The sequence below is a fragment of the Benincasa hispida genome, chromosome 9 (genome assembly GCF_009727055.1).
Source record: "Benincasa hispida cultivar B227 chromosome 9, ASM972705v1, whole genome shotgun sequence".
Classification (NCBI taxonomy): Eukaryota; Viridiplantae; Streptophyta; class Magnoliopsida; order Cucurbitales; family Cucurbitaceae; genus Benincasa; species Benincasa hispida.
Genome location: NC_052357.1, coordinates 52,314,299 through 52,386,387, shown reverse-complemented (window position 1 = coordinate 52,386,387; position 72,089 = coordinate 52,314,299). Strand labels below are relative to the sequence as shown.

Here is a 72,089-nt window from a genome sequence, read left to right as displayed (position 1 = left end):
TAAGTAAAGTGTTCAATTGTCGAGACGCACTACAAGCCGGAAAGCCACATCTTATAGCGCAATTTATTTGGGAAGATTGGCCAAAAAAAGTCTAGACCCTAAACATGCGATCCTAATACGTGCAACTTAATCACTCAATTATGCACATGCTAGAATGATTTTTCTTGCAAGAAATTCAATAAATTAGTTTGTCAAAAAAATTCATCAAATTTCTATTATTAATAAATCAAATCTACCCAAAAGGTTCACAACAATTGAATAAATTAAATAGTAACTTCAAGAATTAAGGCATACAAACTATCCCAAGAAAATTACCTAGCCTCTAAAAGGCATATTACAATGATCAGATGAATGAGTCGAGGTTGACTTTGATGAAGATCGATCGGGGATTTGGCTTCAATGGCTCTTAGAGCTGAACTAAACTCTTAAAGTTCGCTCTATTTAGAAGATGAAAACGTTTGGTGGCTGTAACTCTCTTGTTCTCTGTGTCTCCCTATTTTCTGAACATCAACGCTTTATTTATAGGTTGCTCGCAGCGTCGCAACGCTGTGAAATAGCATTCAACGCTTGCTTGCACCGTGCGGTCATCAATTTTCCGTCAACTGTTGTAGCGTTGCAATACTTGAAGGGGGCGTTGCAATGCTGAGCGCACTGCCTTATAGCGTCAAGGGTCAAGCATCGAGAAGCGTTGGACCAAGGCTTAATAAGAGCGTTGCGACACTGAGTGCTCTACCAGATTCTCGATACTCGCTGCTCGCTTCCTTGGTGCTCAATACTTGTTTTCTTGGTGGAATTTAACTCAATAGAAATCTATAGTTGTCTATACTCGATGGTAATTTGGTTGTCTCAATTCCTTTGAAGTCGGATGGTTAAATCATCTCTTAATTGCTTCAAGTTAACCTCATTTGGCTCCAAATCACCAACTACACCTCATGATCGCTCAATACCTACAAAATAGGGAAATAAACAAATAAAATCCAATAATGAGCCAGAATTAAGCTAAGAATAATAGCTCTTTTTGAGAGCTAACAAACACCCCCAACTTAAGACTTAATCATCCCGAGCAAGATTATAACACTCAGTCATAAAATTGATAAAGCATTCATTCACTCTATTCATTGAATCCTTTCTCTACTTTCAACAGTCTAAAGGGTCACATCACATATCGAAATTAAACAATCACTCAATTGAGATTTGTTTTAAACGACTATATTTTTTTTCAATCGAAGCCATGTATGAATGAAACACTAAGACACGAAACTTTTTCATAAATTGAAAAGTACCTGAAAAAGTTTTATCCTACTCTTAATTCATCTTTCCTCTACTTTGGTTTGGTCATCAGCTCGAGACATACTGTTATTGCATACCAAAGAGCAATACTATCTAGGAGTGCCCAAAACTCACACACAAAAAACGAAAAAGGCATCGGTTTTACCTAGAGGGCTAGCTTTCACACTCAACCGCTGGGAACCTATCACTCTTTTCTCGCTGGCCCTAACTGGACACAGCGGAGGTAGCTCTTTTCACCTCTATCCATGCATACACACACACTATTTTTTTTTGTTTTTTGTTTTTTTGCAGGCACACCGGTTATGCCTCATTTTATATGCATTTTTTTTCTTTTATTTTTTCAAGAGAAAAGCAACTAGTATAATTCTCTTCCTTTTTTTTCACACACAAGACTACTATTTTCTCACTATCTAGTCTTACTCTCAGGCACTAAAAGTTGCTCCCAAGCCAATAAGGGGCCTTTCGAGGTGACAACGAAAATCTGAGATGGACAATCCATTTCTAAGACTTTAAGGGACTTAAAACAGAAAAATTTTCAACCTAGGTTCATTTTACATGGTTCTCATAAAAAAATATTATTAAAGGCTCAAAATTATGAAAATCACTCCTTTTTAAGATCAAGCAACCCATTGAGTGCGTCATCAAATTGTCATTGAAAGGAAACGAAAAAGAGAGCAAACATTCAAGCATTTATCATGACATAATTTTTTAGATTTTCACAAAAAAAAAAAAAAAGATCACCCGAAGCATGCATCGCCCATCCCCTACTTAAAAGCCATGCATTGTCCTCAATGTGTAGTGAAGCTTTAATTAAGGCTAAGGAAAAAAAAGAAAAGGGGCAATAGGGAATAGAAAAACTCCCCTGGATTTTTTGGGCACAAGCATGAACATTTGAAATCCTTCCTTCAAGAGCCAAAATTTTGATTCCTAAGAAAAATAAATGAAGTCAGACTCTCTTTTATTAGAAACAAACAAAACAAAATGAAATGAAGAAAGCAAAGGGAAGAAAACAAAAGGAATTCTAGCTCCTAGTTGCCTTCAGGTAGTGCAACATTTAACGTCTTTTGCTCGACACCTGGTGATACACGCTCAAGAGATAGATGGTGGAGTCAACATGAGTTTTGAGCAAACCACATTGACTTCTCCTTCATTGAATATTTTAAGGCGGCGCCTATTCACCTTGATCTCCTTCCCAGACTCTAGGCTCCTAATCTCCACTGCACCATAAGGAAACAAGTTAACAATCTCAAAGGGACCAAGCCATTTAGATTTTAGTTTACAGGGCATAAGTGATAGCCTTGGGTTGAAGAGTAACACTTTTTGTCCAACTCGAAATTCCTTCATCAAGAGACCCTTATCATGTATTAATTTTTACTCTTCCTTGCACATTCTTGAGTTCTCGTAAGCTTCCAAGCGTAGTTCCTCCAATTCCTATAGTTCCAATAATCTCTCCTCACCGGCTTGGGCTAAATTCATATTACATTTCTTAATAGCCCAATATGCTCTATGCTCAATTTCGACTGGTAGATGACACGCCTTGGCGTAGACAAGCTTAAAGGGCATTTTGAGATTTCAGCTTGTCCGTTTGTTTGAGGGTGTTACGCAGTGGCGATCCGATGGTGAACTCCGTACTTCCTCATGAGTGCCTCGATGGTCTGATTGCAAACGTGAGTGCCCTGATCACTAATTATAGCCCAAGGTATGCCAAACCTAGAAAAGATGTTCGCTCTTAAGAATCCTGAAACCACAACAGCATTGTTAGCCTTATTGGGGATTACCTCAACCCACTTTGAAACACAATCAACTACTAAAAGAATAGATAGAATCCATAAGAAGAAGGAAATGAGCCCATGAAATCTATCCCCCACACATTAAAAACCTCACACACCAAGATAGATTTTAATGGCATCTCATTCCTCTTAGACAAGGATCCTGATCTCTGACACCTCTCATAAGACTTACAGAATGCAAAATAGTCAAAGAACAGAGAATTCCAAATTAACCCATTATCCAATTCCTTCCTAGCAGTTCTCTTAAGACTAAAGTGCCCACCACGGGCCATCTCATGACAAAATACAAGCAAAGACTCAAACTCCTCATCTGGGACACACCTCCTAATGATTTGGTCAAAATAAATCTTCCAAAGGTATAGTGGATCCCAAACGAAATAATTTGAATCATTCCTTAATTTAGCCTTCCTAGAATTAGGCATGTCATAAGGGAACTTACAAGTAACCAGAAAATTCACCATGTCAGCATACCATGGAGTGGGTCTAGCAATCTAGATTAAGAACTCATCTAGAAAATCCTCTCGTATAGGTATGGGGTCCTTTTCTTATACAATCCTGCTCAAGTGGTAAGCTACCAAGTTTTCTGCTCCCTTCCTGTCCTTGATAGTCAAATTGAATTCCTGAAGAATGAGCATCCAACAACTAGTTGGGGCTTCGACTCTTTATTGGTCATTAGGTAACTGAGAGTAGATTGGTCAGTAAAGATAGTAACAGGAAAGCCAAGAATGTAAGAACAAAATTTATCTAAAGCAAAAACAATTGCCAAAAAATCTTTCTCGGTCGAGGTATAGTTGATCTGGGTAGGATTCGGGGTCCTTGATGCAAAGCCTATGACATAACTCTTCTTATTGACACTTTATCCTAGTACCACTCCCACTGCTAGGTTGCTAGCATCACACATGATCTCGAATGGTACATCCCATCTTGGATGTTGCAAAATCGGGGTGGTGATTGATGCTCGATTTTATGAAGTGAATTATGGATGATATGCGATCGTGAAATTGCATTGTGCACTCATGTTTCCTCAACAGAATCCAAGTGTAAATTCCACTGAGTTTCCTAGTAAGTCTAGGGTCGAACTTAGGGACTTGTGAAAATAGGTTGCGTTAGTAATTTTTATGAAAACTTTACGGTAACCAGATAAATAAATAAAGTATTGGGATTGTTGTTTGCGTTAATGAAAAAAAACAAATGCGGTGGAGTTTGAAAGAGTTGATAAACGGGAAATGCAATGAGTATGCGGTGAACGGGTTGAGAAAAGATTCGGCTAACACTTCCTAGGATGCATTCATGCTATGCGATCATGCAACATGCATACAACAGTAAACCACCTCTCGGTGCGAATTCCACGACTTCTAAGGCTAGAACACATGCGATATATGCGCTAAGTCTATAGAACCTACACATAAGCCTCTATTCTTATTTATGCGATGACGAAATGACACACACACAAATAAGACGATCACATAATATCATTCTCATCTCTAGGATGCATGCAATGCAGGTTAATAAACAGAGCTTATCTCTAAGTCCCTATCTCTTGTTTATGTAGTTCTAATCTTGCTCTCTCGAGTCCAGATTCTAACCTAGCTCTCTCGAGTCGTTAGGTACTTTCTTTAGACTCTCTCTCGATCAGCTCTAAAGGGTATTTGGCACAACATAAAACAAGACAATCGCAAGCAATGAACTTCCTAAGTCATGTTAGCTTAGTTCTTCTCAACCCATTCGACTAGTTTAGCTACTCATGCGTGCTAAGAGAGTGAACATATGTAGAAATAGAACTTCCATTGTATAAATATAAAGATGAAGTACAAAATAACAATGCAAGTATAGAATAAAGGGCCTAGTAGCAATCTCTTGCTGCCCAGGCTTTTACACTGTTCTTCTACTCGTGCTCAAAAGATAATCTCGCTCTCACGAGTGTCGACCTGCTCTCTGCTTTTTTGCCTCAAGGTTTTCTCTCAAGTTTCCCTGAGCGATCTCCAGCATCACCACTCTTCTCTTGCTTCGCCTTAAAACGAAAGGAAAACTATGAACAAAGACGTGCGAACTAAAGTATGAAATTTCGAACTGCTGAACCCCTTTTCTGAAGGATGCCCTCGGTAGTTATAGAGCGTCCAGGGTGAAAGGCAACTTCTCTCTCATGATTGTACAAATGGGACGACTTTAATTCTTGACTGATGCGCCGAATAATTGTCACCAAAAAGCTGAATGTACTTGTGATCATTATCGGCTGTCAACTTAATTCGGATTCTACTGCCATCAGCTTTCTATCCCATCGTGATTAATTATCATTTCACCCAGATGCGCCCATGTTGCGCTGACCAAGTTGCAGCGATCCTTCTCGGGTGAATATTTGCGAACACGATCACCGCAAAGCCTTGCTGTAATGCTGCACTCAACCAATGATTTCCTATGATCGCAATTTCCGCCTTGCGTCATCGCATATTATGCAAAAAAAATACAAAAATCAACTGTTCTAATACGATGAACACATGCGACCACAATATTATGAAATTGATGCTTAATGGATGCAATTTAACATGTTTTATCAATGCAAGCCAACATTGTTTAAGAACTTAGCACTGTGATAACGTGCATTTCAGCCCGTTATCACACCCCCAAATTTAAACAATGCTTGTCCTCAAGCATAAGCTAAAGATTTCTTTTAGCAAATCGACCGCAATATTCTTTTCCTAGATTTCTCAAGGATACTTCGCTCAATTCCTATATACCAAAGTTTCCTTAAGTCTCGTTCAAGCCTCCTCTCAAAATATTTCTAAGACCTAAGGAATGCAAGCTTAACCTTCAAAAAGACTTTACTAACTTTCGGAACATCGCATGATTTATTTCAAAAAGAAAATTTTCCACCGGGGTGTCAAATGATTTTATCCTTGCATATTTCTTGTCATTGTTATTTTTTTTCTGAACAAGTTTTCTTGCGCTTTCACAAAGTATAATGAGAACGCAAGTTTCTCGGGTGATCCGAGGTCGAACTTAAGGACTTGTAGCTAAATGTTATGCGGTAATATGTTTGCGGCGAAGAATAAAAGAATGATGAGGGTTATGAGCTATGAACTACTCCAACTCCTAACTAACAGATTAAGCGGTGGAAGTATGATTGAGAGGTAGAGACACGACAACTGTTGATGCGTAGTAAAATGCATGGAAAAATAGAGAAAATGGTGAAGATGTCTTCATCGCAACCCTAAGCTTGACCGCAAGGGTAACCCCAGCCAACGCAAACTTATGCAATCATGCTATACACACCTGACGAAGACGCATGCAATGTGTAATATCAAACGAAGCTTATTCCTAAGCCTCCATTCTTGCTTATGCGATCTTAATCTAACTCTGTCGAGCCTAGATTCTAACCTTGCTCTCTAAAGTCTTAGGCTCTTTCTTTAGACTCTCTCTCTCGTAGCTCTAAAGGGGTGATGGTCGCATACATAAGACAAGGAAATCACATAAACATGGGTGACGTAAGATTATTCCTATCTCTAGTGAACACTTGCTTACATTGCTTAATGCAATCAACCATTTACCCTATCGGGCAGTTAGTTGCTGTTGATTCTACTCATAGACAAACATTGCGTCCGCCTATAGACAAGCGTTGCTACAGCTTCACACTGAGCAAATAAGGTTTTCTCACAAGACTCACGCAACGCACACCTCCCGGTGGTTTGCTACATGCTTCATATCCCTATGCCACATAATTAAGTATGCGATACTCTAACAGTCTTACTTAATGATGCAATGAAAGTAAAGGATACTAAGTAGATGAAGATGGAGATGGAATCGAAGGAAAATACAGAAGTGCATTGATCACAAAATGTATTAATTCCTTAAGCCAAAATGTAATACAATACAAGGAAAGAAAAGGAATGGAGGGCCAACTGGAAGCAATGTCTTGCTTCTAGCAGATGTGTGTCAAGGCTGCCGGTGGTGCCATGGATGGGCGGTGGAGTAGACTCTCTCGAGCTCTAACTCCAGTGAAGGCTCCGGTCATCACTCGAAATGATTGAGGGAATGAAGAACGGATAAATTGTAGAAATACAAGTTATTTATACTGTTTTATTTAGATATTGCGGCCAAAAGAAAGGAAAGTTGCGTCAATTGTATGGAATTTGGCTAAGAAATGCGAGAATTATAAATTTTTGTCAATACACCCACCAACACCATTGCGATGGTAGAAAAGAATATTTCAAGTCTATTTTGCAGGAAATCAAGTCACTGCATGCGTTCATGGCTCAAGATAAACTGAACAATACATCTACGTCGCATTGCGCCCATCATTCAGGAATGAATAGCTGATCAACGCAATGACGGTGCATGCGACAATCGATCAAGAGCTAAGCAATTAATGCAATCTCAATCGTATGCAGTAATAAAAAACAACACCGCATGCGGGCAAATGATCGAAGATGTAAAAAGCAATGCAAATGCGGAGGATTCTGACGCGTGTACAACTGACCGTTGTGCATCTTAGACGGGATTGATTGCGTAACAGAAGGAATATTCACTCCACCATTTTCGGAACTGCCTTAACAATAAAGTGGGGACCACAAGTCAGAGAGTCAAAGTTTAGCCTATAGCTCTGGCCATTCCACTGAAAAAGGATGCTTAAATACAGAGAAAAGGGTATATACTGATCTAAGAGAGAGACTAGTTGAGCGACTAATCAAAGTAGATCCAAGAAGAATTAAGAGACAAGGCCGAAAGGTAAGTCCCCAGGAAAAGAATCCTTCCGATCCCCACCGTCGAAGCTCTATACGAAGGTCACCTCTACCAGACGAGCAAGCCTGAGAAGGAAGCTCTTCTGTTCATCCAATCCACATACCGGCAAGCAAAACCTCCATTCAGATTTGTGTCAAGACGTTAACACTCTTCTGTATTTGTTTCTATCTCTGTATCATCACTTGTACACATCTTCTTAAATCTCTATCATTCACACCATGTATCAGACGCTTAATCTTAGTACTGAATGTTATGATCATTTCCATTATCATTTCTCTATCTATTTCCGTTCACTCATAATCCATTTTCTTCATGACGTTTTCTTAATCCCATGGGTAATTAGCAAGAATTAAGTAAGTAAATTAATTGGGTTAAAGAAATAATTAAGTTTAGTCAAGGCATGCTAGATGGCGCCTTCACCTGTGAGAGAAAAAGTGAAGATGCCATTCCGCCTATCGAGAGAGGGTTGGAAGAATGCGTTAACTAAAGCAAGAAGTACTTCTAGAGATGGAAGAAACCTTGTGTTCACCACGTTCGTCCTTGTTTCACCATAGAGATATGGGAACGCGGCCTATCACCGAGAGGTGTATGCTAAGGGAAAGTGGAACCTTAGTTACATCTTTAATGCAATTAACAAACTTGCGACGTTTGTACTAATTATCTTTTCCCCTTCTGATTCATCCATAAAGACTTGCCCTCGCAGACCACGATCCTTTGTATAAACTTCACAGTCAGTCTTGAACTCAGTATCGTGTATATCATGTATCTTGTATCTTGCATCACATTAGCTTAGGTTTATTTTCATTGCAATTTATTTTATCAACGCAACTTTAGTTTATCTGCACAGTTTTACTTTACCACAATTTACTTTTCTGTACAAACACACAATCTTTATTAATTGGAAAAACCGGTCGCATATATCACAAATGTAACTCATTACCAACAACAATCCCTGTGTTCGACCTCGGATTCCTCTGAGAAATTTTCGTTGGAATTATACTTGGTTTCAGCGCAAGGAAACTTGTGACAACGCATTACTCCATAGCATACTACAAGCATATAATTAACACTGCATATATCTAGAAGTAGTATCGCATAAAGTGTGCAAGCATAACACAACATCCACATTCCATTTCCATCTTCAAGTCATCAAGTTTATGGCAACATGAGCTTGTATGATTCATATTCATCATTGTCCATATGCTTTACAGACACACGATCAATTTTAAGTCATCAAGAACTCTTAAGCTATCTTCTCATGCTTTGGTCTGGATCACAAGGATCCACCCGAAGGTAGAAACTTGGATGATTTGAAATAATGCTCAACGACCTCTATTTATAGAGCTTAATAGCTGATAGCATTAATTGACTTGCTCTGAATCTGACACTCACGGCGTGATGGTCCTTTTCTGAATCTCTGCTGCTAACGGCATCGTAGGTGAAATGTCAACATCTTCTTTTGATACTCCCGAGGTATGCGTTCATGCTTGCATTCCACCAGGCTTGCGTTCATCCCTCTATTATGGTTATTATTCCATAGCTACAATCTCTCTATGATTATCGTATTCGTTTGACGACCGCAACTTCTATGCGATGGACGCATGCAGTTGATGGCTGCAACATCCTTGCGTCGAACGTATGCGTTCGCCTCTGCGATGGAGAGATTCCTCGCATGCGGTCGTCTTTCCGATAGCCCAACTTTCGTGTATGCGACCTCTTCTTGTGTCAGCTACAAAGATAAACAATTAAATGCATAATAACACATAATAATGGGTTAGCCGAGATTCTTAATGTCGATCGATGCAATCTCATTTCTCATGAATTCCTAATATAATCGTCGCATATTCTACTTAACTGTGAACCCCGAATCCTAATTTCTCTACTTTAGTACATTCCCTACTGAGATCAGTGTGATGAGTAGGTTGATGTGGAATCTAGTGTGGAATGATAGAGAAAAGGATGGAAACTTAAAGAAAAAAGGAAATTTGGAAGCTTAACTTTTGGGGAAAAATTTGGAAATTTTGGCTAAGTATAAATTTTGTGTATTGATGTGTTGGAAGGGTGGTGTTATTGAGTTGGAAGAGTGGCTGGGGATGGCATGCGGCTGAAGGAAGAAAGATGGAGGTGATGCATTGGAAGGCAGCCCATGCATCGAGCAGCCACGGCCAAATGCCCTGCCCATATGTCGAGCAGCCTTGGCCAGACGCTTCTGCCGTGCGTCGAGCAGCCATGCCATGCATTGAGTGCACTACTGAGTGGCCACGCCCGTGCGTTGAGCGCACTGCCGAGCGGCCACGCCCATGCGTTGAGAGCCCTGTTGAGCAGCCATGCCGTGCATCAAGGTGCCCTGCCATGCCGTACGCCAGCCCACTGCAGCCATGCAGCCGAGCGAGCGAATGCCAGCATACACCACACGCCATGCGTCGAGCGCCAGCCCATGCAACACGCCTATGCATTGGTAGCCAGCACCATGTGCCCATGCCAAGCAAGCCATGCGTGCCTATCTAGTGAGCCATGCGTCAAGGATGAGCGGCCACTCTATGCGTTGGTGATGGCTAGCTCTTGGGATGGCTAAGTTGGATTGCAATGGTAGTAAGGCTTGCTATGCATTGAGTAGAGGCTACGCATTGTTTATGGACTAGGCGTTGAGCACCCAAGAGTTGACGCATTACAAGGGTGAGGTCACATAGAAAACGTCATCAAACCATGTGTCTTCTTGGGAGGAAGCCTTAAGCCTTAAGAATTTGAGGTGGTTCCATCTGAGGACATGCAATTTGAGGCTCATGCGTTGGCTTCATAGGAGGAAGACCCGAGATTTGCATTGATCAAAAGATGTGTTGGTAGTGTGAGGAGGAACCACTTGGACATGCAACCAAGTAGGAGGTGTCGAATTGGGAGGAGGTTTGGATGCCTATAAATAGGACCAAAGACTTCATTCTTTAGATCACAACTAAAATTACATAGAAAAGAGTGGGGAAGTTGAGCAAACCTTGCGTTGAGAGCAAAATCCATGCGTTGGTCATAGAATTTCAAAGAGGATGCATTGAACAATGAAGTCTGGGAAGCAGCATCAACTTAGGACGAGGAGTTCTCCCAATTTACTCGTGAGTTTGGAGTGATTCAAAAGCCACCTGAAATCTATGGAAGTCTAGTTTTCAGAGTACGGCTTCTAGAGGAAAATCTCGAAGGGATTGGGCTGGAAATTGAGAAGAAGACAGAAGGGTCAGGCTGTCGGATAAGCTTGGACAAGTCTTGGAGATTCTGTGACTCCGGCCAAACCACAAGGAGTTCTGAGCTCAAATCTTAGGATACTCTTCTTGAGACATTTTATAATATTTTTGTAGAAGTAAGTATCTCAAAATAAGGTATAGAACTATGAGTAATCTGAGCTGTAAGTTGAATCTGAATTCTAGGGGTGAAAAGGGAGCCCGAGATAGAAAAGGAACTACTAGAGTGAAAAGTTCCTAAGCGATCGAGGTGAGTGACTAAAACATTTTCTTAAAATGTTTGATTTACAATGTTTTATAGAAAGCATGTTTTAGAGAAGATTATTCTCATGCCAGCTAGTTTTACAATGTAATTTCCAAGCAAACTATGATTTATGTTTTAAATGCATGCATGTGAGGGAAGTTTGTTGAAAAGCTATTTATATGTGTTAAACATACCCATTATGCTTTAGTATCTTTAAAGCTATGTTTTTATATGTGTTATACTTTACACGCTTTAAAGAGAAAGTCATTTATGACTAGTTTTACTTAAAACGCGATACCGAAGGACGTTTGAGAAGGTATCCGCCCAACTAGATACTGAAGGACATTTGAGAAGGTATCTATTGGTACTGAAGAACGTTTGAGAAGGTACCAAACCAACCGGATACTGAAGGACATTTGAGAAGGTATCCTAGTAGCTCGATACTGAAGGGCATTTGAGAAGGTATCTGAGCGAAAATACCTAAGGTAGGACGGTACTTAGTATGGCCACGTGCACATAGGTAGTTAGTTAGAGATTGAGCAAAAGGGTTCTCTCTTTACTAGTAGTTGTTGTTGGGATTAGTTTTACCCATAGTGGGGTTACTTTCAACTGAGAAACAGTTTTACTATTTTATGATTAAAACAGCTTTATATGCTTTATGTTTGGAAAATGTTTACACTGCAGTACAAGTATTGTAGAAGCTGATATTTCAGTTTGAACTCTTTATTGAGATTTTGCATAAGAATCAATTACCTTTCTTAAGTCACTCACTGGGTGTAAGGTCACCCCATTTTCAAATGTTTTCCTTTCCCCCAGGTAGCGGTCAAATTCTCAAAAATAGCTGCATCTGCTCTGCCACTAAAGGATAAAGAGATTTGTAACCCGTCTATTTAGGTGGTTACTGTTAATATTGTACACATGTTACTGTTGTTCATGTAGGGACTAGGGTTTTTGGGCTTGGGACTTATGAATCTGGTGTTGTAATGACTCTAAACTTGTTATGTTTCTGAATTAATAAATTTTGGCCTAAAGATATTCCATTGTATATAAGTTATATTTTGGTATCAAAGTTATTTCGCCAGAGTTATTGGGCAGTAAGTGTTAGCCAAAGGGTTGATAACTGCTGCAGTCATGCCCTTTCCTAGGCTAAGAGGGTGGTCTGGGGCGGGGTGTGACAGCTTGGTATCAGAGCATAAGTTTCTGGGAAATTGATACTAGCTTAGTACTAAAGCATAAGGTTTTGGGTGAAAGAGAGAGTTCATGAATTAGGTGAAAGAGAGAGTTCATGAATTAGGTTAAGTCCCATAAGTAAGTCCCTAACATGTGTACTTAATAATTAGGCAAAGATGCTGAGGAGAAGTGGCAGGCTGAGCAGGCAGACTGAGGAAAGGAATGTTGACCCTACCAGCGGAGGTTCTGAAGCTAAACGGGACCTAGATCCAAAGGGGAAAGAGTTAGAGACTCCGTAGAGTAGGAAGCGACTTCTGCAAATGAGTCGAGCACACCACGGGTAGGTGTAAATCCCCAGATGGAGGATCGAGTGTTTGATAGAATCGCTTAGATTGGCTGTGAGTGTAGGATCAATTCAGACCGATCTAGAGAAGAAATTCAGCGTCAAGAGGCTGAAAGCTTTAGGTGCCACGACGTTCGATGGAGCCATAGATCTAGTAGATGCTAAGGTCTGGTTGGATTTGATTGAGAAATGTTTTAAGGTTATGAGGTGCCTTGAGGGCCATAAGGTCAAGTTAACGGCTTTCTTGCTGCAGAAGGGGGCTGAAAAATGGTGGAAAGTGGTAAAGGCTAGAAGGAGTAGTTGTGTTAGCTCTAAAGTTGTGGAGACATTACCTGTTTGGTGAGTGATGTCATATATTCATAGATCATAAGAGTCTGAAGCATATCTTTGATCAGAGGGAACTGAACTTGAGATAAAGAAGATGGCTCGAATTGATCAAAGACTATGACTGCACAATTGACTATCACTCAAGTAAAGCAAATGTGGTAGCTAGCGCGCTAAGTCGAAAAACCAGATCAGCTAGAGCTAGTATCAATTCAGTGAAGGGTACACTGATTCATGAGTTGCATAATGCTAGGGTAGCATTATCAATGGGTCAAATAAGAGGATTACTAGCTTCATTTCAACTGCATCCTACGCTCGTAGAAGATATTTCGATCTTCAGAAGTTAGCTGAAGAAGTAGATAAAGGATTGAGGACGGACTACCAATTAAGAGCTGATAAAGTGCTACTGAAAGAAGGTAGGATATGTGTACCTAAGGACTTAGCACTTAAACAAGCTATCTTAGAAGAAGCACATAGTTTGGCCTATGCTATGCATCCGGGCAGTACGAAGATGTATAGAATATTAAAGAGATCGTACTGGTGGCCTGGTATGAAAAGAGAAATAACGGAGTATGTTGACAGATGTCTAATATGTCAACGAGTTAAACCAAACAGACAGAGGCCAGAAGGATTACTTAATCCAATCCCGGTACCGGAGTGGAAGTGAGAGCATATTACTATGGATTTCCTGTTTGGATTACCTAGGACACAGCGGGCTATGATGATATATGGATAATTGTGGATAGATTGACAAAGACAGCTAAGTTTTTACCTGTTAAAGTTACTTATACCCCAGACCAACTAGCTAAGCTGTATGTGGATCGATTCATAAGTCAATTTGGAGCACTAGTTACAATTGTATCAGATCGAGACTCCAGATTTACATCGAAGTTTTGGCCTAGTTTGCAGAAAGCTATGGGAACCAAGTTATATTTCAGTACCGCTTTTCATCCACAAATAGATGTTCAGTCGGAACGGACAATCCAGACATGGGATATGCTGAGAGCGTGTATATTGCAATTTAAGGGTAGTTGGGATATGCATCTCTCATTAATCGAATTTGCGTATAACAATAGTTGCCATTCGAGTATCGGAATGGCACCATATGAAGCACTATACAGGCGACCATGTAGGACTCCGATATGTTGGGATGAAGTCGGTGAGAGAAAATTACTAGGTCCAGAACTTGTGCAACAGACATCAGATAGCGTTAAGATTATAAAAGATAATCTTAAGACAGCTCGAGATAGGCAAAAGAGTTAGCCAATAAGCGGAGAAGAGAATTAGAGTTTAAAGTTGGCAACAAAGTATTTCTGAAGTTATCTTCGTGGAAAGGAATACTCAGGTTCGGTAGGAAAGGGAAACTAAGCCCGAGATATATTGGACCCTACGAGATAATAGAAAGAGTTGGCCTGATGGCATATCGATTGGATTTACCTCCAGAATTATCTCGTATTCATGATGTGTTTCATGTGGAAATGCTTAGAAAGTATGTGCCCGATCCTACCCATGTGTTTCCTGAGTAACCGGTACAGTTGAGAGAGAATTTGTCCTATGAAGAGGAACCAGTGGAGATTCTTGACCGAAAGGAACATCTCTTAAGGAATAAGACAATCCCATTGGTAAAGGTACTATGGCGGAACCATAGCACAGAAGAAGCAACGTGGGAAGCCGAAAAGCAAATCAGAAACAAGTATCTGCAATTGTTTAATTGACGGACTTGTAGCAAAATTTCGAGGACGAAATTTTCATAAGGGGGAAGTAAATGTGAACCCCGAATCCTAATTTCTCTACTTGAGTACATTCCCTACTGAGATCAGTGTGATGAGTAGGTTGATGTGGAAGCTAATGTGGAATGATAGAGAAAAGGATGGAGACTTGAAGAAAAGAGGAAATTTGGAAGCTTAACTTTTGGGGAAAAATTTGGAAATTTTGGCTAAGTATAAATTTTGTGTGTTGATGCATTGGAAGGGTGGTGTTGATGCATTGGAAGAGTGGTTGGGGATGGCATGCGGCTGAAGGAAGAAAGATGGAGGTGATGCGTTGGAAGGAAACACATGCGTCGAGCATCCTCGGCCAGATGCCCTGCCCATGTGTCGAGCGGCCTTGGCCAGACACCCCTACCATACGTCGAGCGGCCACGCCCATGCATTGAGTGCACTATCAAGCGGCTACGCCCATGCATTGAGAGCCCTGCTGAGCAGCCATGCCGTGCGTCAAGGTGCCCTGCCATGCCGTCAAGCGTGCAACCTATGTGGCCAAGCACGCCCATGCGATCGAGCGAGCAAGCAATGGCCAGCATACACCGCACGCCCATGCGTCGAAGCAGAACACCCATGCATCGAGCGGCCAGCCCATGCAACACGCCTATGCATTGGTCGCCAGCACCATGCGCTCATGCCAAGCAAGTCGTGTGCACCTACCTAGTGAGCCATGCGTCGAGAATGAGCGGCCACCCTATGCATTGGTGATGGCTAGCTCTTGCGATGGCTAAGTTGGATTGCAATGGTAGTAAGTGGCTTGCTATGCGTTGAGTAGAGGCTATGCGTTGTTTATGGACTAGGCGTTGAACACCCAAGAGTTGGACGCATATAAGGGTGAGGTCACATAGAAAATGTCATCAAACCATGTGTCTTCTTGGGAGGAAGCCTTAAGCCTTAAGAATTTGAGGTGGTTGCATCTGAGGACATGCAATTTGAGGCTCATGCGTTGGCTTCATAGGAGGAAGACACTGAGATTTGCGTTGATCAAAAGATGTGTTGGTAGTGTGAGGAGGAACCACTTGGACATCATGCAACCAAGTAGGAGATGTCGAATTGGAGGAAGGTTTGGATGCCTATAAATAGGACCAAAGACTTTATTCTTCTAATCACAACTAAAATTACATTAGAAAAGAGTGGGGAAGTTGAGCAAACGCCTTGCGTTGAGAGCAAAAATCCATGCGTTGGTCATAGAATTCAAAGAGGACGGCATTGGATAGTGAAGTCTAAGAAGCAGCATCAACTTGGGACGAGGAGTTCTCCCAATTTACTCGTGCGTTGGAGTGATTCAAAAGCCACCTGAAAAGCTCTGGAAGTCTAGTTTTTAGGGTAGGTTGCTAGAGGAAAAGCTCGAAGGGATCGGGCTGGAAATTGAGAAGAAGATAGAAGGGTCAGTTGTCGGATATGCTTGGACAGTCTTGGAGATTCTGTGACTCCGACCAAACAACAAGGATTTCTAAGCTCAAATCTTAGGGTAAGCTTCTTGAGACATTTTAGAATATGTTTGTAGAAGGAAGTATCTCAAAATAAGGTCTAGAACTATGAGTAATCTGAGCTGTAATTTGAATCTGAATTCTAGGGGTGAAAAGGGAGCCCGAGGTAGAAAAAGAACTACTAGAGTGAAAAGTTCCTAAGCGATCGAGGTGAGTGACTAAAACGCTTGACTAAAACATTTGCTTAAAATGTTTGATTACAATGTTTTATAGAAAGCATGTTTTAGAGAAGATTATTCTCATGCCAGCTAGTTTTACAAAATAATTTCCAAGCAAACTATGATAGTTATTATTCCGAGGTATGTGTTCATGCTTGCGTTCCACCAACCTTGCATTCATCCCTCTATTATGGTTATTATTCCGTAGCCACAATCTCTCTGCGATGACCGCATTCACTTGACGGCCGCAACTTCTATGCGATGGATGCATACGGTTGATGGTTGCAATATCCTTGCGTCGAACGTATGCGTTCGCCTCTGTGATGGAGAGATTCCTTGCATGCGGTAGTCTTTGCGATAGCCCGACTTCCGCGTATGCGACCACTTCCTGCGTTAGCTACAAAGATAAACAATTGAATGCATAATAAGGCATAATAGTGGGTTAGCCGAGATTCTTAATGCCGATCGACGCAAGCTTGTTTTCTCATGAATTCCTAATACAATCGCCACATGTTCTACTTAACAATCCTCATAATTCTAAATAAAGGCCTATAATGATGTGCATTTCTGGCCGTCATCACTGCTATGAGTAATTCTCCATAATCCTTTGATTCAAGCTTGTTTTGAGTCCCACAACTCAATCTAGAGCACCAAGAGAATGGTGGGGAAGATTTTAAGGTGATCTGCAACAAGATTTAGAGAAGATTGATGCTTTGAAGAGGTTATACAAAGGTATGCCATAAAACTCACTTGTTTTCTACAAGAGCATGCTTTATATTTTGCCAAAATTAATGAATTAGAGTGCTTAAATGATCCTTGTTGTTTTCGTTGTTGCTGATACATTCCTACAATTAGTATCATAGCATCATATAAGCATTCAATTCGGTTTAATTTTGGTGTGGTGGGTGTTTTATATGAGTTATATGAAATTGATGTGCTGATATAGTTTTCTGAGTTTTGGCATTTTATTCTCTTTAATTTCTCATTTAAATTTGTAATGGGCTCTTGTTTGGTGAGGTTTAATGTGTTAGCAAGAGTCTGTAATTTATTTAGAGTCATTAGAGTTGAAATTAAGATGTAATTGAAGAAACAAGTGAAGGAGGTCGAGCTGCTGTTCCAATGTTTTCAGCTTCTGCTCAAAATCGTTGTTGAGGTTCAATTGCTAAGTGATCTTCTAGTTTCAGACGTTACACGATGTGAAGAAAAGCTAGATGATCGTATAGCAATAGGCACTGATCGTTGTGATGTTGGATGCTAAGCAATCATGTACCTACGAGAGCTAAACGATGTGTTGATATGCTATATGATAGCACAACACGATCGTTTAGCTTTTGCGTGGGATCTAAATGATGTGTTAGAGGTGCTATACGATGGCACTACACGATCGTGTAGCTGCGGCGTGCGCTAAGCGATGCGATGAAGTGCTATGTGATAGCTCTAAGTGATCGTTTAGTTGTGGCGCTAAGCAATGCATTCAACTTCTATGTGATGGAACTAAACGATCATGTACCTACGACGCTAAACGACGCGATGTTGTTCTATGCGATAAAGCTAAGTGATCGTTTAGNTGCGATAAAGCTAAGTGATCGTTTAGTTGCGGCGGACACTAAATGATGACATGAAGCGCTAGGCGATGGTGTTAAGTGATCGTTTAGTTCTACCCAAGAGCTAAACGATTGCTTTATGCGATAGACAGATGACACTAAGCGATCGTGTACCTCTTCTCAACACAAGGCGATGGTGTTAGACGATTGCCTTCAGCACTACACCATCGACCTTAGCAAGACTTTGAGGTTGGATCGAGTGCAATTGGCTCGACTAGTTTTCTTGGGGTCCAATCCGGTTCAACCTCAAAGTGTTTTTGGCTGGTTCGGTTCAGACTTATCCAGTTTATTGACTATAGAAAATGTTTAACTTTTTAAAAACTACGAGTTTTAGTACATAAAACCCAACATTCTCAACTCTTGAGAAGGATGTGAAGTACCGGTTTCATCAACAACTCTTGTTGATGAATCTGCTCTATCAACAACTCTTGCTGATGTATTTTATCATTTCTTTAGACATTTCTTCTATTACTAGCTTACTGCGAGGTTGATGTTTCTTCATGTGGTCCTCTATTAGCTCTCAAAAAGAGTTATTATTCTTAGCTTAATTTAATGGATTTTATGTGTTTGTTGTATTATTTTGTAGGTATCATGCATTGAGAACGTAGAACCAAGAAATCAGAGATAAACAAGACTAATTTGAAGCAATTTGGAGGTGATTTGATCTGTCAGGCTTCAAAATAGTGAAAATTATGAAACTGCCACTACACGTCACAGCGTTGCAACGCTAGCATGACGCTCTATCCTGGCGCTTTAAGGCAGAATGTGTAGCATTGCAATGTTGCTTTACAGCGTCACGACGCTGTGAACTTTGACAAACGAACACGATTAGAGCGCGCGCAAGTGAGCATTGCAATGCTATTTTCAGCGTTGTGACTCTGCGATCTTTCCTATAAATACTCCCCTTCGTCTTTAGGTCAAAATATGCCGAATTTTGGAGGTCAAATCAATGGAGGCCGAAGTTAATCTTCATTATTCTTCCTTTTAATTCAATTTCCAGTATCTTTAGGTTAGTTTTTATTATGTTTTGGGTTGTAATCAATGAAACGGATGTGTATCTCAGATTTATCTATGAATTAAGAGGTAATCTCTATCTAGTTTCTTTGAGCAAGAGCCTTGTTTTTAATTTCTTGAAGGTTTCTTAATTAATTTAACTGCAATCTTATGAATTCTTTGGGTGGATTTGTTTCAATATTAATAGAGTTTCGATAGATTCTTTTAAGAAATTAATTTGTTGAAATTCTTGTTTGCAAAATCATTCTAGCCTATGCATCATTGATTGATTTAGTTGCAAGTATTAAGATTGCATGTTTAGAATCTAGACTTTTTCTGGTCAAACTCATGTATGCCCCAGTATGATCTTTCCAAGTAAATCATGCTACAAGATATGGCTTTCCGGCTTGTAGTATGTCTCAACAATTGAACCCTTTCGTAATGCAATTCAATTTTAACTTGTATGTTGCTAAGAAGGAAGAGTCGTAAATTGAATTAGGGCTAATTTTGTTTAACATCACATTTGACTAATTGGGCTATTAGAATTTATAATAGGTTGAGGGATTGACAGATTCAGCGTAATTAATTGGTGCCTAATGAAAGAAATTGCATAGGAACTCTCTTTTGCTCTAGAAATTAGATAGATTCCTATCCTAGATTACATTTATCCTTTTATTTTAATTTCACACATGTTATCTCTTCTACACGAAAACCCCCATTTATCGCTCTGGTTAGAAAATTAACTCAACGAAACCAATTACGTTTCTCTATGGATCGACTCGGACTTACCATTGTTGCTACGTTTTAGTAATGATTGGAATAGTTCGGTGTATTATAAATTTTCTTTTAACCAGACTCGAGGCTTATTAACGACATAGGCTTCAGGCTCTGTCAAAATGGTGCCGTTGCCGAGAGGCCATTAATGTTTCGTTAGTTAAATTTCTAGTTAGAGTATTCTTTTGCTTTTGATTTGTTTCCTTTTTTATGTCTATTTAGTCTTTTGTGCCAGGAAATATCAACAGGTATAGATTTCCATATGTGAAGCAATGGGAATCAACAAAGGTAAGAGAGATTCGTGATCTTAGAGATCAAATTTATGAACTAACCTCTATTGTGCAAGCTTTGTCTAATATGCAAGTTCAGAATTCTCACGACTCTGAGTGTGGATGTCATCCTCCTTGGGAGTTGGCTAGCCAAGCACCATTGCCAATGCCATATCAGTCTACCCACACAAGTATTTATTTAGAGGATATAGTTAGGGAACTTTCTAATCGCTCTAGTGAGTTTGTGTAGGAACGCTCCTACTATTATAAAAAACCCATCAATTTCTAGCAGGACGACCACTATTTTAAACATGAGGTCAGAGCTGAAATTCAGTGTTTGAGTGACTAAATCGCTCAGATCGCTGAATCAGTTAGGAAACTGAAGGAGTCTTATGAATCACCCTCCAAGGATGCCAAGGTGACCAACGGTGATATGAACATAGATGATCCTACAGAATAGACAGTCCCTCAAATTTTTTAGCAAGGTAAGGCATTGGATTATTTAATGTGTGATCATACTAATGACGTTTCTAAGAGCGTAGGATATCATTTAGAGCCATCTCGCGTCTGTGACACTGAGCTCGACCTTGTGATAGAATATGCGTGGACCAATTCGGATGATGAGGTTTATCTTTTGCCACATCAAGAACGAGTCAGTGAGGTTAAGTATGAGTATGGGCTTAATTTGGAAGAATTTTAGGTAAAAGAGTCAGAGGCTCACAAGCCTCACCCTGTTCTTTGTACCGGTATTCCTCTTATTTTTGAATTTTGCTCGTCTTCACCTCACAAGTCAGTTGAGTTAGAGTCTTTATTTTCTGCAGAGTCAGTTCTTGAGTCTTTTATTTTATTTCCTTTTACTAATATGAAAAATACCAAATTCAACCTATCTAGTTCTCTTCAAAAGATGAAGGGCCTTGTAGCTTTACCTGGCTATATCGACTCATCCAAGAAGGTACCAAAGAAATACAAGAATTTCTTTATACCTTGATAGAGGATAGGTCACGTCGAGCAACCGACGTAAAAAATTTTCCCTTCCTGAAGGGAGCCAGGTGAAAAATTTATTGTTTTCTTTATTTGTTTTCTAAATTAGATTTATTTTTGTTTTTGTTTTGTAGGGATGACCTAGAGGTGAGGAGCATATTTTTTAGGCGAGACTACGACCACCACTATCTCGTGCGTGACTATGTTTTCAGGGGAGGTTTTCTATTCCCTTGCCTTTATTTTCATTGGGTTTAGATTAGAGATATATTGGAGACAATGTATCGTTTTAAAATTGGGTGTGGTAGTTATATATGCATGTTTGGCAAGTCCTTGAGCACCTGAGCTCGGACTTTGTGGTTGAACTGTTGATATGATTTTTATGATACATGTATTGTGATGATGACTTTCTGTGATAGAATTTAGATAACTCTCTCTTCGACCTGTTTAGGGTTCATAGAGTGTATGCATGATTTTGGGCTAAAATTAAAAAATTTTCTTGATTCCCTTGCATATTTTGAGCATATAGCCGTCTTATTTGTAGTTTTGAATGCTTAGGATTGGATTATTTGATCCAGACGCTTGTTGTCACTCCGAAAGTTCTAGATGAGGGTTGTTAAGTATCTGAAGCTCAACCTAGTAATGCATGCTTAGGTTTTTTCCAAACTCTTGTGTTGTAATGTAAAAGCCTATGGTTTGCTAATTAAAAGGAATGCATGTTGTAGAGTAAAAGAAAGTTTGTATGATATTTTTTAAGGGGATTACTCCTCTTTCTTGGGTTATGATTGACCTGGAGCGGCTATGACACCCGTAGTTTCCCTCTGAGCTAAAGAACCCCAAGGAATGAGTAAGCTTCGGCATTTTGTTAGGAGACATTGCTCATAGTTGGATGATTCGCATGACACCCGTATGGGCAAGCCAAAACGAAGACGATGTGTCTAGATAAGGTTTCCTCTTTCGTGTGTATAAAAGTGAAATAAATAATAATAATAATAACAATAATAATAATAATAAAGGGTTTGGTTCGCTTAAGTGTTTCATTGCTACCTTGAGGCTAGGGAGCTTAATTCTTGATCCTCCGAGCCAGAGTAGGAGGAAAATGAGTTGAGGTCTGAATAAAACTTTTTCAGGCTAGTAGTGAAGGATCTCATACCAAGAGTTCTATGAGCGTGTTTAGATCGCTCTGATCTCACCGTGACCGAAATACAAATTATATACATTCAACCCATACAGTTATGCAAATAAATCTAATTATCGGCATACTCCGAACAAGATAAATAATAGGGATAGAATTCCATACCAGTTGAAGACTATCTTCACACTCTGGAACTCCAATGCAGCGAAAACCCTCCAACAGATCTACCAACGCCCGGCGGGAACGTCGACTGCAACAACACGATCAACGTGAACACGAATGCGGCAACGGGGACGACACTACCACTAATGAGCCCCCGGTATTCTCATAGTGAAAACCCAAAGGGTGGGCTTTGGTGAATTTGGTAGAGGATGGAGGAAAAACGAGTCGTGTAGGCGATAAGCAAGTAGGAGAGAAAACAACGCTATCGTATAGCAGAAGTGCTTATCGCATAGAGGAGCTACACGATCGTGTAGGATTTGCTGAACAATCGTTTAGGAAAAGGTATACGATCGTTTAGCTAAATCGACACACTATAAGATCGTTTAGAGAAGCTATCTAATCATTTAGGCGACAGTGTGCGATCGTTTAGGCGCGAGGTATATGATCGTTTAGGCGGAGAATGCTATCGCATAGGCTCTCAAGCGATCGTTTTCTTTCACCAACGCGTGCTTCCGAATTCTTTTGGGCGAATTGACGGATTATCAAATGCACGATCCAAAATGAAAACTTTTTTCATTTTTAACTCATCGGTTACCATAACCGATGCTGCCCACTACCCACGTCCGAACGTGGAAAAAGGATTAATTAATCATATAATTAATCAATTAATTAATTAATTAATATAATCTTATTATTATTTATATCCTATAGTTTGATATCACATATCTACTATAGTATTTTCTCCTCTACTTGATATAAATCATATTTATATCTAATTTCCTCCATAATAATGTTTCTCATACATTTTCCAATTATATCAATAATATATTAACCAGTCAAATTATATCATATAATAATCGAACTCCCTCTCGTCAATTTGAACATTTCAAATTAACCCAAATACTGGTTCTCGACTTTATCCAAGTTACCCAGGGGACCTAATGAACCTATGGCTCGAAGCTCCAACGTACGTGAATAGCTGACTAAACTCTTTAGCCACGAGATCCACCATCCGTTAACTATCAGGCATTCCCACTAAAGACCAACAACTGAACTCTTCTTACCACAGATATATTCTGTGTCCATCGGATATAACCAATCATGAGTACGATGACCCTTCACAGATGCCGTAAGTACAGTTGGGTCAATTTACCGTTTTGCCTCTATAGTTACATCTCATTCCTTAAGTACCACTGATTTCTCTAATGAACAATACAACATAGTCCAACTATGCGTGAACACTCCTTGGGCCAGGAGAAGGTGTGTGCCCACATCATTCAAGCCCAGAATCAGCCCTTAAGGGAGCCATCTATCTACTTACCCCTACCTCGGGGAAGGAGTGAATTCCATCTTGTGCAGCTGAGTTCCCAGCTCCCAAATCAGATGAATCCCAAAAATGGTAAGGTTTGAATCGGCGACCTGGCCACTCGTACCCATAAAATCAAAGGACTACCCTCAATGGCAGGACTTCCCAACTCACTCAGGATTGAGGTCATGTTACCTATGGTCATCCTAGTGAAGTGAAGTCTCTGTCATGAACGGTGCTATATAACGAGACGTTAACACTTCGTGGTTAGGTCTTATACAAACTCTTTGTATGGGATGCCCCACTTGCATGTCCCAACACGAATGATTAGGATCAGATCGTCTGTGACAAATCACAACATTTGTGACCATTCCACGAAGCGGGCCGCATCCGTAGCGTTACCAGGATAAGATTTCTCTCCTATATCCATATACTACAGACCATTTTGGTTATCACTCAAGACATGATCCACTTGTATGTCACCACATACATGCTTGAGTCACCATACAGATAACTGGGGATTTTATGTTTATTGGTTTGTGGTAAAGCAAATAAAATAATTAACCGAGCAAAATACAAGATGTGAAGTAAATATCATATATTAACAACACAAGTGTTCGTACATACTGTTTACAAACTACAGAACACGAGACTTTAGGGCGTCAACCCCAACAAGTAGAGACCTAGATAGGATTGGCTAAGTGCACACACATGTGGGGCATAGAGAATTAATTTTAAATTTCTTGATTAAGTGCATGCATTTGAAAGACCCTTTCTTTGAGAAGAGTTTGTTATCTTTAGCCTTAAGATTCGAGTTGCTCATTTGCATCCTAAGTTTCATACCTATATTTTGTTATGTCTTGCTTGAGACAAGCAAGAATTAAGTTAGGGGTGTTTGTTAGCTCTAAAAAAGAGCTATTATTCTTAGCTTAATTTAGGCTCGTTAATGGATTTTATGTGTTTATTGTCTTATTTTGTAGGTATCACGCACTGAAGAGGTAGAACCAAGAAATCAGAGACAAACAGTACTTATTTGAAGTAATTTGGAGGTGATTTAAGCTGCCAGGCTTTAAAATAGTAAAAATTATGAAACTGCCACTACACTATCACAGCGTTGCAACACTAGCTTGACGCTCTAAGGCAGAATGTGCAGCGTTGCGACACTGTGCTGCTTTACAACGTCGCAATGCTATGAACTTTGACGAACGAACACGGTTAGTATGCGTGCAAGTGAGCGTTGCAACGCTGTTTTTAGTGTTGCGACGCTGCGATCTTTCCTATAAATCCTCCCTTCGTCTTTAGGTCAAAATATGCTGAATTTTGGAGACCAAATCGATGGATGCCGAAGTTAATCTTCATTCTTCTTCCTTTTCCTTCAATTTTCAATATCTTTAGGTTAGTTTTTATTTTGTTTTGGGTTGTAATCAATGGAACGGATGTGTATCTCAAATTTGTCTATGAATTAAGAGGTAATTCCTATCTAGTTTCTTTGAGCAAGAGCCCTATGTTTAATTTCTTGAAGGTTTCTTAATTAATTTAACTGCAATCTTGTGAATTCTTTGGTTGGATTTGTTTTAATATTAATAGAGTTTCGATAAATTCTTCTGACAAATTAATTTGTTGATATTCTTATTTGCAAAATCATTCTAGTCTATGCATCATTGATTGATTTAGTTGCAAGTATTAGGATCGCATATTTAGGTTCTAGACTTTTTCTGGCCAAACTCATGTATGCCCTAGTATGATCTTTCCAAATAAATCATGCTACAAGATATGGCTTTCCGGCTTGTAGTATGTCTCAACAATTGAACCTTTTCGTAATGCAATTCAATTTTAACTTGTATGTCGCTAAGAAGGAAAAGTTGTAAATTGAATTAGGGCTAATTTGGTTTAACATCGAATTGGGCTAATTGGGCTATTAGAATTTCTAATAGGTTGAGGGATTGACAAATTCAGCATAATTAATTGGTGCCTAATGAAAGAAATTGCATAGGAACTCTCATTTGCTCTAGAAATTAGATAGACTTCTATCCTAGATTACATTTATCCTTTTATTTTAATTTCGCACATGTTATCTCTTCCACACGAAAACCCCAATTTATCGCTCTGGTTAGAAAATTAACTCAACGAAACCAATCGCGCTTCTATGTGGATCGACTCGGATTTACCACTATTGCTACGTTTTAGTAGTGATAGGAGTAGTTTGGTTTATTATAAATTTTCTTTTGGCCAAACCCGAGGCTTATTAAAGACATAGGCTTTGAGCTCTATCATCCTCCTTCAAGAAAGTTGCATTTATCGATACAAATACTTTGTCTTCCTGAGGATCGTAAAAGTAACCACCCTCTGTTTCTTTAGGGTAACCTACAAATAGGCATACTTTGGAATGGCATTCCAATTTCTTTGGATTTTGCGCCAACACGTGTGCTGGGCAACCCCAGATTCTGAAGTGATGTAAACTTCCTTTACGTCATCTCCAGAGCTCGTAAGGTGTTTCAGAAACACTTTTCGAGGGTACCATGTTCAAAATATACAATGCAGTTTGAACTGCATAACCCCAAAAAGAACTTGGTAACTGGGCATAACTCATCATGGAACAAACCATGTCCAACAAAGTTCAATTTCTTCTTTCTACCACACCATTTTACTGAGATGTGTCAGGCACTGTGAGTTGAGACTAGATTCCATGTTCTATCAAATAGTTTTGGAATTCCAAGTCCATATATTCACCACCTCGATCTGATCAAAGTGTTTTAAACTTTTTACCTAAATGGTTCTCAACCTCAACCTTATACTCTTTAAACTTTTCAAATGTTTCATACTTTTGGTACATTAGGTAAATATGCCCATACCTTGAATAGTCATCAACAAAGCTGATGAAATATTCATACCCTCATCTAGCTCTAACATTCATAAGGCAAGGTCTGAATGTACGAGTTCTAAGGGTTCTTTAGCTCTAAGACCTTTTCCAGAAAAAAAATCTTTGTCATTTTACCCTAAAAACAGGATTCACATGGCGATAAAGAACTATCTTCTAACTTATTTGGATGATCATTCTTAACCAATCTCTCAATCCTATTGAGATTTATGTGACCTAGTCTCAAGTGCCAAAGATAGACATTTGGAGAGACTTTCCTTTTCTTATTATGAGTTTCAGTTGTTTTCTAATTTTACTGAACAAATTTTGACATTCTTTGAAGTAATGAACACTTCATTATTTTAAAAAGAAACCTTGTAATTTTGTTCCAACAAATAAGAGATAGATATTAAATTCCTTTTCATAGAAGGAATGTAATAAACATTTTTAAGTAAAATGTATCTATCTTAACTTCATATCTCCCACTGCTTTAGCTAAAACAACCTCCCCGGTCCCTACCTTAAAGATTGCTTCGCCTTCTGTCAACTGTCTCCAGGAACTCGTTTCCTATGAGAAAGTATAGATGTGATTAGCGACACTTGAATCTATTATCCAGGTTTTAGCGTTTTCCACTAAACACACTTCGATAACAAGTAAATCATATTCATCTTGTTGTTCAAATTTTGCATTCTGATCAACATCGTTCAAAACTTTATATGAACTGGGAGATAGAGGATAATCCTCTGTTAAAACTCTTTTAGAACCATCAACTACTAGTAATTTGTACGTTGATTCGATTTTACTATTAACTAATTCGGGAGGAATTATTCTAGAAGAATTCGACATGCTGAAATTTTAAATAAATTCTAATTTAGTAAAATTGCACCTAAATCCAAAATCAAGTTTTAGCAAAACAAGTAATAATGTACCCATAACCGTTATTTATTTGCAACAATACTATAGTGAGTCAAAATAAGTGCTACCGAGGGGCAGTCAAATACTTCTTCATTAAAGCAAAATAATTTTGACCAAAAACTATCTCCAGAATAACTCTTATTCCTGTAGTTGTTCAGTTACCATTTTCAGTCAGAAATTACTAACACTTTAGTAATTCTATACGTGTAACCCTCTATTTTCAAACCTCAAAGGTCAGCTCCAACGATGCTACCGAAATGGAGAGTCAAGGTTGGGAATGGACCTAATAAATCCTATCCATTTCTGGAATTTAAGTTGTTTCAAATCCTATGTTACAACCCTCCGAGGGGATAGCCGTTGTTAAACGACCAGTAAGGGCCGCCTAAAGCAAACCAGCAGGCACAATATAGGAATTTAACGGTCCAAACTAATGGAAGAGAGCGTAGGATACATTGACACATATCCTTCACCCACTTACTATGAACTACTTTCCCCATTCACCTTGCTTTTGACCCATACAAACATTTTCCGAATGGAGCAGTCGAGGTATAATCGACACGAAGCACTATATGGATCACACAATGTAAATTTTGTAGGGACGTGAAAGTTGAAATCAATGTATCATATACTTGATTTTTATTTGAACGACTTCCCCTTATTCACCTGAATCTTTGATTTATGCAAATACTTTCTGAATGGAGGTCACTTCCAGGGTGACATGAGTACCGCTTAAATCTCGATTGTGAATTCTTAAAGACATGAGAGCTAAAAATAACGTATCGTATATGTTATTAATCTCCCACTGAAGTGTTCTAATAATGTTATCATATAAGTTGTTAAATTCCCACTGAAGTGTTTTACTATTAATTTGGGTAAATTTATACTTACGTTTATTTCGACTAATTAAACAACCCTAAGTCTATTTGGTTTATCCAAGTATAACACTTATAAATAGATTTAAACCTACGATGTCTAGGTGATAAACTATTTTATTACCTCACACTGCTCACGTTTGCTTATAAAACTGGTTAACGATGCTCAGTTATTCGGCCATATTCCCCAGGTAGGAGGTATTTTGTAGACCGTCAACTTAAGTACCTCCAACCTTAGACAAGATTATATACCAGTTGAGTTTGCAACCACGTTTTACAAGATGTCAACCTATTTTAACTTATTAAAATGGGTGATTAACCTACTTGAGCATGCAGCTTATCTTTGTTATGGATTTTAATGTCTAACTCAATTTTATAACAACTTATAAAAATTAGACATGTTATTACATCCACAACATACATCAAAGGCATTCCAATTTAATATAACAGTTATATTAAATAACTGAAATCCTAAACATGCATTTTATACATTATAACAATTTATAACATATATATTACGCATGAAACATACTTCCTATGGTGAGATTTTAAATCTAAATAGCATACGATATGCACAAACATGTTTAAAATTAAATACAACATAAATCACATGAATAACTATTTAAATAATACTGATATGGCTCAACTTTGGCATTCTAAGCAAACATATAACAAAATTATTACAATATCAGTCCAAAAACAACTTCAAATTGGTGTAGAACTGCTCGAACCAACCCAAACAAGACCCAAATCGCTCGAACCGAACCTCCAAGGCATCAAAATGGGTGGAATCGGTCCAAAAATGGATGAATCGGACCGAATTTGAGCTGAACCAGACTGGAATTGAAGAAAACCAATCGTCGTTTATCCTCACTCAGTCAAATCAATTCAAAACGGATTCCTCACTTGGTCAACGATTGAAACTCGCTACTCAACCAGAATCTCGTTCGCTCGATCAAAATCTCGATCCTCGCTCGAAATCTCACTCGATCTTGCTAGCTCCAGTCATTCTCTCACTGGCTAGGATGAACAGTGTCGGGACGCTGCATCCTAGCGTTGCGACACTGTGGAAAGAACACCACAATCTAGGCAACCACAAAGAACAACGTTGCAACGCTGCCTGGACAGAAGTAGTTCTGCAAAAAAATTTCCTCGACCTTGCTTTCTTCAATCTCCAAATTACAACCTAATTTGGACTCTAATGATTCCAAATAAATTATATACTCTAAAGCACACATTTAAGCTCATCAAACAAGAGCCAATTACAACTTTAACTTGGAAATCAAAGAGAAATCTAATGCCAAAGCTGGCAAACATCCACATTAATCCATAAACATGCAATTTTAGAAATTCACCCACCAAAACTCAAATTAACACTAATTGAGTGCTTAAATCACGCTCTGATACCAATTGATGGAATACACGAGCATGCAATGAAACAGATAGAATCAATAAGTACTCTAATTACATTTAATTTGAGTTTTAAAGCATGCATTTTCAGAAAAACACAAGAAGGTTTCAAAATGAACTTACCTTTGTTGAACTCTCCCAAATCCAAGCTGCTCTTCATGTTAATTCAGCTCCAAATTGTTAGTGAACCACCAAGAGATCTTCTTTACTATTCTCAGCCTTGAATTTGAGTGGTGAAACTCGAATTTGAGTGAATTTGTGAAGTTAGTTTTTTGGGTTTTGAGTGGAAGAAGAAGTTGAGTTCAGAAACTCATTTCTTAGCTCAAAGCACTCCTTCTTCCTCTTCAATTCAAAGTGTTTTATCACTCTTCTCCATGCAAGCACTGATCAGCAACAACATTGCCAGCAGTTGCTTGAAGAAGGAAGTGGAATTGTGTGTCATTGCATGAAGAACACCTCATGCATGGAGAAAATGTTGGAAAACCCCACTTTCTCCATTTTTACAAAATTTCTATTTTTCTCAAATTTTAAATTCAAATTTCAGTTAATTATTTAATTAACTAAAATTTGATTTGATTAATTCATTAGTAATCAAATTTGAAAAACAAAATCCAATTTCTTAAATTGGATTAAAATTGGAAATTAATTAAACATATTTAATTAATTAATTAATTTAATATCAAATATTAAATTGATCACATACCTATGAATCCTATTCATGTAATTAATATTTAAATCAATATTTAAATATTATAAACTCTCCAATTTCGTTTAATTTCAATAAATTAAACGTTAATTATATCAAATATAATCATACAAACCCTAATTCGAATTTGAACCTATTCAAATTCAAACCCTAATTTCAATTTGAACATTTTCAAATTGAATTCAAATTGAAATTCAATATGAACAATTCAAATTGATATCCAAATTCACTTAATTTAATAATTCAAGGTGTTCTTGTTTTACAAGCTAGTAGAGGAACCTTATGGACCTACAAATCATGAGCTCCAACGATATAAGATTAATTGGCTAGACTGTATTAATCAGTATTCGTTAATCATCAAGTCGCACCATTATAGCTCGATGGTTGCACTCTCCTCATTATAGATGTATTTGTGTCCATATGATTTAACCATAACCAGTAAGTCAACCCTTCACAGGTTGTTCGTAATAGCGGCTGGGTCAATATGTTGTTTTACCCCTAATATTACGTCTTGTTCCTTAAGTTCCTACGGATCCTCTAATGAACAATTGGTTTATGATTCAAGCACTAAACTGGATCCCTCTTGGGCCAGTGAGAAGGTAGCACCCCTTGTTCAAGACTTAGATTCAGTACTTAAGAGAACAACTTTTCTACAAGAACTCTTAATCTAGAGAACCAATGAGCAGAAGTAGATCGTTCCAAACCCCATTGTGAAAGAATAAGACATTTTCAATCAAACAACAACAGTTATGCATAATGAGTAAATTACGACATGCTACAAAGGAAAAACAAAGGGATCGAGTAAACATACCCTTGAAGAACCTTTTCTTATAGTATTTCCTCGATCGAACTCAGCAACGCGTCCCACAGCACGAACGTAACACGCCTCTGGAAAATCCTCGAACAGCAACGAGTGAAACTCGATCCTCGACCCTCGAATAGAAACTTGACACTACCATGAGGCCACCTTGGTATTCTCAATATGAGAATCCAGAAGATGTGAGCTCTATATGAATTTGGAAAAGGGAAGGAGTAACTGGACGATCGGGTAGACGATCAAGTAGTGGGAGAAGAAAGAAATCTATCGTATAGACTTATGTACTCGATCGTTTAGCAAGTGAGTCATTGTCGTATAGTATCCTCGATCGATCGCTTACTCTCTCAAAGGTATCATATAACTTTTTGCTATTTACGTGTGGATCCTTGAAAATTAAAACAATTTTCACTTTTATCTATTCGGTTGCCAAAACTGTCTATAACCAACCACTAAGTTGGTTATTGGAGAAAAACGAAATCAATTATTTTATAATTAATTTATTATAAATAAATATAATAACTAATTTATCATATTGTATTTAAAACCCATAGTTTTAATATCACATCATATGTAACATATAAACCATAGTTATTTTTCTCTTTTATGACATTTAATATAAATTATATTTATATTAATTTCTCCAATCAAATAATGTATCAAATACATTAAATCAATTATATCACATATAATTGAATCAATTTAATTATATCATATATAATCAAATTCCTTCTTGTTAATTTGAACACTTCAAACTAACCCAAAAACTGATTCTTAACATGAATCCATTGAGCTATCAAAGGGACCTTATGGACCTGTAGCTTGAAGCTCCAACGGTACGTGAATAACTGACTAAACTCTTTAATCACGATATCCACCATCCGTTAACTGCCTGACACTCCACTAAAGAGCGACAGCTGCACTCTTTGTACTACATATATATTTATGTGTCCATTGGATAAAACCAATTAACAGTACGATGACCCTTCACAAATCGCTCGTAAGTACATTTGGGCCAGTTTACCGTTTTTTCCCTGTAGTTACATCTAACTCCTTAAGTACCACTGATTCCTTAATGAACAATACATCATAGTCCCATTATGATTAAACCCTTCTCGGGCCAAGAGAAGGTGTGGCACCACATTGTTCAAGCCACAGAATCAGCCCTTAAGGGAGCAATTTATCTACCTATCCTTGTTTTGGGGAAGGATTGAATTTATTCTTGTGTAGCTGAGTTCCTAGCTCCTTAATCAGACGAATCCCCAAAGTCGTAGGTTTGAGTCGGCAATCTGGCCATTAGCACCCATGCAAATCAAATGACCACGCTCATAGGCAGGAGTTCCTAACTCACTTAGGATTAAGGTCATGTTATCTATGGACATCGTAGTAAAATGAAAGTCTCTGTCATAAACAATGTTATATAACGAGACTAAACATTTTGTGGTTCGGTCTTATACAATCTCCTTTGTATAGTGCATCCCCGCTCGTATGTCTAATATATAAATGGTCAGGATCAGACCATTTGTAGTACTTTTCAACACTTGTAACTTCTATAAAACGAATCACATTCGTAGCGTCACTAGAATAAGGTTTCCCTCCTTTATCCATATACTATAGACCATTTAGGTTATCACTTAAAGCACAATCCACTTATATGTCTCCACATACATGCTTAAATTACAACGATAGCCATGGATCTTAGTTTATTGGTTTGTGGTTAATGCAACTAAAATATCTCATATTTCATAGACTGAAGTGAATAAAATATCTCATATTATAAATTACAAAACTGTTTGTTCATACACGTGTTTACAAACTATAGGACCCTACAAGATTTAGGGCATCAACCCCAATACTTTCTCCTATCCCTAAATCGGGTAGGTGTGAATTCCGTCTTACACCCTATATCCCCAGCTATCTACTCGGTCTTACCCCTGAAATGGGAGGCTTATTAAGCCAACGCTATTAAGCCAACCCTCACCTATGCAAATCTAAGGATAATCCCGAATAAACAGGAGTTCATTGTTAACTCAAGATTAAGATTGAGTTGCCTAGGTTATCTAAGAAAAACGTCTATAAAGTAATAGTGACTTATTTCTTGGTCTGATCTTATGCAAACTCATTGCATAGGACGCCTCCACTCCTCATGTCAATACCTGAACGAATAAGAATCACTTTGTTTGTAGTATCTTACAAAACTCGTAACCGTTACAGAGTAGACCGCATCCAATAGTGTTACTAGAACAAGGCACCCAACCTTATTCGTATACTATAAACCATTTTGGCTATTTACTCGAACTTGATCCATCTTTATGTCTCTGCATAAAGTTCAAGTATTCAACCAATAGCCATGGATCTTAGTTTATTGAATTTAGACTGTATGTATGCAATTTAAAGATTCAATAACAACTTTATTGAAGAAATGTTGAATAATATCTTTATTGATAATAGAATGTGTTTAACTTTACAAACTGCGAGTTTTAGGACACACAACCCAACAAAATTCACTTATATGAACCTCATCCATATAATTGATATTTGGATCATATCCAAATATTTAATTCCTCTCAAGATAAATTATATTTATATTTAATTACATGAATTTCATTCATATAATTGGTATTTGAATCATATTCGAATTCCTCTCATATTATCTTAAATTGTAATATATCAAATACATTATATTAATTATATCGCATATATAATCAAGTTAATTAATTATATCACATATAATTAATTCCCTTAATTAATTTGAATACTTCAAATTAATCCTCGATTTAAATCCCTGTTGAGCTATAGAGGGGACCTTATGGACCTGTAGATTGAAGCTTCAATGTACTCGAATAATTAATTAAACTTTTTAATTAAATTACCCAACATCTGTTAACTGCTAATCACTCCACTAAAGACCGACAGCTGCATTCTTTGCACTACAAATTAATTTTTGTGTCTATTGGATATAACCAATCAACAGTGCGATGACCCTTCACAAATTGCTCGTAAGTAAAGTTGGACCAAAATACTGTTTTGTCCCTGTAGTTACATCTAACTCCTTAAGTACCACTGATTCCTGTAATGAACAAGAAGTCATAGTCTAACTATGACTAAGTCCATCTCGGACCAGGAGAGAGTGTGGCCACTATGTTCAAGACTCGGAATCAACCTTTAAGGGAACAATTTATCTACTTGCCCCTGCATAAGGGAAGGAGTTAGTTGGTAGGCTTCCTGAGTTGGCAATCTGGCCACGCTCACCCATACAAATCAAAGGACCGCCTTCATGATCAAGAGTTCACAACTCACTCAAGATTTCGGTCATGTCACCCATCGTCATCCTAGTGAAATGTAAGTCTCTATTATTAACGACGTTATATAAAGAGACTAATCATTTCATGGTCCAGTTTTATACAAACTCTTTGTATAGGATACCCCCACTCACATGTCTCCACATGAATGATCAGGATCAAACCATTTGTATCACTTTACAACACTTGTAACACCTACAAAGCGGGTTGTATCCGTATTGTCATCAAAATAAGGTACTCAGCCTTATCCATCTACTACAGACCGTTTAGATTATTATTTAAACAAGATCCACTTGTATGTCTCTACATACTTGTTTAAATTACATGAAATAACCTCGGATCTTAGTTATTGGATTGAGTATATGCTTATAAAATAATACTTATTTTATTAACAACAATATATTTATACAAAGTTTACAAACTACGAGATTAAATGGAGATTTAAGACACCAATCCCAACAACATTTTTTGGACATAAATGCTTAACCTGACTCCGGTAGTGAGGTTATTTACTGAGTTTTTTATACTCATCCTTTTCATATATATTTTTTTCAGGTAAGGTTAAGGACGCGCCGGCGAATGACAAGCGGAATCTATGATCGAGCCATTAGGACCAGTCATATGCTTTCGCTCATATTTTTAGGTTTTTTATGTTTTTTATTTTTAGTTTTGATATTTAAACCTAAGGATTTGGTATTTGTGGTTTAGACTTTTTAAGGAAATTTTCTAGTTTTATTTTATGGCTTTGTGGGTATCCTACTACTTGAATTTAAGTTATTTTGGTTTTAATGAAATTAATTATCTTTGGTCCATTTATTTGGTTTTTACTAAGTTACAAAAAGATGTCAATTTGAATTTCTTGCATGCATGTCTATAGTAATGACCTAGCTTAAATCCTAGGGAGGCGGATCGTTACACTTAATTTAAGTCTTAAGGAATCTGATCGTTATAGTTTTATTATAACCTGAGAAGTATTCCTCTAATCTCATGCTTTCATTGTAATAATGCATAAATATGATATAAAATAGATAACATTTCAAATAAAAACAAAACTAGAGCTCAATTTTTGTTGGAATGGTAGCATTGACAAAATTATTTAATGAATTAATTTTTATATTAATTTAATTTAATTTCGTTCCAAACTTGATTTTACTGAAAGTAGTGAATTTATGATGATTTTCATATGGCTTTTTTTTTTTTTTTTTTAATTCAAATCAATAGAAATTGAAAGTTTATAATGAAGATTGATGCAACTCTCAACAACTTCAGTAAACTATCCAAACGAACCATTTTGCTAGACTATATGGTCTTGCCCTTTTGGGTTTAAGTTTTTCATCTCATCGTTCTCTCTATTTTTCCTCTATCTCTATTTTAATTAAAGTGTGAGGTGGAGGAATCGAACTTCAAATCACGATATTTAGTATGAACATTATGCCAATCGAACTACGCTTTTGTTGGCCTTAATGTCTCTATTTTAGAAAATAGATTACCAAATTTTTCTTTTTTTATCACAACCGTTGAGATAGGAAATTGAATTTTCAATTTCTTAAATTGAAAATATATATCATTACTACTAAATCAAACTCATTTTGAGTTGAGTGGTCCAAAATTTGAGTGACGGATGGGATATCTCCACTATAATGTATGAATGAGAAATGACAATTTTTACTTTTGCAGACAAAAGCTAAATGACAATCTTTTGACAAATTGTTCTTCTTTTCACACAAACAAACAATTTTCAAAAAGAGATTGGATTTATCTTCAATCATTCTTGATTCTTCTGTGTTCTCAAGAAATTCTAGATAGCAAACAAACGAATTCGCGTGAAAAATGGAAGCTAATCTAACGATCTTCCTCTTCCTCTTCTTCTTCCTGTCAATCATCTCCACTCCAAGAGCTGATTATGTTCGTCCTCAACCACGCGAAACTCTGCATTTTCCATGGAATTCGAAATCATCTTCTCAACCCCACCAGGTTTTCATTTTCATTTTTCTTGAGCTTTCTTTGTGCTATCGAGATTGTGTCGTTGTTGTATAGGGTTTTTGAAGATCCATTTCATAGCCATGCTTGATTTTTCTGTAGCTTGATTCTTCTACGCAAATCGCTCCTAAATAGAATTCTCTTTGTACAGTAATTCTAGTTGCTTTTTGTCAATTTTCTGGGACCAGTTAAATCTATGTATTTATTATTGTTCATCTGTGTGTTTGTTTGTGAAAAACTTTCGTCGGCTTTCTAGGTTAAGAACAGTCATCATTTCTTTTTCTTTTGAATTTGGTAACGTTTTTAGTTTTGATTATTGACATAGATTGGTTAAGAATATGAACAAATGATGATTATGCCGAAACTTATTAGCTTAAGCTTGTAGGTTAGCCCATAAATGGAGAGTGTTAAGAATACGGATGAATGATTGAGTGTAACACAGCCTATCAACTTACCACATTTCTTTCTTTCCCCCTTTTTTTAGAGTTGTTTGAGTTCCTTTTGTTTCAATATTTCACTACTTCCTTGCAGGTGCATATCTCCCTAGCAGGAGACAAGCATATGAGAGTCACATGGATTACTAACGATCATTCTGCTCCTTCTTATGTTGAATATGGAACATCACCAGGAGAATATACTTCTATTTCTCAAGGAGAGAGCACCTCTTATAGTTATATTTTTTACAAGTCAGGAAAGATACACCATACAGTAATTGGGCCTCTAAAGGCTGGCACTGTTTATTATTACCGATGTGGAGGGGAAGGTTCTGAGTTTCAACTGAAGACACCTCCTTCCCAGTTGCCAATTACTTTTTCAGTGGCAGGGGATCTAGGTCAAACTGGATGGACTAAGTCAACATTAGATCACATTGATCTGTGCAAATATGATGTACATCTGCTTCCAGGTGACCTATCCTATGCCGATTACTTGCAGCACCTGTGGGATACATTCGGTGAGCTTGTGGAGCCGCTTGCAAGTGCAAGGCCTTGGATGGTAACTCAAGGGAACCATGAAAAGGAGAACTTATTGATATTGAAGCCTCCATTTGACTCCTATAATGCAAGATGGAAGATGCCATTTAAGGAGAGTGGATCAAGTTCAAATCTCTATTATTCTTTTGAAGTTGCTGGAACTCATGTGATTATGCTTGGATCATACACAGATTATGATGAATCCTCAGATCAATATGCATGGTTGAAGGTTCGTGAGCTTTTAACTTCTTTGTAGAAGGCATCTTCTAATAGTTAAAAATGTCCAACCCAACTAGTGCCATTGGATTTGACCATTCAATTCTCCTCTGGATTCAATCCACTACCAGGAATCCCTTGTTTGTTTGTTATGGCTTGCTTTGTTTTGTTATGTTATTTGTTTTTGTATGAGAAATGATATAACTACTGGCCTGAGAAATTTTCTTGTTCAATAGGCTGATCTTGGAAAGGTGGACAGGGAAAGAACACCATGGCTAGTAGTGGTATTCCATGTGCCATGGTACAATAGTAATAAAGCTCATCAAGGTGAAGGTGCAGATATGATGACTGCCATGGAGCCGTTGTTATATGCAGCTGGTGCAGACCTAGTAATTGCTGGTCATGTCCATGCTTATGAACGCTCGGTAAATTATTTTGATCCTTTTTATATAGCTGACTTCCTTATTCTCCTCGAGTATCCTTTGATTCATTTTCACTCTATGGCAGAAACGTGTGAATGCTGGAAAATCCGATCCTTGCGGCGCTGTGCATATAACTATTGGAGATGGAGGAAACCGAGAAGGTTTAGCTCACAAGTATGGGATCACTCTATTTCCTCAACTTATAATTGGTTTTTCATCTTTTTATTTCTATATCTCTTTCCCGTTATCATCTCTCAGTCATAAATTTTCTCCTAAAAAAGGAAAAGAAATCTTACAATTATCTTTAGTTCAAATATTCTGCAATTTATAATTTTTTGACAGTTGTTTAAATCTTACAACCTTTACATTTTATTTCTTTATACTCGTAGAACTCTTAGAAATTCTATTTGTCCATAAAACATGCATAAAAATTCATTTTGTTATTTATTGGTAAATTTCTGAAATGCATATTACTTATAAAATTTAAATAGTAATATGCAAATTTATATCGTAAGCCCCATGCACTGGATTCTTGCTGGATTTGGTTTCGAATTTAGAAATGAATGACATTGATTAAGTTTGGACACAGGACTGAACACAATAACATTGAGAAATAGATATTTCATTCAAAGATAAAATAAGTATGAATTAAGAGGATTGTTGTATTTTATAGGTACAACTCACAGCCTGAATGGTCAGTTTTTCGGGAAGCTAGTTTTGGTCACGGGGAACTGAAGATAGTGAACTCAACTCATGCGTTTTGGAGTTGGCATAGAAATGATGATGATGAACCAGTAAAGTCTGATCAAGCATGGATAACCTCATTGGTTGCTTCTGGCTGTGTTACTGAGAAGAATCATCAACTGAAGAAGTTTAGATGAAACCTTTGGATCTACTTAACTTAGTTTATCCTTTCCACTTTCGAACGAAATTCCTTACCCTTCTAATGTAAATATAGTTGGCGTGCGCATATATTTCATCTTAGTTACATCAGTTGCTTTCCATCATTCTCATTTGTCTACATCTACACCCGTAGTTTTACTAGAACTCATTATTCTATATATAATGTATATTGATATATTATAGCGTATCAATTATCATTATTGGCCACTACTCGAGCTATCTTGTCAGTCATCAGTATGATATTAAACATTTATCTCATTCACAGCCAATATCAGATATAAACTTCCCTACGGGCTACGACTACAAGTTTAATCGAGATGCTCAACTTCAACAATACAATACAAGGGGTTTTGAGAAATGAAAATCTACAAATTTCCAAAACTCATTCAAGATATGTAGCACCATTACAGTCTACATTATCTCTGCCTTTCAAGTTCGTCTCTTCACAATCCATGGAATAATCTGCTCAACCCTAAACAAAATGGGTATACAGTATAATTTGATTATGCTGGAAGAGAAACCATTCACCATCTATGAGTTCATGTCCTCTTCATGATCTTTCTTCCCTCTCCACAGAATAATCTGCTCATCCTTGAATAAAATGGGCACACAAGGTACCAAAACCTGGATTGTTGGTAGAAATTTAGGATTGAAAGTTTTCAATCAACTTAGACAGGAGTTCTATGCTTTAATCTTTAGATTAAAACAAACAAACAAACAAACTTAGCATTAACAGTTACCCTTAATTTAACACCAATCTGTTTGCAGTCACTGCTTCCGACATGGATACAATCTAGTCTAACCACCTCCTCGAACTTGAAGGCCTCCCTCACTCTGTCCACGACGTTAACATATACACCATTCCTCGCTACAGAAAATAAATTAAAAGGTAATGTTCAGCCTCATAGAACTACAAACACCATTCTACTATTCATATCTTAAACACATACAAAGTTTGTAAATAAATAAAGATTGTAGTCAACCTGAGCTTGCACACAAGGATCACAAAGGACAATAATGAAATCTTAAACAAAGGTTCGATCATAAGGATTATATACGTAATTTGAGCTATAATATAAAAGAAAAAGAAAAGTTTGGAGTTTACTCACTAAGTTTCATCAGAGGAGGGGAATTCAATCCTCTGTTTCTCATTTCCTTTGTTTCATCAAATGACAAACCATCTGCCACATTCTTCACAAGCTTTGGATATATTGGCGCATAAGGTTTCCACAACATAAGAGGGATAGTTGGTCGATTCTTAGGATCGTAGTTTCGACCACGGTATAAAAGAAGAATGTTGATATGTCGATATATAATCTTCCCACCAGACTTGTCCTAGAAAGAAACTATAGCTCACATCGGTATTTTCCTAGTGAAAGTCTACCTTGAAATAAAGAACAAGACAAAATTATGTTGGATACGTGAGGAATGGATGTAGTTCAAACAAATCAAACCTCAAGGTGGAAACATATATTGTCCATATCAAGAGTTGGCACTCCCAAGCATTTGATCCTCACAGCTTCAGCCCTTCTCCAGTGGTTGTGTATGTCATCCAACATATTATGAGTAACTCCCCCCTTTCCTATATAAGCCAAATGCATAACCAACCACTCAAACCCTTTATTCCTTCTTTCTCAATCTCAAAAAAGTTCTGAGGAACAGTTTATGATCATGACAGACAAGAAGAACAATATAGAATATCACAAGTAAGGAAAAGGTATTCAACCATACAGCTACCACCAAATTTCCTCCCATTAACATGACAAAAACCCAAGCCATCAAAATGATTGAAAAACTAATGTCGTATATACCAAGATTGATTTGCCGAGAGCAATTGTTATGCCGATACTGTTCCACAAGCTCTGCAACTTCCTCCTCCGATAATGGGTCTCCAAGAATCCGTTTCCTCTCCTCTAACACTTCATTTATTTTCACTTCCACCACCGCAGGGGCCGAAGTTCCAGTCCATTTCCGGTCGAGCCGGCCCGGTCCAAACGGTGAGAATTTAGGCGATTCTCGATAGCCTATAGGGTTAACTGAGGGATTGGTCTCAGAGTAGGAGTAGAAGAAGTCGAAAGGAAGATCCGACTGGAGTGGGAGGGTAGGCTTTTCGTTTGAATTCGAATTTCCATCGTGGGTCTTCTTCTTCTTTGCCTTTCGGAGCTTCGAAACAGGAGTAAATGGAGGATCGTAACTGCTTTCAGACAGAGATTTGGAGATAAATCGGCAAATGAAGAAGAAATACCCACTGGGTTTTTTATTCGAGTGATCTGGAAATCTGATCCGGGTTCGGAAATGAGTCGCCATCATCGGCAGCTCTCTCTCGACGAGGGTATACTGAAGTTGCAGTCTTGCAGAATGCAGAGAGGTAGTGAAGAAGAAACTCTATACAGCGTCGTTCCGTGGGGCGTAGCGTAGCAAGGGTAACCACGTCATTTTGAAAGACGAGGTAGGGGTAGTTTGGTAAATACGTTTGAGGGCGTGTGGACAGTCAATTTTGACCAGTGGCGTCCCACACGCCATACAGCTCATAAGGCAGTTGAGAAGAATTGGAAAACTCCCTCATTCCTCTTTGATCTGTGAAATTAAACAAGGATTTGCTCAAAATCTGATATTCTCAGAAAACCCAATTTGGAAAAATGCATGATTTCTGCTTCACAATCCCTTATGGATTGATTTTAGTTGGTGGTGGCCTTTTTGGCTACCTCAGGAAAGGGAGCACAGCATCGCTAGCTGGAGGTGTGGGTACTGGATTGGTTTTAATTCTGGCTGGATACTTGAGCCTGGGAGCTTTCAAGAAGAAGAAGAACTCCTATTTAGCTCTGATTCTTGAGACAGGTATTTTATTGTTTTGTAACTTCTGTTTCCATGTTCATCTTTTCTTGTTTGATCTTGTTTTTGCTCTTCTGGGGTTGAAGATCTTGTCTGCAACTATTGATCCTGATAGTTTTTCCAGTTATAGAACCTTAAACAATGGGATCCTTGCCAGTCAAATGTGTCAATTATTTTCTAATTTCTTTTTGCTGTTTTGAGTGTTCTTGTTTCTTCACATTTGAGACGCTTGTGAGCAAACTCATTCGAGGTATTGTGTGTATCTCTCTCTGTCTCTCTCTCTTTTTTTTTTTCTTCCCTATGTAATCTATTGCGGAGAAAACCGCAAATCACTAGGATTGTTCAAATCATTACCTTCTTATATTCTATTAGTAGGAAATCTTGTTATGAATCTATAACTACAATTTATGAGAACTTGCTGAACACGAGTTATTTCTTCTTCTTCTTGTCCTGCTGCTTTAGACCAGTATCACTTCTTGTTCTCTTCTCAAATTCCATTACCGTATAGTTAGCTTTCTTGGTTCTTTGCTGGGTAATGTCTAGAGTCTATGTAACGGGAGGAGTCTGATGGCTGTAAACTTTTGAAAATGTCAAAAAGAGATCCAATATACTCTCATTCGCGCTGGTGTGTCCATATTTTTCATTGGTCCTCTGGAAGGGAACTATAGGGGTTTGGGTAGGAGTACTATGGTATTAGCAAGGGCATAAGGATAATTAGTCAGGGAGTTAGTCTATTTGGTTATAAATAGAGGGAGGGGATTGCTGGGAGGTTCCAAGTGCCTTATACTTGGTTTATCTTTTAAGTTTTTGATCATTTACATATATATTTTTTTTTTTGGGTAAAAGAAACTGTTATTGATATGAATAAGGGGAAGACCCCGAAGAACTACAATAGAGATTGCCAATTACTGACTAAGAAAGATAAACTGAAATGATTGAAAGGGTGCTTTAATTTACACTAAGAAAAAGCAATAGACAAAACTAACTCAAAAAATCGAGCAGAAGAAAAACATGTATCATGAAAAGGTTGTCTGTTCCTTTTAACCTATAAGCACCAAAGGACAGCATGGATAAAAGCCAACCAAATGACCTTCTTAGTTCCACCAAAAGGATGTCCCACTAACACCGAGGCCAAAGCATCATCAGAAATATCATGAGGACAAGTGAAATACCAACCAAAAAGAGGCAAGAGAAGGTTCCAAATGCTGATAACAAAAGAACAGTAGATGAACTAATGATTCAGCATGCTTGTGACACATATGACACTAAGATGGAGAAAGAGACATATAAGGCATAGGACGCTGCAAACGATCAGCAGTATTAATGGCACCCTAGCTGAATTCCCAAAGAAAGATTTTAATCTTAGGATATCTATCCTTCTAAATCACTGAATAAAGATCAGTCAAGTCTGAATCCATATCACCCTCCAAATCAGCCATAAGAGACTTAACAATAAAGCCCAAAGATGGATCAAGAGGCCACAACCAAGTATTAGGAGTAGCACGCAATCGGATAGGTGTTAGATGAAGGTATAATAAGGCCCACTCAGCAATCTCTAACTCAGTAAGATTATGACATAAGTCCAAATTCCATGTAGTCATAGATGAGTTCTGATGAAAATAAAAAATGAAGGAGAAGAAGAATACAAATGGTTTACGTGGAAAACCTTAGAACCAGGGAGAAAAAACCATGATAGAGACTTATTTTTTATTATTGAAGTGATACAAAATACAGGAAGACTTGCTCAAATGAATAGACAGATGGAAACCCTAGGCCCATAAGAAAATTACAAAAAGTCCCTTAGGGCAAAATAACTATTTTCGACACTTCTCCCCAAGTTGGGGTGTAGATATTAGTAAGACCCAACTTGCTGATACAATAATCAAAACTCTGTCTCAACAACCCCTTTGTAAGGACATTTGCAACGTACTGATTAGAAGGAATGTAGGGAATGCATATGCTTCCATTGTCCAGTCTCTCCTTGATAAAATGTCTGTAAATTTCGACATGTTTGGTTCTATCATGTTGGACCGGATTGTTTGCAATACTTATTGCTGCTTTAGTTTCACAGAACAATTTCATCGGAAGCTCACTATCTTGGTGAAGATCTGTCGACACTTTCTTCAACCAGATTTCTTCACATATCCCTAAACCCATGGCCCTGTACTCGGCTTCTGCACTACTTCTGGCAACTACCTCCTGTTTTTTACTTCTCCAAGTGACCAAATTGCCCCAGACAAAAGTGCAATACCCAGACGTTGACCTTTTATCAACAACAGACCTAGCCTAGTTTGAATCAGTATATGCTTCAATGCAACGTTTATTTGACTTCCTGAACAGTAGGCCCTTACCAAGAGTAGTCTTCAGATACCGTAAAATGTGTTCAACAGTTGTCATATGTTCCTTGTAGGGAGCCTGCATGAATTGAGTGACAACACTCACTGCATATGATATATCAGGTCTAGTGTGAGATAAATAGATCAATTTCCCGACTAATCACTGATATTTCTCTTTACTGCAGGAGCTCCATTGTTAGTATCAATCAGTTTTGCATTATACTCCGCAGGGTGTCCACTGGTTTACACCCAGTTATTCCTGTTTCCTTGAGAAGATCAAGAGTGTACTTTCGTTGAGAGACTGAGATACCCTCCTTCGACCGAGCCACCTCCATCCCAAGAAAGTACCCAATTTTCCCAGATCTTTAATTTCAAATTCTTTGGTCATCTTTGTTTTAAGTCTCATAATTTCAACATTGTCATCACCGGACAACACAATGTCATCGACATAAACAATAAGCACTACGATCTTTCCTGAACCAGACTTCTTTGTGAACAACGTGTGGTCTGAGTGCCCTTAATTATACCCTTGTGCTTTAATAAATGTAGTGAATCTGTCAAACCAAGCTCTTGGAGACTGTTTCAACCTATACAACGACTTCTTTAATCTACAAACCTAGTACTTAAATTGGTTCTTGAAGCCGGGTGGAGGGCTCATATAGACTTCTTCTTCAAGTTCTCCATTAAGAAACACATTCTTTACATCTAATTGATAAAGAGGCCAATCTTTATTACCAGCAACTGATAATAACACCTCGATCGTATTGAGTTTGGCTACAGGGGAGAATGTCTCAGAGTAATCTATGCCAAAGGTTTGAGTAAAGCCTTTGGCAACAAGTCTAGCCTTGTATCTGTCAATCATGCCATCAGACTTGTACTAACAGTAAAAACCCATTTACATCCAACTGTCTTGTGCCCCTCAAGAAGAACAACCTGTTCTCATATCCCATTTTTCTCCAGAGCTCTCATTTCTTCCATAATGGCAGCCTTCCACTCAGGAGTTTCCATGGTAACATGTATACTTCTTTGGAACCACCACTATATCTAGGCTGGTAGTGAGAGCCTTGAACTCGGGAGATAAGTTACTGTACATCATATAACTATGCATAGGGAACTTCGTACATGATCTAGTCCCTTTTCTCAGAGCAATGGGAAGATTGAGAGACGCATCACGGCTTTCCTCCTTTCCAAGTTCCCTACTGCAATCAGTCGTCCGTTCCATGAACCTTTCTTTAGAAGGACCTTCCACGCAATCACCTTCCCTTGCACTGTTTTCATTTTCTGGGGCTATTTCCTCAGTATTGTTCTTTCTAGTAGTCTCTTCATCCTCCTCAGTTCCTTCTGTTTTCTCAGCACTGTCACCCCTTTTTGTATCCTTATCCATTCTGCAAGTATTAGTCTCAACACAATCATCAATATCACAAGTAGGAATGCACATACCTGGAGGATCAACATGTTCAGGTTCAACCGACAATTCTAAGGGAACGGAATACATGGACTAATTAGCCTCTTCACTAGGACTCTCCCCCTAAAGAGGACTAAAGGGAAAGAAAGGTTGATCCTCAAGAAAGGTGACATACACGGAAACAAAGTATTTTCGAGACGAGGGATGATAACATATATACCCACGTTGATGGAAAGGATACCCAACAAAGACACATCTCTGGACACGAGGGGTAAATTTCGTACGATTTGGACTGTGGGTATTAACAAAGACAACACAACCAAACACTCGGAGTGGTACGTCTGGGATTAGTCAGGTGTTGGGATACGACTCTTTGAAACAGTCAAGGGGAGTGTGAAGGTCTAAAACATGGGAAGACATGCGGTTGATGAGGTGGGCCGCAGTGAGGATAGCATCCCCCCATAGATAGGAAGGAAGAGAGGTAGATATCATAAGGGAACGAGCGACTTCTACCAAATGCCTATTTTTCCTCTCGGCTACTCCATTCTGTTTGAGGAGTGTAGGCACACGAGCTTTGATGGATAATCCCTTTAGAAGCTAGGAAGTCCCAAAAAGAGTTGTTAACAAACTCACGCACATTGTCACTTTGCAAAATTGCAATTTTTGTGTTGAACTGGGTTTCCACGGTAGCATAGAATTGCTAGAATATAGAGGACACCTCAGACTTATCGGCCAAAAGGAAAACCCAGTTAAGCCTTGTATGGTCGTTAATAAAGGTGACAAACCAACGCTTGCTTGTAGAAGTGGTGGTTGGTGATGGACCCCAGACATCATTGTGGATAAGAGTAGAAGATCTAGTTGGTTTATAAGGCTGAGAATGAAAAGGGACACGACTCTGTTTGGCCTGGATACACACATCGCAATGTAAGGACGATATATTAATATTATGAAATAAATGCGAAAATAGATACTTCATGTATTGAAAATTAGGATGTCCAAGACCGTAATGTCATAACATAAAATCAGTCTCAGCAGTAGAAAAATTTAAAGAAATAAAACTAGTCCTATAACAATCCCTAGAAGAAGTATCATCAGTCAGGAAATAGAGCCCCCCCTATCGTGCCAGGCATTGCCAATCGTCGTCCTCGAGCTCAGATCCTGAAATAAAACAGAGTCAGGTGAGAAAACAGTCTGACAATTCAAGCCTCTTGTAATTTTACTGATAGATAATAAGTTGTATGAAATCTTAGGGACATGAAACACATCATGCAATACTAGACCCTTGAAAGGAGAGAGATGTCCTTTTCCTGCAATAGGGGTAAAGGACCCATCTGCAATTCTAATTCTTTCATTGTCGGCGCTCGGGTGGTATGATATAAAGTGATCAGAAGAACCAGTTGGGTGATCTGTGGCTCCTGAATCCACAATCCAAGGTTTTTTTTTACCATTAATGCTAATAAGACCGAAGGAATGAGTCGTACCTGAGTGTGCAATAGCATTGACCCCAACAACACTTAAGTTATTTTGACCATCTACTTGAGTTTGAGCCTGAGTTTTGTCACTCGTCCAATCGCTCACCAGAGCTCGTCTAGGGCTGGACTTGTCCTGTGACTGACGTCGTCTATTATTTGGAGGTTTCCCATGTAGCATCCAACATTGGTCTTTTGTATGCCATGGCTTTTTGCAGTGCTCACAAACAGGTGGAGGTTTCTTATCACTGTCAGGTCCAGAGGATTTAGTAGCAAAAGCGGCAACATCAGTAGATGTAACTATTGGATTATTCATCGCACTAGATCTGTCTTCTTCCAAGCGTATTTCAGAACATACCTCCATAAGAGATGGCGTAGGATGTTGGCCTAATATCCTGCTACGAACACCATCGAATTTTGAATTTAGCCCAGCTAGAAAATCATACACTCAATCAGCTTCCTCAATTTTTGAATACTGAGTCCCGTCATGTGTACACTTCCAGATAATTTCACGGCACATGTCCATCTCTTGCCATAATAGGGATAATTTGTTGAAGTATGATGTCACGTCCATGGTCCCTTGCTTGCATTCGTGGACTTGCTTGCGTAAGGTATATAGACGGGATGCATTCTGCTTCTTCGAATACAGCTGCTGCACCGCATCCCAAATATCTTTGGCAGTTGCCGTATAAAGTAATGGTCTGCCTATTTGGGGTTCTATGCTGTTCACCAGAATTGATCGTAACAACGAGTCTTCCGCTTTCAAAATGCGTTCTTGGGGGTTACCAGGTTTAGGTTTTGGTATCTCTCCAGTTAGATACCCAAATTTTTGTCTTCCTTCCAGAGCCATTTTGATGGATTGTGACCAGGAGAAATAATTTTGGCCATTCAGCTTTTCTCCAATAATAATTCTTGTAGAATTTCCCATTGATCCAGACAACAAATTTACAGTAGGTAAAGTATGAAAAGAATTTACCTGATTTTCGGAATACCACTGAAGATTGGTTGGCTCTGGTTGAGCATTTTGTGGGTTTGTGCCAACAACTGTTCCAAGATCCACAATCTGTTGCTGAAGATAAGCAAATCGCCTTTGAATCTCAATAGGGAAAACACCCATAGACCACCCATTGCCTGTATCTCCATTCAAAGCTATCGAATTGAAGCTGTGAGTTGCGCCGCTGCTATCAGACATGGCTGGACCAACCGGCGGTGGCTGCTGCTCAACGGAAACTCTGCGGCTGGTCGAGCCGATGAGATCGACGCGGCTCATCATCTGCAGCCGAGGGTTCGAGGCCATTTGGGTTGGCGCGATCCACGGTTGAGCTGACAGCTAGGCATCGAACGACTGGGCGATGTCGAAGAGTTGGGCGCGATCCTTACCACGTGCGATCTGGGTGCCGTCGAAGAGCTGGGCACGATCCACGGCTGAGCATGATCCGGTCTAACAGTCAATCGGTTGGGTTGTCTCCACAGCTGGGGTTGTCTATCCGACACTGATTGTTGAAGAAGACACGGTAAAGCAGCCTCCAGGTACTGTTGGTCAGCCTCCTTAATTGTGGCAGCCATCTCAGAGTTGGTCGTCGAAGGGTACTCATCAATGGCGGCTAGGGTTTCTTCGCATTGCTCTGATACCATGATGAAAATAAAAGATGAAGGAGAAGAAGAACACAAATGGTTTACGTGGAAAACCCTAGAACCAAGGAGAAAAAACCACGATAGAGACTTATTTTTTATTATTGAAGTGATACAAAATACAGGAAGACTTGCTCAAATAAATAGACAGATGGTAACCCTAGGCCCATAAGAAAATTACAAAAAGACCCCTAGGGCAAAGTAACTATTTTCGACAAGTTCCAAACATTAGCAACTGCTCAGGATGTTGTACAAGACGAAAAAGTTGCGGATAAGTGGTGGAAAGGACTCCACAACTAAGTCATGAGTCATTCCAGAAGGACGTAGATGAACCATCCCCAATATGGCGACTAACCTGATTAGCAATCAACTCAATAGACAACAAATATACCTCCATGGTGATTTAGAAGAAGCACCAGTGACAGAGGAGGGCCAAACACAATCAGTAGAATAATACTTAGCAACAATAAGCTTCCTCCATAAAGCATCACATTCAGTTAAAAGCCACCAAGTCCATTTTGCAAGAAGAGCCAAATTTCGATGTTTAAAATTACCCATGCCAAGACCACCCAATAATGGATGCTGAGAAACCATCCAATTCACATTATGAACACTACCATCACCACGAGAGCCTCACAAAAAAAATCCCGAACCAACCTATCCAGGCAGTTAATAATAGAGGAAGGAGCCTTAAGCAAAGACAAATAATATGTAGGGAGGCTAGAAAGAGTAGCTTATGAGCATGTGACGACCCCCTTTCAAAATATATGAATACTTCCAATTATGGAGTTTATGCTGAAACCTCTCAATCACAGGCTGCCAAAACAAACCAGATTTAGAACTACCACCCAAAGGAAGCCCTAAATAAGAAGCTGGCCAAAAACCCCTTTTGCAACCAAAAGAACGCAACAACCAATCAAATTCAGAAGTCAGAGACATGAATCCCAAGAAGCTCACTCTTAGCATGAATGATTTTAAGGCTTGAAGCACACTAAAAAATATGGACGATGTCAAACAAGTTCTATATGGCAGTTCGCTCAGCAGTAGAGAACAACAAAGTGTCATTAGCAAACTCTAAATGAGTCAGCGTAAAATCTGAATGATCAATAGGATGAGCACTAATATGACCCAATGCTGAGCTATGGTCAATAAGACGACTCAAACAATCAGTTACTAAGATAAATAAGAAAGGAGAGAGAGGATCTCCTTGTTTTATGCCTCGTGAGGGAATAATCTTGCCACAGGGCGGCCATTAATGATGATCATGTAGTTTGCACTAGTAATGCGTCCTCTGATCCAATTGTGCCAATGACAACCAAAACCTTTTACTTGAAGTAATCAAGGAAGTCCTAATCAATCGTGTCAAAGGTTTTCTTGAGATCCAATTTTAAGACAACCCCTGGTTTATTCAGAGAAGTTCAATCATCAATGAGCTCATTCGCCACCAAGGAAGCATCAAGTCTGTTAGCCACAAAAGCAAGCTGATTGGGCGAAATGGTAAAAGGAAGAAGCTTTTTCAAGCGATTTGATAAAACACGGGCAATAATTTTATAATCACGGGGAATGAGACTAATAGATCTATAATTAGAAATAGATCCCAAGTCAACTTTCTTGGGAATTAGGCAAATATAAGTCTCATTCATTTTCACATTAATAATCCCAGAGTTGTAAAAATCGTTAATGACTAACATCATATCAGATCTAAGAGTAGCCCAAAAAAATTTTAAAAATTCAGCCGTAAAACCATCTGGACCAAGAGATTTACTAACACCAAGAGAGGAGACAGCAACAAATACCTTATCATCAGTAAAAGGACGCTCGAGATCGATGGCTTGAGTAAATGAAAGAGGATTCCATTGAAGATTTAGTGGAAGGAACCACTGACCCATGTCTTTTTTGAAAAGAGATGAATAAAAAGACAAGAATTCAGCTTCAATATCCTGTGAAGTCAAAAGACTCGTGCCATCTCTTGAGAGAATTTTCGTAATAGAGGACTTACGGTGTCGGGCAGCAATAATTTTATGGAAAAACCGTGTGTTTTTCATCACCCTCGAGAAGCCATTTCAGCTTACAACGCTGCTACCAATGGATATGATCTTGAATAGTCAGAGTTTCAATATGTTCACAAAGAATACAACATCTATTAAGCTGTTCCCCATTAAGGGTCTCATTGTCTTCCAGAGCATTTAAATTGGTTAACCGTGAGACGAGAATGAAGATTAGTAACCTCATTGCTCCAATTGGTATTCCAATCCCGGACAATAGCTTTCAAACCCTGAAGCTTCATCATAAAACCATATCCAGGCCAATCAGGAGCGGGTGACAATTCCACCCGTTCTCCACCAAGGGACGGAAAGAAGGCACCAGGAATTTTCAAATCTGAAAGGGCATGAACTCCAATCAATACTTTCGGAAGATAAAGCCAAAGGAAAATGATCTGATATAATGCGATCTAGTCGTTCAAGAGTAACAGGCCCAAACTTACAAAGACAATTTTCTGTAAGCAAAAACCGATCAAGTAGAGATAGATATTGAGTAGGACCGAAACTCGACCAAGTAAAACAACCATTCGATAATGGAATATCCCGTAAATGATAATCCATAATCCATTGATTGAAGGCACGCATACTAGAGGAAATTGTTCTATCATGTGACTTTTTCCAAGACCATCTAGGGACATTGAAATCACCACCAATGACCCAATTTTCACCTCCCAAACCAGCTAAATCATCAAGCTCTTGCCAAAAGTCAGATATAAAAATATTATCAGAAGGGCCATGAACTGGCTTTAAAACCATCAAACAAAGATACATGAATCAAAGTAGAAAAATGGCTCTCAACAACCTCAAGGATAGTAAAGTTGGGCTCACTCCAAAGTATAAGAATACCCCCTGACGAATCAATAGCATCCAGAGCGGTCCACCCAATGAATGAAGAACTCCAAATAGATTTGATTAAAGAGGAATCAACATATGACAGCTTTGTTTCTTGTAGTAGCACAATACTGGGGTTGTGTTGTTGGATTAACTTCTTCACCAAAGCACGTTTCTTCCGTGAATTAAGACCCTGTACATTTCACGTGAGGAATTTCATTGATGCTCAGGTGAGCCCTCCCTAATAGCCAAAGTGTCAATTTTGTTATAGTGGACTGTAGAAAAAAAAGCCTTGCAATTCTCTGTGAAGTTTGGGTTTCTTATTATTGGTATTGTTAATTTTCTTGGTTTTGGAGGGAGGGATCGAAGGAATAGCCACGCATAAGCCATGTAAGGACAAAAGGGAAGCCAAATCTTGAAGACTAATGGGTAAAGAGGAAAGAGAGGGTGATGGTTGGTGATTGGTAGATTGTTGGTGAAGGGCAGGGAAAGAGGGAATGGGCTCGTGATTGACAGAGGGAGAAAGGGAGAGGTTTTGTTTGTGATTAAGGTCTGGTGGAAGAGGGGGAAGAGTATGTATTGGCGTGTGGGTAGTATCGGCTAATCACCAAAAATGGTCATGTCAAGGGGTTGAGCAACAGAATCAGTTTCTTTGGAAGGGCTGGAGAGGTAAGCTTCTGTATCAGAACCAATAAAAGGTAGGTTTGGTTTGTTGGTTGAGGTAGAATGCAAAGTTCCAGCTTGTGAAGTGGTGGGACCCGCACTAAAAGTAACTGTGGAGAGAGAGGGTTGTGTGAAGGAGGGAGATGACGAATTGGATGGGCTATTAAGTTGGTTTTGGAAACTAAATGATGTGGTGGACTCGGGCAAAGAATTTTGACTTGGGTTTTTGGTTGATTCGGAAAGAGATAAAGGAGCAGAATGTGGGTCCATAGCTTGGTCAAATGTGGTGTGAGAAGGAAGGAGATTTACCTTTTCCATAACTGAATGAGATTCGGTCAAAATTGGTAAGTATGTGGGGGAGAGGAGTTACCGTTTGATTTGTGAGAGATGGAGGGGAATTTATTTTTTCCATAACTGAAGAAGATTCAGTCAAGGTTTGCAAGTATAGGGAGAGAGAGAGGGGGACCGATTGACTTGTTTCAAGAATTATTGACTTGCGTTTTTCTTTTATCTGAGATTCAATGAGATCCACATTTTCAGCAACCTCTTTAATATTATTTCCTTGTATAGGTAAGGTAGTGCGCCGCTGCCTATTAATGTTATTTCAATATATTTCAGTTCTTAATTATTGTCAGGTGGTTTTCTAACATTGTCATTAGCCACATTAACCTCTTGTTTGATACCCTCTTGCTCTTCACCAAGAGGTTACTATGACTAATGTGTGGATTCCATCCACCAATGCTTGGGATTTACAATTACGGTGCAATCTTACTGAGTTCGAGATTCTGTTAGATTGTGCACTTCTTATGATTCATGGATATGGCCCATCGACCCCTCATTGGATTTTTCAGTTAAATCCCTTATGGCTGATTTGGTTGGCATAGTGGATCCTCTGTTGACAGATCTTTACTCAGTTATTTGGAAAGACCATTATGCTAAAAAGATTAAGAACTTTCTTTGAGAGCTTAGTCTGGGTGCCATCAATGCAATTGATTGTTTACAGCACCGTACGCCTAATATGTCTATTTCTTCTTTTTGGTGTCTCATGTGTCCCCATCATGCTGTCCCAACTCACTTGTTCCTGCATTGCCCTTATGCTGATACTTTTTGGCATTTTGTTTTGGGGACTTTTGGATGGTCTATCACATGTCCTAATTCTATTTTTGATATCCTGGCTTCCTTAACTTGTGGGTCATCCTTTTGGTGGTGGTACCAAGTAGATGATTTGGTTGGTCTTGCTGTGTGCTTCCTTTTGGATCTTGTGGGGCAAAAGGAATGGAAGGCTTTTTCGCGACTCTTTTTATCTTCTTTTAATAGATTTATGAAGTTGGTTTTCTTGGTGCAAAACAAAGCACTCTTTCGATCATTACAGTTTTTCGTTTTTAGTCAATAATTGGCTCTCTATTGTAATCACCTTTTAAGTGTTTGGGTTCTCCCCCGATTTCCTGCATCAATGAAATGTTTTTTTTTACTAAAACTCCTTTTCACTCCTTTTCACTGCATTTCTTCCTTTTCTACAACAGTCATGCTTAGTGCTTCTACACCTCGAACTCCAACTGGAATTTTTAGGACATGGAAAGAAGGCTACTTTAAGAGAGATTCAAGCAAGTCGTCCGAGTGGAGACTCGACCAAATATTTTACGATCCTTTTTATGCATCCTTGGAGCTTTTTCTTTTTTGTATTAGAATTTCCTGTGGAACTGCCAAGGTATTTTTCCCCGGAAGATCCTGACATGGCTGTAGGTTCTTTAGGACTTTGGGGTTTTGGGCATGGGAATTTAAGGAAAAGAAATGTGTCCTTCCCTCTTCATCATATAGTGGTGGAGTTTTCCCTTGGAAAGGAAGGTCTTATGATGAGGTTATAACACTAGTATGGGTTTTCTCCCCCTTGGTAGTAGTCTTTGGCTCCACCTCTTAAGTATCTTTGGCTTCATATGATTTCTCGTACTGATGCTTAACAGCTTTCTGTCTTTACTGCTGTATATTGTGTCCCAAAAAAAGAAGGCAAAAGAAGGCTAAATTCTCCTTGCGAACAGGACTAGATCGTTTTTATGAGAAAAATTATCCAAATTATTTTGTATAGGAACTTTTTATTTCCAGAGCCTCTACTTAGTAAAATTTACCTTTTATGACAATAATATTCTTACACTCTTAGGAGGTTGAGAGAGCGGGTGAGGTGTGGAAGGTGGTTTGGTTTGACGTCTCCCTTTGAGTTCTGTTTCCTGGTTTACTTTTAAGATTCAGAATTGTTTTTTGTATGCCCTTTTTTTAATCAATGAAATCTTGGTTTTTTAACCAAAAAAACACAAAATAAATAATAATAATAATATTCTTACATACCAACTGAAGGATCTTTTTTTAGTACTTCCTTTGGCTTTGTTTGTATTCAATCATTTCATTCTTTGAATGAAGTTTGTTTTCTTGAACAAGAACGGTATTTTCCTGATGCCAAAATGTTCTGCGTTTTTCAAGAGTTCTTCTAACTAATGATCCATCACTTTTCCATGTCAAGTTAGCATTGAATTTAATTTAAATGAAGTGATAAAGATGTATATGCATTTGCAACAGTATGTAGCGGTGCACTCACGTGGGTGATGGGACAGCGCTATTTACAGACTTCTAAGATCATGCCAGCTGGAGTTGTAGCCGGAATCAGGTAACTTGATCTATTTCTAAATTCACTTCAAGAATTTCTTTTAAATGAAAGCAAATATTTTCTTGTGCTGTTGTTCATATCTTGATTGAAAAAACATAGTGATGCCACTATTTATCCTATAATTCTTTGCTGGTAACCTCAGCTATCTGAACTATGTACCTTTTGTTTTTGGTTGCGTATCGAAACAATGGATTTGATGGCTGATGTTATTATCACATTATTGTAACTTATATTATTGTTGTTATTATTATTATCTTTTAAGATTAGCTTTCATTGAGTAAAATGAAAGAATATACAAGAGCATACATATGTGTGTGTGTATATATAAAGGGAGTATCAAAACACAACCTACGAGAAACCTCACCACCTCCCAAAACTCGTTGTCCAACATCTTCACCCTTCTAAAGAATCTTTTCTCTGGAGTCAAACACCGGCACAAAAAAACTATGCATCCACAAAACTTTGCCCTTTTCCAAAGATGCGAACTCGGGAGCACCCCCTCAATTTGGAACCTCTACACTTATAACCCATATCTGAGTGTCCAAACTTTAAGTGCTTCTAGTATACTGAAGTTATCTGGTTTTCTTGTATGACATGAAAACACCAAATTGAAAGTCCCGGTTGGAGCCCAATCAAGTTCTTTATTTTTTCTGTGTAAAAAAGATGGATGCACATGGTTGGGTGCATTTTAGACTGGATCTAATCGTTATCCTATTTTATTTTGTATTTCTCTAATGACTATTTTATTTTGCAGTGCTCTCATGACTTTATTTTACCTGTACAAGCTCGCAACCGGTGGTAACCATATTTCTCCCAAGGCCGAGTGATGATTTCAAATACATTTTTCAATATTCGATATGGAAATGCATTGGATCACACTAGAAACTCGAACAATGTATTAGTATACAAATGATATCTCTTCTTGCTAACTTTGAAAAGGTTGGACGTGTAAATTGAATGATCATTACTGAATATAAACCAGCTGGGGTTGAAAGTCTTAGAGTTCTTATTTCAACGTGTTCTTGGCCGGGCTCTGATTTGTTGCTCAATGAGTCTGTCCTTTTTACATGTGTTCTTTCTTGGAATCAAATTTTCTGGGAAACCTTTGGATTCTGTTACCGATTCCTGTTTGTTGTCTTTTTGTTTGTCATCATCTTTTTTGTCCATTGATGTAGTACTGAAATGAAACTTACAGGGAGCTGAAAAACAAATCTATGCTGACATTTGCAAATTGTCATTTATATTCACAAGGATTTGTTTTTTCTTTTGTCATCATGGTGGTTGTCATTTGTCAAACATTTTTTCAATCAATAACAATTCTCAAAAGTAAGGATCAAAGAAAAAATGTAAAATGCAGCACATATATTTATATAAAAAGAAAATGAATGAGTTTGAGATGAATTCTGAGATGAGTGTTTCGGTTGAAAGTTGATTTTCAAAATCTTATGTGATGTATTGTGTGTGTATATATATATATATATTTGGTTGAGTACAACTAAGACGAGAATGAAGGTGAGAGATTGAACTTTTGACCTTTGAAGAGAAAGTTGTTGGCATTTTGACTCTTAATCACAAATTAATTAATTAACAAATTTTTTTATGATAACAAACTTGCTTTTATTCATTAACAATTTGAGTGTTTTGAAGTGTTTATTGCATAAAGTTTGAAACAGTTATTCCAATGAAATTTGAATCACTCAAATTGGAGTTCAAACAAAGAAGATATGGTTGAAACAGCTTAACATAAAAATCTCGAACTGATGATGTGGCAAAATTTTTCTAATCAAAATGGACTGATTGGAATGTGCCACTTGGATAAATAGGGGAGTGACACATGGTTGACTTTTGATTTTTGGATTGATTTTAAAAAGAAATTGAATTTAACATTATCTTATGTTTGTGTCTAACAGCTGATTTTAAAAAATATATTTTATTATATTATATTTTGTTTGTGTTTAACGACTAGTTAAGTGTAAAATCTCCACCACTAATTTTTCTTTTCCAATATCCAATGGTCCAAATAAAATGTGGTTTTCAACAATTTTTTCTCTCTATTTAAACTCATATTCTTTTCCAAATCACAACAATTTTTATTATTTTCAATCCTCCATAACTCATTAGGCCACGATTGTTGTCTTCTCTCTCTCCAAGCTTCAATTTTTTTTCTTTTCCTCTTCTTATTGAGAGAGATATTTTATGTTGTGAGGATTGATTCATAGAGTGCTAAATTTGTAAATCCGCTCTTTTAGAGAGTTTGTCGAGTGTGCTATTTATTTCTCTAAACTATTGTAAGGGTTGCTCTTGATCCCGAAAAAAAAAAAACCATTGTAACGGTTTGATCCTCAACCTTGAAAAAGATTGGATTTGTTCTTACTCCCAAAAAAAAGAATGTTGTTCCAGTTGACGCTAAGCCGTGGAAAGAGTCAAATTTGTAGTGATAAACCCAAGAGAAGCTTGGAAAGTGGATGTAAGCCGGTTATACCAAACCACTATAAAATCATGGTGTCAATTTCTCTATTCATCTTTTATTTATTTTTGTAATTATTTTATTAATTATTTTTTATTTGCATGAAATTAATTGTTACAATTTATCCTTGAAATTAATTGTTACAATCTATACTTGAAATTAATTGCTCACATTTGTCTATTTAGGTTGGTTGAAATTATCTTTGCATATTTATTTTACCAATCTTATTATGAAAATTAAATAAGGTACTTAATATCTTAATTTTTTTATTGAATTATTTTGCATGAAATTATTGTTTTAATTATTTGATAGCCAAAAGTATATTAATTTGCTTAATTGGGTCCACACACTAGAGAAAAAATTTTAATTGATTTTATTAAACTCTATTCACCCCTATAAAATTATCATACCGGTCCAACAGAAGTTTATGCCAATTAGTAGATATTTAGAGTCATGTTTGCTGACGTTTTAATTTTTGTAGCCGAAATGTTCAATAAATCATTCAGCATCTTGTTTCTAAATTATAAAAAGCACTACCAAATTTGGGTTAGATGACTCATTTGCATAATTTCAAGATAGCTAGTATATTTTCTTCCAAAGAAATAATTAAATCTAGGGAAAAATGTACTATTGGTCATTGAAGTTTGAAGTCAATATCTATATGATTCTTAAAATTTTAAAACAAACACTTTAGTACTCGAGTTTTGAAATATGATCTCTGAGGCTTCTTGAACCATTAGTTGACTAAGAGAAAGATGATATAGTCATATTATTTAGGTAGGTGATTTTGGCAAAAAAAAAATTATTGATTTAATTTTATTCTTTTTAATGACGTGGCCTCCCTCTCCTTTTCCTTATCACCTTCAACCCATGGCCTCTGGTTTCATTTCAAAAATTGTTTTGACAAAATACATTGTGTTAGGCATTTAATAATCGCATTTGATGTCTCAAATGGGCTTTATTTGTACATGAAACGGAATAGAGAAAAATTGTTGAAGCAATTATGTGAGAAAACCTCCTCATAATTCATGAGTAGCAAAGTAGGTGTAATCTAACTAAATCTAAACAAGCTTAGTTAGAAGAGAGCTAACAAATCTAAACCAATTACTGCCTTCCAAAACTAATAGAACACGTGTAATATTGTCCCCAATAACCTTTACTTGTGTTCTGTAATCGTAATAAACTTTGGGACTCACCTCCAAATTGGTAATCAAAATGCATAATCTGATTGAGGAACAGATGGTGCTCAATTTGATTGTACTTAAAAAAATATGTGGGTCCTAGTATATCGTTATAGTTATATATATTGTTACTGTAATAGTATAAGAATTATGAATCTGTCATATTTACCTTCACCATTACTATTATTGTTACAGTTATTGTTAGGGTTAAACGTTAATATAACAATAAATATGACAGATTCGTAATTCTAAGTAAACATGATAAAAGATAATCCAATTACGTTTGCGATTCAGATCCATTACAATTGAACTATCGATGGAATCCTATTAGAATTATATCAATTTTTATTATGAATTGGTAAATGTGACTTTATTGCTTATGTTTTTCAACTCCATTACACTTGAACTAAAAGAGTTTTCCTCCTCTTTTTTTTCAAATCAAAGCTCAAGAACGAAGGAAACTTGGGATCAGGACAAAGACGTGGCTTCTCCATCGTTCTTGTAAACCTTGTACTCCATTTTTCCTACATAAGTGAGTAACAAGCGTGTTAAGTAAAATTATGAAAGGAGGTAAAGAAAGTAGGTAGATGGGGGAAGAAAATTCTAAGTGTTGGAAATACTTAGTCAAGGGTGAGTTTTAGATAATATAACAAGTGAAAATTGGCTAAGTATGGAAGCAAAGTGTAGGCATGCGTTGATGGAGAAGTGTGGACGTATGGGGTTGCATATGTAGCAACCAAGGCTTGTAGAGGTTAAGTGTTAAAGGCAAGGATAAACCATGCATTGGTACTAAGGATGAACGCATGGGTTGAAAGGCATGTTGTGTGGTTAAGGCTTGCGGTAGCCTCAAGTGTGTGTGAGCAAAGGCACTAGACGATAGTGTAACAGATGAGCGGCGCTATACGATTGGGTAAGCAATCGTCTAGTAAGTAAATGACACTACACGATGAGGTAAGCGATCGTGTAGTAATTGCACAGAGCTCAACGATGCGATAGGCGATCGAGCGGTAAAGCCCGACGCTAGACGATACGAAGGATCGCGCTAAACGATAGCGCTATGCGTTGGACGATAGCGTAAGTGGAACTGCACGATCGGCATCAACACTAGACGATGAGCTGCATGATAAGTGCTAGAGGATATGTGTTAGACGCTAGACGATTGGCATTGAGCGCTAGACGATAGGCGCTAGGCGCTAAACGATGGAGTATGCGATGTGCGCAAGGTGTTGAAACCCGATGCACGCTAAAGTTATGCTATGAGGCGAAGGCTTAATGTGGGTTATAAAGGAAGGGAAGGAAAAACAAATTAATTGAAGAAACTCACTAATTAGAATTGGCCGGAAGCACTAAGTGCTGAATGAGGTGGTGGTTTGACCATTGAATAAGGGAGGCGGCAGGAAGTATAAAAGGGAGAGGAATTTTAGAAGCTCGATTTTGGCAAATGACTTGAGAAAATTAAGTGATCGGTGCCGTTTGAAAGCTGGAATAATCTAGTTTTTTATATTGTTTTTTCGGAGAAAGATCTCATACGGAGAATAATAAAAAGTGAAGAATTTTCAGAAGGGACAGATTCTCGGATTAATCAGAGCTCAGAGTGAAGATTGGAAGCTTCAAGCTAAATTACAAGGAATTTGGGGCTGAGAGTTTAAGGTAAGAAAGTAACTCAATTCTAAACAAGTTTATAGAAGGAAATTTCTTAAAAAGAGTTCTGAATTTTGAGTTATGAATTTTTGAAGTTGAAACAGAAAATCGGTGCGTAAGCAGGCAGCTGCTTGGGAAGATTAAGCAAGCAGCTCACCATAGTGAGTGAGAGCGAGATAAGAAAATGAGCGAGAACGAGAGCAAGATAAGGAAGAGGCGGATCTCGCTAAGGATAAAATCTCGTTGAAAAGTGGCAAATCTCGCTAGAAGTGGTAAATCTTGCTCATGAGGGTGATCTCGCTCATGATGATCATCTCGCTAGTAATGCTGATTTTTGTTGATGAAGTTTCATTAGTACGTAAACTATCTCAAGCATTTTGACGAGAATTCTAAGGAATCTAAATGGGAATTATGTCCTTTCAGACTAAGAGGAGCTAGGAGAGACATATAAACAGTTAAGAGCCCCGACGAGCTATGAGTGACTCTAAATTCTTTAAATGTTTTAAGTAACTTGTTAATGCTTATGAATGTCTAGCAATGCATGTTTACTGAAAGCTATTTATGACAAATATTCTCAAAATAGTTACCGGGCAACGCATCTCATATTAATGTTATGTTTATGCTATGCTTTTCAATGAATAAGAGGATGTGTTAGTATAAAATGCTTTTGGGCAACTAAGTCATTAAGAGATAAGAATATGCAAGTTCAGTATGAGTAGCTCAGTACTGAAGGACTAGATGAGAAGGTACTGAAGCTTAGTCCTAGATTTGAATAACTCAGTACTGAAGGACTAGATGAGAAGGTACTGAAGCTTGATCTTATATTTGAATAGCTCGATACTGAAGAACACGGAGAAGGTATCCGAGTAGCTCGATATTGAAGGACACGGAGAAGATATTTGAGCAGTAGTACCTAAGGTATGACGGTACTTAAACTAGAATCACACGAATGTAAGAAAATTTGTTATTGGTAGTGTAGAGATCACTCCACACTAACTATGGATTGACGTTGAAGAATTGAGTAAAGGTTCTCTCTCAACTAAGGTTGCAAATTATGTTTTTAGGAAGAGAACAAAAGGGTTCCTTCCTAGTTAAGTAGTAATGCAATAAAGAATGATAAACAGTGAGCAAGAGGGTCACTCTAGACTAATAGACTAAGGCATACTCCAGCAAAGCATAAAATAGTGCTATATGATGTTGATGATGACATGAATAATAGTTGCCAAGTTTATGTTTTTAGTTAAAGCTTTCAGATTTAATATCAAATTTATGTATGAACGTTATGCTTTAAATGTTAATCACTCACTAGGCTTCTAGCTCATGTTTTCAAATGTTTTTCTTTCAGGTAGCGGTCAGTTCCCAAAAGACTTCTCTGCTGCTGCTCTGCCACTCAAAGAGTCAGGTTGAAGGAAGCTTAATTGAAGACCTGTATTAGTTAGTACACATGTGTCAGTTAGATAGGGACTAGTATTCTAGATGTGGCTCACTAAGTTGTAATATTCATGTATGAACAATGCTATGAAACCTGTAATGTAAATGAGTTAAGTTCTGAGTTAATTTGTTTAGTATATTGATGAAATATACGTATTCAGGGTTTGAGTAAATTTGTAGGTTAGATAGGCAGTAAGTGCCAGCAAGAGGATTGGTGACTGCTGCAGTCACCACTCCATCCAGGTTAAGAGGGTAATCTGGAGCGGGGTGTGACAGTCCTTCACCTGATAATGATGGTCCTCATTCTTCATTGATTGGCGACAGTCACAATAGAAAAGTCATGACAAGAGAGGTGGAAGGTTTGTACAAAAAGGTTGAAAGAGAAGATGGAGAATATGGAAAGGATAAAAAGATCTAGAGATGTCCACGAGGGCAGGGTAGTGCTAAGGATGACTTTTCCATCCGTGTCCCCACTACCTATCTCATTCTCCATCCCCATAAAAAAAATTTCATGTTTGATTTATTTTTAAAAAAAAGATATTTAACTTAAATCACTACCATAATTTTTTTTTTACTTAATAGTTAAATATCTCACTCATATGTGACAAAAATAAGATTAAAATATTTAATTTTCATCATTTCTAAAACTTAAAATTTAATTATTACAACATCTTTTAATCTCAACTTAATAAATAAGTATATATCAAATAAAAATTGTATATAATTAATATATATATATATATATATATAACTCATTGTGAACCCACATTGTGCTTATAAAAGAGTTTGTAAAAGAGTTATAAGTTCACATTATGATGTGAAAATTTTTCAAATTGGATCTAAGCTCCTTCATCCACCATGGTTGTGGAAGCTTCCTCCAATGCTGAAAGCTGAATCAGTGATGTTGAACTTGCCATCATCAACATCAACAAGCAAATCTCTGCATTTACGAAGGCCATTGAGAATCTCACTCAACAAGCTAAGTCTTAACACTCACTGCCAATAATCAACCCTTGCACAAATATTCTATCGTGAGGAGATATACTTTGCAAGATTTCTCTCAACAACGAAGACAAGAGACATCAAATGACTTAGCTCTGCCTTGTTTCATGGGAGATCACTCGTATTCCTCTGAAGAAGAAGTAGAAATGATCCAAGAAACACATCCAAGAACTCCAAGAAGACCTTTTCGAGACCAAGAAGTCCAAGACTTGCCGAATTATAAGATTAAAATGGATCTTCCCCCATTTAACAGACGAATAGACATTGAAAGATTCCTAGATTGGGTTTAAAACGTGGATTTTTTTTGCCTACACCAACACTGCCGAGAAGAAGACAATCGTAGATATTACAGTAAGCCACCTATTCGTAGTTGGCCCAAGATGCTACAACTAATGAAGAAGCAATTCTTCCCTATGAACTATCAACAAGTGTTGTATGGTAAATATTGACAATGTCGATAAGGAGATCTTTCTCGTTGAGTACATCAAGGAATTCCACTGGTTAGAAGCAAAAAACAATCTACCTGAGAATGAACAATAACAATTAGCAAGATCCATTTTTGGCTTAAGAGAAGACATCAAAAGGGTAGTTAATTACATCTCATTGCTTATCTTGCTGACACCATTTCTTTAGCTACCAAGGTTGAAGAAGAAGACGACAACTCCAAACCGACAAAGAGTTTCCAAAAAAAAAAAAAATGCGTGGGATAAACAACAAATTTCCTGCAAGAAGAGCAATCTTGACTTCAATAAGGCCTCAACTTCCCAAGATAGGAACTCATCCACAAGAAGAGAGGACTACAGAAACAAAAGAGCCTCCTCAAGTAAGACAAATGAAGGTACTTCTCATAAAAAAACATCTAACCCTAATAACAGACCCACACTAGGAAAGTTGAGGTGTAGTTAACAAGGACAGCTCTCCAACGAGTATCCTCAAAGGAGAACTCTAACCATCCAAAAAAGGAAGATTCCGATCAAGAATACCAAGATTTAGATGAAGAAGCCAACTTTTTATAAGTTAATGATGGCAATCAACTATCGTGCATCATTAAAAAAATCCTCCTTACACCAAAGATTGAGAGACACCCACAAAGAAAAGTTCTCTTCAAAACACGTTTCACGGTTAATGATAAGGTTTGTTAGGTAATCATTGTTCGCACGAGATTTCCAAAGAAACTTATTTCGTGGAGTTAAAGGAGCATTGACAAAACCTCTAAACTTGAAGATGGAGGAGAATAGATGAAACATCTGAGCTTGAAGATGGAGAAGCATCTACGAAACATCTGATCTTAAATTCGATGAAGCATTGACAAATCTTTCGAACTTGAATTTGAAGAAGCATCTGCGCATCTTTCAGGCTTGATTTTGAAGATGCATCGTCGAAGTCTCCAATCTTGAGCAAGTGAAATGAAACGAGCCATACCAGACTTTGAAGATGAAATGCCACTTCAGAGGAAAGCCCCAGTATTGAAGGTAAAGGATGCCTTAAACTTGAAGATGAAGAAGCAACAACAAAGTCTCTGAGCTTTAAATTTGATGAAGCATTAACAAATCCTTCAAACTTGAATTTTAAAACGCATCGGCGAAGTCTCTGAACTTGAATTTAAAAAAGCATCGACAAAACTTCTGAACTTGATCTTGAAGAACATTTATAGCTGAAGATGAATAGTTGAACTATAGATGAGTGATGCTTCGAACTTGAAGTAAGAAACGCCCAACATTGCTTCTTTATTTGAGTGAACGAAAAGATGATTGAATTTTCTAAAGATAACCTTATTGTACACATCCAACTTATGTAGTATTGTGCAGATAACATGCTTCTTCAATTTTTTGTATTGCCCCAGTAGGAATGAACATCTTCAATTTGTTGTGTTGCAAATCGTTTGCCTGTAACTATTCAATATCCTTACGAAAAATTAATCGCATCGGAGCGTTTCCGCGGTCGAATCCATTTTGAATTTGATAAATGCATTGCTTGTGAAGTATGTGTTCGTTGTGTCCATAGATCTCCCCGTTGTTGATTGGAAATTGGAAACGGATATTAAAAGAAACGATTGCCATCCCCAGTAGGGATGATCATTTTCAATTTGTTGTGTTACCTTCATTAGAGATGAACATCTTCAATTTGTTGTGGGGCAAGTAGAGATGAACAACATCATTTTTTTTGTAGCACCACATGTAGATGATTATGCCACTTCTTTTTTATGGGCTAACTTAAATTTCTTCTCGTTGCTTGCGTATCATTGAAGAAAGGGATCACGTCATGGCGTAGTTCAGGAGGAATTTTTTTTTTTTTTTTTTTATCCTTTTGTCTGTATTGAATTTAAAGTTTCTTTCAAGTTGCCTACATACCTTTTACAATGACAAGGATCAAGTCATAACATAGTTAAAAAAAAAATGTTTTTTTTTACCATTCACCTTTTAAGCTCATGGGGGGCAGGAGCAACATGTAGTTTAGGCTCTTGTGATAAGGAACTTCTACATTTAAACTTCAGAAGCTCTTATTTCATCATAACTTTAATCGTCGTCATCATTTGTAGGATTCATCAGTATGATGAGTTTTGGCTTCACCATCAAGGAATCTTCTGCATTTATATCAATAAATAATTTCCTCTTCATATGTGAAAGGATACGACTGTGAATCTTTTCACCATTGTTTTCTTCATGAAATGGTTTTGCCTTCGGCGTTTCCATCTTTCTTTTATGTTGATCACTTGTCATCTTGAGATAATTAAAAGCAGAAGCTGAAGGCTGATCTTTCTTTGGCATGGAGATACTTAGTCTTATGAAGGCTGAAGTTCAAGTGGAAGCAGACGTTGAGCATTGGTTATATTTTTTTCCATTGTGGCCATACTCAATCTTTGGAAGACTAAAGATCGAGTAGTTGAAGGCTTGATACGATCGAAGACAGAAGCTCTTTGCTCAGTTTCTTTTGAATCATCGACTTTTTCAACAGTTATATGTTCACTTTTTACTTTCGTTATGCTGACAACATGACATGCAATAACTTCTAATATTTCCTCTAGACGATTATCGAGGAAGTTTCCTAGGAAGAATTCAGCTAAAGTCATTGGCCGCTGAAGTTGAGGGAATTCTTCGTCTCCTTCCTTACTAGGCTTAGGCTTCCATGTCCTCTTTTTTCTTTGTCTCTTGACCTTATTTCCTCTTCTATAATTTTGATGGAAGAATAACTTCTTTTAGGTGGAATTCGAATTTTCTCTCTTTCGACGAGTCACAAGGATCCATCCTTTTTCGTTATCTTCAACAGACTCGTCTTTCTTTGGGAGTTTGTCGTTAAAATCTCTTGTTGGAATCGAACAACTATAGGCTCTAAGGTCCCAAACTAGATCAAGCTTTCTCTTTCATCATAAGACGCAGATAGTGTTTGAACACTTGAAGTTGCCACAACTGCAACGTGGTTAGTCTGAGCCACTTCATCCAGCTCTAGCTCAATCTTCTTTTCACAAGCTAACTTTAGGATTAGCTCTTTCAGCACAAATTTTTTTTTAACTGGGTGACTAACGACTCGGTGATATTTGCAGTAGTTGGGGTCGTTGTCTTTCCCTAATTGCTCCGATCGCTTACACTCTAATAGTTCAATGAGTTATTTCTCCAATAGTTGCTCCAACATATCTACCACATCAGAATCAGGGAATGGATAAACGTTATCATGTCTTTCTTTAAGAGTTAGGGGACACTTTTCGCCACCATCATGCTTTCTTTCAAACTTTGTTTCTGTGACAAGTTGGTATCAGAGCATAAGGTTCTAGAAAAACCTTAGGAATAATATATATATGCAGATTTTGGCTAGCTCATAACAGGCTTTGGGAATAGGGTTATAGGAAACCCTAAGAACAATATAAGGAGTTAGCTAAAGTATATAACCTAAAAATGACTTTCAATGTAGAGATATGTATCAGTGTGGTAGACCCTGGTGGCAACAAGAATCCAGAACAAGTGATGCTACTTTCAGCACTGACTCTAGGGGAAATAGAGGAAACATTGAAATTAATAACCCTTACTTAGATATTGATTTGGGACACCAAATCATTAACCCAGGAGTAAACACGTCGGAATCCATTAAGGAATCTGGATGCCCAAGGTGTCAGAAAAATCAAAAATCTTATTTATAAATAAAACTTTGATGTTTTGTTTGTGTGCATAAGTATTCATCGACTTTCAAGGACGAGATTCTTTTAAGGGGGGTAGTAATTGTAAACCCTCGAGTTTTACTAAAGGGAACCCAAGCCAAGCTTGATTAGATAAGATTAAAAAAGACTTGGCATAAGAAGTAGTTTGAGGTTGATTAAAAGAGGTGGAAAGTACCTTAAGTATTGAGCACAAGACTTTTGAGGGCTAAACTTAAAAATATAGTAAGCTTGGTTAAGGGGAGGCAAAATTTAGCTAAGTGTGGGAAACATGCATTGGAGGTCTTGTGAGGTGCGTGATAGCCCTAGTGAATAGAGGTTAGTGAGCGCATGTGAGAGTTGAGGAAGGTGAAGGCACGACTAATATATTTGATCCTTGTTGGTCTATAGTGATCTAGAAAGGGGACCTTATGGACCTACAAATTATAAGTTTTAATGATCCAAGAATAATTAATTAAACTCTTTAATTGAATTAACCTTCATTCATTAACAACAGGGCACACCACTAAAAACCCATGTTTGAACTCTTATGCACTATAGGACAAGTTGTGTCCATGGATATTATCAATATAATTATTGTTTACAATTATAGTTGGGATATCCATGAATGTGGGTTTGTCATGCGCAAGGCCCCTCTTTAATTGGAGGCCTAAGATCATTCTTAACCCATTCAACTGTTTGATGTTGGTCTGAACAACGGTAGTCATTTTAGACAAAACAGAAAAATTTGTCCTTCTCGAACATATCACGTGAAGAGATTGAATCCCGTAGCAACTTGAGCTACTCTCACCCTTGCAAATCAAAGGACTAACCTCACAGATAGGAGTTCATAAATCACTCAGGATTAAGATCGAGTCGCACATGTTCATCCTATGAAATATTAATCTCATCAATTAACGGATGTACAAAGACAAACTAAATATTTCACGGTCTAGTCTTCTACAAACTTTGTGTATAGGATACCTCCACATGAACGGTTTGAACCAAACAGTTTTAGCTATTATAAAGTGGATCTATCCATAGTGTCACAAGGATAAGACGCACATCTATATACTATAGACCTTTAGTTTATTTCTTGATCGTGATCCACCCATATGTCAACTACATACTATTCAAGACTACATGTAATAACCTTGGATTTTTCTAGTTAATAGATAAATAAATATTGTATAATTAATAGTTAAATTAATAAACTAATTAATTACGAGGCTTTAGAGCACAAATCCCAACAATATCGACTTTGAAGGATTTAGTTAGATTAGAAATTCCGAGGACTGGGCCCTCTATCATGACTTTCTTCAAGTCTTCAAAAGTTACTTGACACTCTAGGCTCCAACCCTATTGATTATCCTTTATAACAATTCTGTCGAGGGCCCTGCCCTTTTTTAGACTCCCTCTACAAATCGTCTATAGTAATTGGCTAGTCCAAGAAAGGAACGTAACTTTTTCATGGAAGTCGACACCTTCCAGTCTCATATGGTAGCAGTCTTGCCTTCTTCCATGTCGATTCAGCCACACTCAATCACATGGCCAAGGAAGTTTATGCGCTCCTAAAAAAATGAGCATTTCTCTCTCTTCACAAACAATTGATTCTTCTTTAATTTCTCAAAGACCAATTGAAGATGATGTTGGTGGTTTTCAATAATCTTACTATAAACCACAATGTCGTTTAGGTACACTACAACGAATTTGTTGAGGTACTCGTGGAACACCTGATTCATTAGTGTGTAGAAGGTTGCCAGCGCATTAGTAAGACCAAAAGGCATACTAGGAACTAAAATGTCCCATATTTGGTGATTCGCACCTGATAATACCCTGATCAAAGATCTAACTTTGAGAAATACTTGGCGCTATAAAGGCAGTCAAATAAATCTATGATGATAGGTAGAGGGTTTTTGTTCCAAATTATGAGATTATTCAAGGTTCGATATTCGATGCATAGTTGAAGGCTTCCATCTTTCTTCTTTTGGAACAACACTAGGGCTCCATAATAAGCTTTTCTTGGTCGAATGAACCTTGCACTCAACAACTCATCAAAGTTGCTTCTGGAGTTCTGCTAATTCAGGTGGCGCCATACAATAGGTAATCTTCGCATGTGGCTTTGCCCTTGTTAGCAGTTTGATTTCATGGTCAAACCCCCACCTTGGAGGTAAGGACTTAGGTAAGCTATCCGACAAAACATCTCGGTACTTTTCCAAGACACATAGAATGTCTTCGGGGACATTCTCTTCCATGGTTTCTACTGTTTCAATAGGGATACCCATGAATGTGGGTTTGTCATGCGCAAGGCCCCTCTTTAACTGGAGGCCTAAGATCATTCTTAACCCATTCAACTGTTTGATGTTGGTCTAAACAATGGTAGGCATTTTAGTCATTGCCCATGATTTCAATCCTTTAACAAAACAGAAAACTTTGTCCTTCTTAGACATATCACGTGAAGGGATTGAATCCCGTAGCGGAAGTGTTTTATCACTTTTGTTTTTTTTATTGGAAAAAGAAATTTTATAGAATTAAATACAGAACATCACATGTTGTTAAATTACAAGGTTAAGCATACAATTGGATTGAGAAGTATTACCTTTGAAGAATTGTTCTTCAGTCTTCTTCAAGTCTTCACACTATAGAATAGTACAACAATTTTTTCTTCTCTACACGTTGGACACCTCCACTTTATCTTCCTTGTTATTCTCTGGCAAGGATCGGTTTGTGGAAACCTTGTTGAAAGAGAATATAGGAGTTTATTTTGCAGAGAATTTTCTCTATAAGTTTAGAGAGAACTCAATGCTTGAGAGAGAGGAGAGGTTTTCTTCTTGTTTCACGTATAGTCTAGAAAAAAACCAACCAACTTATATTGCAGACCTTCTACAAATTCAAGGAGAAACTGGAAGTAATTCCCCATTCTGCATAATCTCCCCACTCCCCTACAACTGCAAGGGAGTTAATTTATTATTTAATTTAAATTAAATAGATTTATTTAAATTTAATTATTAATTAATTGATAATTAAATTTATTAATTAATGTATTTACTTAAGTATTTTATATTTAATTAAACATATAATTGAATCATCAAATACACTTCTCTCTCATAATCTATACCTTTAATATGAATCTCATTCACATTGATTTTAACTTGCCATTTTAATATGAATCTAATTCATATTACTTATCATTTGAATCTTATTCAAACATATTAATACTCTCATATTATATAGTTTAATTTTGAATTTCATTCAAAATAAATTTTATATTATAATGTATCTAAATACATTATATTGATTATATTATATATAATTAACATAAACTCCCTTAGTCAATTTAAATATTTCAAATTCTTCAAAACTTTTGGTCCTTGTTTTACTCGTTGTGAGCTAGTAGGAGAACCTAATGGTATATATAAGCTCCAACGATCCGAGATTAATTAATTAAACTCTTTAATTAAATTAATCAACATTCATTAACTATGGAGCACACGTAATTGTACTCTTATAAACTGTAGAATATTTTATGTCCATGGATTTAACCATTACAAGTAAGTCAATCCTACACGAGTTGATCATAAATATAGTTGGGTCAAATTATCGTTTTATCCCTATAATTACCTCTTACTCCTTAAGGACCACTGTTCTCTAATGAACAATCTATTTATGGTTCAACCGTAAATCAAGTCCCTCTCGGGCTAGTAAGAGGGTGGGGCCCCATTTTTCAAGACTTAGAATTAGCACTTAAGAGAACTATTCATCTACTTATCCTTAGGCGGGAAGGACTAAATTCCATTTTGTGTAATTACGTGCCAACTCCCACTCAGTCAAGTCCCAAAAATAGTAAGATTATTGAATCGGCGACTAAAGTCACTCTCACTCATACAAATCAAAAGACGAGCCCTCATAGGCAGGAGTTCATAACTCACTTAGGATTGAGATCGAGTTATATATGATCTTGTGAAATGTTAATCTTTTCAATCAACAGTGTTACAAAGAGAGATTAATTATTTTGGGGTCCATTCTTATACAAACTCTTTGTATAAGATACCCCACTCACACATCTCCACATAAATGAATTTGGATCACATTATTTGCAACAGTTACAAAATGGGTCGTATTCGTAGTGTTACCAGGATAAGACACCTAACATTATCCATATATTATAGACCCTTTAGGTTATGTACTATTTAAGTTTCACAAAATAACCTTGAATTTTTACTTTAATGGATAATTCATTATTGCATATTTAATAATTGAATTAAATACTATATTAAATAATTAATTAACTATGAGACTTTAGGGTACAAACCCCAACAATCTCCTATTTTCACTAAAGCTGATGAGACATGTATCCTAGGGCATATCTCTATACTCAACATCACGCATGTCCAACATCAATCCTACAAATTGTTTCACATAATCCTGGATGTTGCCTGTATGTTTTAGCTTGCGAAGTTTCCACCATGAAAAAATCTCATCATTCTCTAGAAAGAATTGTCAACAGAGCTCCTTCTTCAAGTTATCCCAGGTATTAATCATACAATGCCCTCCCTGAATATCTATAAATCGTAATTTCCACCATAACTTGGTATCTTCAGCTACATGCATGGTCACCAACGTGAATTTTGGTTCTTCCATCATTGTGTTCGTGGCCTTGAAGTATTGCTCAAGGTCAAAAATAAAGTGCTATAGGGATTTGGCATATTGAGCCTCACAAAAGGATTTAGGCTATGGAATCTTTATTCTATTAAACTGAATTGTAGCCCCAGATGGGGCTTAGTTTCCCACGGCACAGATGGTGAGGTTCACTCTTGCACTCATATTTGCAATTTTGGTCTGGGTGACATCGAGAGCCCACCGAAAGTCTTCAGATAGATTAGTTACCATCTGAATTAATTTTTGGGAGCTGTCTAATTCTTCAATGCACTCCTCCATATGGGAAATAGAGCCCGTTGAGCTACCTTGCTTAAAACTACCATTCTTCGTAGCTTTCGTCTCGTCTCGAGGGCTCTGACCCTCATCATCAATTCTTTGATGAGCATTCCATCTAGGCGGTTAGCTACCACATCAATTTCATTGGTTTTCTCAAAGATATCTTGCAGTCGAGTCTCTAGGAAATGAAGATTATCAGGGACTTCTGTTAGGTAGAGCATCCGCTCTTCAAACTCAACCAGTCTATAAACATGGTACTTGTTTAGTTGCTTCATCGCCGACATGTCTACTATTTTCTTACATTGTGAGCCTGTT

The 72,089-nt window shown here is 37.7% G+C and overlaps 3 protein-coding genes across 3 annotated transcripts; 2 read left to right on the top strand and 1 right to left on the bottom strand.

Annotated features, from left to right (window-relative positions):
* Positions 1 to 36,287: 36,287 nt before the first annotated feature.
* LOC120087293 (purple acid phosphatase 18) lies at positions 36,288 to 39,316 on the top strand. The gene is made up of 5 exons (XM_039044241.1): positions 36,288 to 36,607; positions 37,145 to 37,813; positions 38,037 to 38,225; positions 38,308 to 38,396; positions 38,896 to 39,316. Exons 1-5 carry the CDS (start codon positions 36,464 to 36,466, stop codon positions 39,101 to 39,103), a joined length of 1,299 nt encoding a protein of 432 aa, XP_038900169.1. The 5' UTR covers positions 36,288 to 36,463; the 3' UTR covers positions 39,104 to 39,316.
* Positions 39,317 to 39,364: 48 nt separating this feature from the next.
* LOC120087294 (CRS2-associated factor 2, mitochondrial) lies at positions 39,365 to 41,465 on the bottom strand. The gene is made up of 5 exons (XM_039044242.1): positions 40,937 to 41,465; positions 40,580 to 40,707; positions 40,235 to 40,460; positions 39,866 to 39,993; positions 39,365 to 39,749 (listed from the first exon to the last, which is right to left on the bottom strand). The coding sequence occupies exons 1-5, from the start codon at positions 41,433 to 41,435 to the stop codon at positions 39,657 to 39,659; spliced, it is 1,074 nt and encodes a 357-aa protein (XP_038900170.1). The 5' UTR covers positions 41,436 to 41,465; the 3' UTR covers positions 39,365 to 39,656.
* Positions 41,466 to 41,729: 264 nt separating this feature from the next.
* On the top strand, positions 41,730 to 56,109 carry LOC120087295 (protein FATTY ACID EXPORT 5-like). Its single transcript, XM_039044243.1, has 3 exons — positions 41,730 to 41,963; positions 54,904 to 54,991; positions 55,746 to 56,109. Exons 1-3 carry the CDS (start codon positions 41,765 to 41,767, stop codon positions 55,816 to 55,818), a joined length of 360 nt encoding a protein of 119 aa, XP_038900171.1. The 5' UTR covers positions 41,730 to 41,764; the 3' UTR covers positions 55,819 to 56,109.
* The last annotated feature ends 15,980 nt before the right edge of the window (positions 56,110 to 72,089 follow it).

Bases quoted from the DNA above. Each gene is read 5' to 3' on its own strand.
- LOC120087293 (XM_039044241.1), top strand. From the start codon at position 36,464: ATGGAAGCTAATCTAACGATCTTCCTCTTCCTCTTCTTCTTCCTGTCA. The intron at 37,814-38,036 runs GTTCGTGAGCTT...CTTGTTCAATAG, and splicing joins ATCAATATGCATGGTTGAAG to GCTGATCTTGGAAAGGTGGA. The intron at 38,226-38,307 runs GTAAATTATTTT...ACTCTATGGCAG, and splicing joins TCCATGCTTATGAACGCTCG to AAACGTGTGAATGCTGGAAA.
- LOC120087294 (XM_039044242.1), bottom strand. From the start codon at position 41,435: ATGATGGCGACTCATTTCCGAACCCGGATCAGATTTCCAGATCACTCG. The intron at 39,994-40,234 runs GTGAGTAAACTC...TATTTTCTGTAG, and splicing joins CCCTCCTCTGATGAAACTTA to CGAGGAATGGTGTATATGTT. The intron at 39,750-39,865 runs GTAACTGTTAAT...CCAACAATCCAG, and splicing joins AGATTGGTGTTAAATTAAGG to GTTTTGGTACCTTGTGTGCC.
- LOC120087295 (XM_039044243.1), top strand. From the start codon at position 41,765: ATGCATGATTTCTGCTTCACAATCCCTTATGGATTGATTTTAGTTGGT. The intron at 41,964-54,903 runs GTATTTTATTGT...CATTTGCAACAG, and splicing joins AGCTCTGATTCTTGAGACAG to TATGTAGCGGTGCACTCACG. The intron at 54,992-55,745 runs GTAACTTGATCT...TTTATTTTGCAG, and splicing joins GGAGTTGTAGCCGGAATCAG to TGCTCTCATGACTTTATTTT.